A 65,758-nucleotide genomic window follows, 5' to 3' on the forward strand; every position below is an offset into this window, starting at 1 on the left:
TCATGAGAGTCATTTGTTTCATGAGTTGTGTGTACGATTGAGGAAATCCTTCTGGTGCAAGCAGTTCATTCATCATTTCACAACTTTGACTTCCAATCTGAACTTCATTTAATTCCTGCAGTTTCATAATTTTATCATCAGATCCTGTTTCCAAAAGTGTGTTTAATTTTCATTTTGATGTTCTTGAGGTCTATGCATTAACAGTTACTATTTATCATTCACCTGCTTTTTAAGTTCTTTTTTTTCTGCAGCATACAGTTGGTCTTGAGGTCTATGCATTACTCCATAGTTGTGCAGAACTACTGGGTTCTGCACAAGGAAGCAGAAACAGGTAAGTTCATCTTATCGCTTCTTTTAACTTGGTCAAATAAAAGTAAAAAAACACAGTTACATCAGTTGATTTTCTGTCTGATTGTAGTTGTTCACAACGTTGCTTTGAATTTTTGAACACCTAAAAAAATTCATACCAGTAATTTTTTGTATTAAAAATCTCTAACAAAGTGAGAGCATGCAAACAGACATTTTTAGGAGAGAAAATAGTCACTAACCGTGTTGTCTTTTTGTCTTTCTGCACTGTAAAAACATTCTTGGTGGTAAACATCTTCTCTGAGTACATTCACCTGCAAATGGAAACTCGGTTTTTGCACTTTCTGCACAATGAAACTCAATTGTGGTAGTTGCACCTCAAAATCAACAAGAAGATGTGTATTGTTCTGAGAATCTTTTTTTTCAGTCAATATGAAACTCTTTCATGCTTTTAATTCAGGTTTGAATTTTCATATGTTCAGATGCATGTAGATGCTTTTAACACACATTAATAAGCACATGGATATACTTGATCATTTTACGTGGGGATGTTCTGGATAAACTTAACAAAATAAAACTTGCTGGAGAATTTTGTGTAGCATGATTTTTTGACACAATTGAAATTGCATATCTAGATGAAGCTTTTTGGCTGCAAGAAGTTGATACATACTGACTGATGAGCACACAAACAGTTATATTATTCACAACAAGCAACTTCGGTTGTCTGAATTTGCAAGTTCTGATCATTTTTTTACCTTTTTTAATCATGAAGGTGATATGATGCCAGTACAAAGAAATGGTTAAGGGATTATTAATACTACCTTAGAAATTCGAGATTCAAGACCAGGTTTGCCTCTGTTGTGCTTTGCTTTGTTGCTTGACAGATCTGAGATGTCAGAATGATATGAGAGCTGATCCATTTTCTTTTTCTGGTTCTTCAACTTGGGATCTCTGAGCCTCCTGGCATGAAGAAATGGAGGCACTACATCTACAAAATTCAGAGCAATGAGTTAGCAGATCTGGAGGTATCAGCAGTTCAGATCACGATGGTCTTGACAGGATGAAATGGAAGGAGGGGATCTAGAAATAACTCAGAAGAAATCAGATCATCTGTTTGGGATCTCTGGACGTCTGGAGGAGAAGGGTTTTGGCAAGAAGAAATGCTATCACAAAAATAAAATAGCAAACAGAAGAGATCAGATCAGATCAGGTATATTTCGCCTTCCATGTCGGCGGCTCAGCCGTCTGGAAAGACCTACATGAAGAAAGGGGGAGGAAGAAGACCTAGCAGAGTTGTGTGCGTTAGGTGGATGTTGTTTAGTGGGTTAGCTTCTTAGCGGGTCCAGGCCCATTTTAGACATGGGCTGTAAACAGAAGCAAGAAACTCTGGCCACAAGTCAACAGAAACAGAGGCTCAACGTTTTCTGGGCTTTTCGACTGGCCCCAATTTTGGTTCAGTCGAATCTTATTCCTGAATTAGTTGATGCATGGTTTTGCCATTCGACTGACCCAATTCTGGGGTCAGTCGATTGACAGGTAGCCGCTCCCATATATCATCATCACCATTGCCCTTCTATATATGTGTTGAAAATCATATGAGATTTGAGAGATTTGAGCTAGGGATTTGAGGGAGCATGAAGAAGAGGATTTGGGGAAACTCTGGATCGTTCCACACACCGATCCCTTCTCTCTGTACTCATTTATATTTGTTTGTACAATTTACATTTTAGTCCCTAAGAAGTCACCTAATTACAGTATTCATACACCAACACTCCCCCTCAAGATGGGGCAAATATATCATACAGACCCATCTTGCTACAAAACATGGAAAATATTTTTTCTGGGAGTCCTTTAGTAAGAACATCTGCTACTTGACTTGCTGAAGTTACATATGGAAGGCAAATGACTCCCCTATCAAGCTTCTCCTTGATGAAGTGACGATCAATCTCTATGTGCTTGGTCCGATCATGCTGAACAGGGTTATTAGCAATGTCAATAGCAGCTTTGTTGTCACGGTATAGCATCAGAGGCTTGTACCTATACAACCTCAACTCTGCTAAGAGAATCTGCAACCATAATAACTCACATATGCCATGAGCCATGGATCTAAACTCAGCCTCCACCGTAGATCGAGCCACTACACTTTGTTTTTTGCTTCGCCATGAAACTAGGTTCCCTCCAACAAATGTGCAGTAACCTGACGTTGAGCGTCGATCATCAAGAGAACCTGCCCAATCGGCATCAGTATAGCATTCAACTTGCAGGTCCCCTTGTCTCCTATATAAGAGGCCTCTTCCTGGGCACCCCTTAAGATATCGTAGTATCCTAATCACAGCTTCCATATGAGCTGACTTTGGGTCATGCATATATTGGCTAACTACACTAACATCAAAGGCAATATCTGGACGGGTATGAGACATATATATCAACCTTCCAACAAGTCTCTGGTAGCGTTCCCGATCAACCGGTGTCCCTGCATCACTACTTAACCTATGATTTTGTTTAATAGGTGTAGCTACAGGTCGACAACCAAGCATACCTGTTTCCTTGAGTAGATCCAAGATATACTTCCGTTGTGAGAGGAAGATACCCTTTGATCCTCGTGAGACCTCTATACCAAGAAAGTATCTTAGTTGTCCCAAGTCTTTCACTTCAAACTCCTGTGCAAGGTGATGTTTCAGACCTGCAACTTCTTTGGAATCATCTCCAGTAACCACAATATTGTCATCTACATACACTATAAGGATTGCCACTCTGCCATCAGTGTGCTTATAAAATAGTGTATGATCGGCATTGCTTTGAAGATAACCCCTTTTAGCATGGCTTGTCTAAACCGATCAAACCAAGCTCGTGGTGACTGCTTTAAGCCATACAAAGAGGGATGCAAGCGCATCACCTTTCCAATGGTTTGACTCGACTCAAACTCAGGTGTAATATGCATATATACCTCCTCTTGAAGATCACCATGAAGGAAAGCATTCTTCACATCCATCTGATAAATATCCCAACCTAGGTTTACAGCACACGATATTAGCGTCCTTATTGAATTCATCTTTGCCACTGGTGCGAAGGTCTCTTCATAATCGATTCCATATGTTTGTGTGTAGACCTTTGCAACAAGGCGTGCTTTATATCTCTCCACCTTACCCTCAGGAGCGTGCTTAATAGTGAAGACCCACTTACATCCTACATGTTGCTTGCCTGGTGGTAGATCCACGAGCTCCCAAGTATCATTCTTCTCCAAGGCTTTCATCTCATCAAGCATTGCTTCCTTCCATTTTGGGTCCTCTATAGCAGTTTTCCAATTAGATGGTGTGGACACAGAGTCTAAAGAGGAAATAAAGGTTTTGAATGGTAGACTACAGTAATCATAGGAAATGAAATTGGCTATGTCATGTTTAGGTCCAACAAAATCTTTGAGGTGTCCTGGGATGTTTCGATTTCTAACTGGTTTCCTCAAAGCAATAGGTTGGTCATCTTGAGGAGTATGAGTAGATAATTGGTTATCACTTTGCCCTGCGGTGCTAATAGGAGCAATGGAACTAGAAGAGTTAGTGTTAGTACCTGGGTCCTCATGCATGGTAAGCTCACCCTCTTGAGAAGGAAGTGAAGTATTTTCCATTGTATCTTGTATGTCTCCATGACCAGAACCATTAATACACCCATCATTATTTGTCTCCTCCCCCTGATTTTGAGCATTATCAAGAATGGGTAAACCACCTGAAGTGGAAACAAGAATAGGGCTTAATGGAGGGCCTCCATCATCACTCTCCCCCTCTTGTTGCACTTTAGGTGGGGATAAGGTAATGCCAGTGTCATTTTTTGGTCCATAATATGATTCATGTTCACGGAACGTCACATCCATGCTCACAAAAAAACGACGCTCTGAAGGACACCAACATCTATAACCCTTTTGGGAGGCAGAATAACCCATGAATACACATTTGAGAGCACGGGGGTCTAATTTTCCAACAGAGTTCCTATAGTCGTGCACAAAGCAAACACACCCAAAGACCTTCGGAGGAACTACAAAATCATTAGATTTCAAGAGACACTCAACAGGAGTCTTATGACCAAGAACCCAAAGAGGCATACGGTTTATCAAATATGTTGTAGTTTTTATTGCTTCCCCCTAAAGAAATTTAGGCACATTCATTGTCAACATAAGTGAGCATGCAACCTCAAGCAGATGTCTGTTTTTACGCTCTGCAGCACCATTTTGCTCTGGAGTGTTAACACAGGTCGTTTGATGTTCAATGCCATTTGAGGCAAGGAACTGCCCAAATTCTTGGTTGACATATTCAATTCCATTATCTGAACACAAAGTTTTAATAGTTGCCCCATGTTGATTTTTAATAAGAGCACATAGATCTTTAAAAATCGAGAACACGTCACTCTTACGCTTCAAAAGATAAAGCCAAGTGTAACGACTACAGCAATCTATAAAAGTTACAAACCATCGATGTCCAGAAATGGAGTGAACCTCACAGGGTCCCCAAACATCAGAGTCAATCATTTCAAATGGTTTGTCACTTCTTAAAGCTATACTAGGATAGGAACCCCTTGTATGTTTAGCCAATTCACAAGCATCACATACCAGGAGCTCCCTGGGAGACAACTTAAAAAGAGAAGGGTAAATACGAGATAATGCCACAAAAGAAAGATGTCCGAGCCTGCGATGGTGCAGTAGTAGTTCTTGACCAGGAGACAGACATGATGCAAAAGCAACTTCATCACTTCCTTCATCAAGATAGTAGAGTCCATCATGCACGGTCCCAGTCGCCAACAATCTCCCTGTGTCTATCTCCTGAAAAGCACAACGGGTAGGATCAAACCAACATCTACAATTAAGGGATTGAGTAATAGAGCTAACGGACAAGAGATTGACTGAAAATTTTGGAACATGTAGGATAGGGGATAAGGACAATGTCTTAGTGCACCTGACAGATCCACATCATGTAATAGGTGCCATGGATCCATCAGCTACACGTACCTTGTCCTTACCAGAACAAGGTGTATAGGAAGTGAATAAATTCGAGACTCCTGTCATGTGGTTAGTAGCTCCTGTATCAATAATCCAAGATTTTGGTTGTGCTCGAGAAGTGTGGACCTGATGATTTGGCACACCTTGGTCAGAAGTGACATGAAGGCTAGACTCAACTTTAGATGAACCTTGAGAGGAAGAGGAGCCTTCTGAGAGTCTAAGCTTGGAAGTGAAATCCTCAAGAGCTCGCACATCTACCACTGGGAGCTCCCTTGTGGATGTAGTGAGATTAGCATGTCTTTTACTTGCTCCCTGAACTCCCCCTGGTCGAGACTTCCCTTTTTCCCACCAAGATGGATAGCCATGCAGCTTAAAACACATATCCTTTGCGTGTCTGGTCCTTTTGCAATGGTTGCAAAATAGTTTGCTTTTATCTATTTTACCAAACGGCCTTGGAGCATGACGAGCTTGTATGGATAGGGCTGCACGTGCATCTGAATTTTCCTGACCATGCTCCTTGGGTTGAGTAAGACGAGTCTCCTCCTCAATCACACTAGAGATGATATCGTCAAGGCTTAGCCATTCAGTTTTGAAGAATATTAGCTGACGACGGAGGTCAAATTCCTAATTCAGGCCATCAAGGAAGAGCTTGCCCACAAGTTCAAACCAGGTATGGTGAATAGCCATGTCATTCTTGTCAATTGGTTGAAATGGATGGTAATAATGCTACTCCCTGTACAATCTCTTTATCTCACCAGCATACTCAGTCACTGATTTTGAGCCTTGCTTTAAGTGAGTCAACTCCTGCATGATGCGAGTAGCCTGCATCTTATTTGACTTTCCTGAGAATTGGTTCTCCAAAGCTCTCCACACTTTAGATACAGTGGTCATAGTCTCAACTTGCTCTCGAATTGATGGTTCCATGCTTCCTAATAACCAGACCAACACTCTGTCATTGATTTGTTTTGTGCTAGTGCCACTTTCATCAGCACTAAGCAATTCTTCGTAACCATGAGAACTCAGGATTAACTGGGCATGTCGTGCCCAACTGATGTAATTGCTTGGTCCAACCAACTTTACTGGTTTTGGCTCAAGCGCATACTTGACTGCTTCAGGAACCAATTTGAGTTGTTGTTGCTGCTCAAATACTTTGCTAAAAAATTCATATAACTTATCCACACTACTATCCCCTGACTTCTCCTTGGTTGGATCTGCCATGATTTACCACCACCAAAAGAGCCAGTCACACATGACTTCTTTTGCAGCACTCCACTAGCAACAACACACAGGCAGCACAAAGCAGAGTACTAGCAGAGTCGATGGCGACTAAATGTACTAGTACTCTCGAATGCACACAAGCAACAGAAGTATTTAAATCCGGCCACCAAGCAGAGATGAGATATACGGCAACACTAATCACAGTTGACCAAAAGCAACCACAATCAGCAACAGCAAGCCAGCTTACTCCTTCGGCAGGAACAGCCGCACCAAGCAGTTTCCTAGCGTCAGAGTACGGCAAATACCAGGAGTACGCTCAGCCACACCGGACGGCGGTCGGCACGCAACAGGCAGCAGTGGACGGTCGCGGCGCTCCTTGCCGCAGCTTTGAGATAACCTCGCAGGTCCCGGCAGCAGCTCGAGTGCGCAACAATCACCACCGATAGCCGCAAATCACGGCGACACAGCACCGCAATAGGTCGAAATCACAACAAAAAATAGAGAAGATTAGCCTGCTCCGATGCCATGTTGAAAATCATATGAGATTTGAGAGATTTGAGCTAGGATTTTGAGGGAGCATAAAGAAGAGGATTTGGGGAAACTCTGGATCGTTTCACACGGACAGGGATCAGGTGACATGCACCTTTGCATGTCACTGTGTGACTTGCGGCCCAAATTTATATTTAAACATTGTAAAAAAATCTGGAAAAAATCATGCATGTTCATAGCACATATTAAGATAATCCCTAAAAAATTTAGATCAAAATTCGAAACATACACCAAGAAGCAAAAAAGAGAAACTCATATATGAATAGTATACAGAGAACCATTCGCAACTATTCATAAAAGATTTCTCTTTTTTGCTTCTTGATGTATGTTTCGAATTTTGATCTGAATTTTTTAGGGATTATCTTAATATGTGCTATGAACATGCATGATTCTTTTCAGATTTTTTTTACAATGTTTAAATATGAATTTGGGCCGCAAGTCACACGGTGACATGCAAAGGTGCATGTCACCTGATCCCTGTCCGTTCCACACACCGATCCCTTCTCTCTGTACTCATTTATATTTGTTTGTACAATTTACGTTTTAGTCCCTAAGAAGTCACCTAATTACAGTATTCATACACCAACAATATGTTCTTTTGTTTATCTAGCAGAGAGTTGCGAGGGCATCATCCTGAGTGCATCAAATGTGCTAAGTACTTACGTACTTTTTTACCATGTAGATATTTTTAATCCCATTTACCGTCTTCCTAGCATAATACATGACATTTTGGATATTGATACATTTCTATAGGTATATCTCTGACCTTTATTTTCCATATAAAATGTATCACTATATCGTTAATATTACCAAAATAAATTGTGAAATATTTTTCTGAAAATTCAAATCACGTTGATCCATATTTTCTTCTTCTTAATAGGCTATTATCCGGTCAGGCATTGGACTGCAGGACTAACAAAAACTTCAATAGAGATAAAGTGTCCAACCGCATGTTCACTCACAATGGAAAATTAAATCTGGAAACAGATTTAAATTTTCAAAAATTAAAAACATTTTAAAAATAATCTTTGAGATGCTCTTGGATATTCATGAACAAAAAAGATTGTTATTTCTATAGAAAAAGGGTAAGTGCTCTATTTAGGCAAATGGGTAAGGCCATGTAGTGTAGCTAGATGGTTGCTAGTAGCTTATATGCTTCACCCTTCACGCACGGTGCATGAAGAACTCCTGGTGGTTTTGTCTTTCTGCTGACCTTTTGAAACCTTGCACTCCTGTTATTTTGGAAAGGGCTTGTCGTCACCCTTCTCCATCTAGCAATGTAATTTCTTGGAGTTGATGTACCTCGAACTGATCATGATGTAAATCGGTCATGTTTAATAGTATATATCATCATCACAATTGCCCTTCTATATATGTTCTTTTGTTTATCTAGCAGAGAGTTGCGAGGGCATCATACTGAGTGCATCAAATGTGCTAAGTACTTACGTACTTTTTTACCATGTAGATATTTTTAATCCTATTTACTGTCTTCCTTGCATAATACATGACATTTTGGATATTGATACATTTCTATAGGTATATCTCTGACCTTTATTTTCCATATAAAATGTATCACTATATCATTGATATTACCAAAATAAATTGTGGGAGATTCATATTACCAAAATGTATTACCAAAATGTATCACTATAAAATGTATCACTATATCGTTAATATTACCAAAATGTATCACTATCCGAGATTTATATATTCAATGTCGAGGGAGGCTCTCGTCCTTCACATCCATGGCCACCAAAAACCAGAGAAGAAACCTTTCCCCCACCCAGGGGGGTGGGGGCTCTCTTCCCCTATCTTTTTTTTACCATGTAGATATTTTTAATCCTATCTACCGTCTTCCTTGCATAATACATGACATTTTGGATATTGATACATTTCTATAGGTGTATCTCTGACCTTTATTTTCCATATAAAATATATCAATTTGCCTAATTCACATCTAGATGTTTTTTAAGAATGTCACATTAAGCTTCCATAAATATATAATGCAACAACAAGAAACAAAAAAAACTAGAACAAAAAAATAGACCACAAACAGAGTGGACATTATCTTAGATGTGACATAGACATAACTATGTCATATCTAGATGTGTCCTAGACAGACCCAAAATATATCACTATATCGTTAATATTACCAAAATGAATTGTGAAATATTTTTCTGAAAATTCATATCACGTTCATCCATATTTTTTTCTTAATAGGCTATTATTTGGTGCTAATTTCTTTAAATAATACATTTTTCATTAATTCGAGAAATAATACGCGGTTTTGAAAATTTTCAAAAATAATACACTGTCGGCTTAGGTGAAGCCGATTGGATCCAGTCGGACATGGCGAAGCCGATTGGGGTCTAGTCGGCATTGCCAAAGCCGACAGCTGCATGCAACCATATTTTGCACTATAATTTTATCCCACGTCCCTCCACGCACAAGCAAGAACCCACACAGCACCGACATCAACCGCATCCGGACATAGACGCCTTATATCCGTAAGCTCCTGCGGGGGGGGGGGGGGGGGACATAAGTACTGAAGAAATACGTAGTCCCAATTGATGTTGACAAGAATAAATATGAAGAGACATACTCGGCAGCTGTGGCTGCAACACGAAGCCTGACGTGGGACCCTGCTGCCGTGGGTGTGCTTGGTCGTCAGCTGCTCTGCTAGACGTGGACGCGGCTGACGTCGGTGTTGTGTGGGTGCTTGCTGGTGCATGGAGGGACGCGGCTGGTACTGGTGCATGGAGGGACGCGGGACACTAGTGCAGAACCGGGCAATAGCACCGGTTCGTAAGGGCCTTTAGTGTCGGTTTGGTAACCGGTGCTAAAGTGTAGGCACTAAAGCCCCCCCCTTTAGTACCGGTTCAGCACAAATCGGTGCTAATGGGCAACCACGTGGCACGAGCCAGCTTCGGGGGCAGGGAGCCCTTTAGTACCGGTTGGTGTCACCAACCGGTATTAAAAGGTTGGGGGGGTTTGGGTTTATGATTTCTTTTTCATTTAATTTTGTGTTTTCCATTTAATTATTTTTTGTTTGCTGGTATTTTACGATACTACATATTTTATACGTTATGCATATATATAAATAGAATTTCTAGTAGAACCGATCATAGTACATATATATATATATCATCGAATGTCTCACAACCACCATTAATTAATTCACACATATATACACACATGTATATATATACAATTTCTCCTAATTGGTGCCTTCGGAGCCAGTGGCATTAGCCTAGCTAATTGGTGCCTTCGGAGCACGATAACAATTGGAAGTGGTTCATGGGGGTGGTAGCGGGTAATAGTATTCTCCTTTGGGATCTATGACCTGGTCGAGCAAAAATCCCGCTATTTCCTCTTGAATTGCTTCTATGCGGTCCTGTGCTAGGAGCTTGTCCCGCAGCTCTTTGAACTGTTAAGAAGGAGATCAATATGCATGTGTATTAGTTGTGTGACTAGATATCGATAATGGTGTAAAAATTGTGAATAGTGTTCTGACAATCGATATCGTACCCACTCCTGTCTTTGAGATTTGCTCCTTTCGGACGCCATCATGCGAATGTTCTCGCAAACGTAGTATGCACATAGATCATTCCCCGGCGCCTGCTTCAGGGCCTTTACGAGAATGGAATTTGATCAGATAATAATTAATCAAGCATGATAATTAAAGAGATGGCAGCTAGCTAGTACTACTTAATTACTTACCTTGGGTCGATACCATTTCAGATTTTGTTTCCATGGGCCTGGAGTGGCCCTGATGAACTTTGTCCAAGCCCTGCCCGCCGACAAAGAAAATGAATAAATGGGTTATTAAATAGTTGTTATCAGGAAATGACGAACTAATTAAATAGGCCGAGATATAGTTAATAATGATTGAAATTACCTGTTGACTATCCCCTTCACGATGGTGTAGTCACTTACTTTCTTAAGTAGTGAGTCTAGTACTTCAACTGTTCCTTCATCAACTTTAATGATAAACAAGATCCGGTGAAATCTGCATGCACACACGTTTGCATTTCTTAATTAAGCGGGCATATGTAAGCAAAAACATGTAGCTAGCTAGTAGGGAAAAACAGAATTTGTAGTACAAGACAGTGTGACTCACTGGAAGTTATAAGGAAGTAGTATATCTTCATTGTGTTGGAAATATGCCCTAGAGGCAATAATAAATTAGTTATTATTATATTTCCTTGTTCATGATAATCGTTTATTATCCATGCTAGAATTGTATTGATAGGAAACTCAGATACATGTGTGGATACATAGACAACACCATGTCCCTAGTAAACCTCTAGTTGACTAGCTCGTTGATCAATAGATGGTTACGGTTTCCTGACCATGGACATTGGATGTCATTGATAACGGGATCACATCATTAGGAGAATGATGTGATGGACAAGACCCAATCCTAAGCCTAGCACAAGATCATGTAGTTCGTATGCTAAAGCTTTTCTAATGTCAAGTATCATTTCCTTAGACCATGAGATTGTGCAACTCCCGGATACCGTAGGAATACTTTGGGTGTGCCAAACGTCACAACGTAACTGGGTGGCTATAAAGGTACACTACAGGTATCTCCGAAAGTGTCTGTTGGGTTGGCACGAATCGAGACTGGGATTTGTCACTCCGTGTAAACGGAGAGGTATCTCTGGGCCCACTCGGTAGGACATCATCATAATGTGCACAATGTGATCAAGGAGTTGATCACGGGATGATGTGTTATGGAATGAGTAAAGAGACTTGCCGGTTACAAGATTGAACAAGGTATCGGGATACCGACGATCGAATCTCGGGCAAGTATCGTACCGATAGAGTAAGGGAATTGTATACGGGATTGATTAAGTCCTTGACATCGTGGTTCATCCGATGAGATCATCGTGGAACATGTGGGAACCAACATGGGTATGCAGATCCCGATGTTGGTTATTGGTCGGAGAGTCGTCTCGGTCATGTCTACGTGTCTCCCGAACCCGTAGGGTCTACACACTTAAGGTTAGGTGACGCTAGGGTTATAGAGATATTGGTATGCGGTAACCCGAAAGTTGTTCGGAGTCCCGGATGAGATCCCAGACGTCACGAGGAGTTCCGGAATGGTCCGGAGGTAAAGATTTATATATGGGAAGTCTTGTTTTGGTCGCCGGAAAAGTTCCGCACATTATCGGTATTGTACCGGGAGTGCCGAAAGGGGTCCGGGGGTCCACCAAGGGGGTCCACCTGCCCCGGGGGGCACATGGGCTGTAGGGGTGTGCGCCTTGGCCTATATGGGCCAAGGGCACCAGCCCCAAGAGGCCCATGCGCCAAGAGATAAGGGAAAGGAAGAGTCCTAAAGGGGGAAGGCACCTCCTAGGTGCCTTGGGGAGGATGGACTCCTCCCTGGCCGCACCCTTCCTTGGAGGAAGGGCCAAGGCTGCGCCCCCCCTCTCCCTTGGCCCTATATATAGTGGGGGGAAGGGAGGGCAGCCTAACCTAAGCCCTGGAGCCTCCCTCTCCCTCTCATGACACATCTCCCTCCTCCCGCAGCGCTTGGCGAAGCCCTGTTGGAATCCCGCTACTTCCACCACCACGCCGTCGTGCTGCTGGATCTCCATCAACCTCTCCTCCCCCCTTGCTGGATCAAGAAGGAGGAGACGTCGCTGCTCCGTACGTGTGTTGAACGCGGAGGTGCCGTCCGTTCGGCGCTAGGATCATCGGTGATTTGGATCACGACGAGTACGACTCCATCAACCCCGTTCTCTTGAACGCTTCCGCGCGCGATCTACAAGGGTATGTAGATCCACTCCTCCCTCATTGCTAGATGACTCCATAGATTGATCTTGGTGATACGTAGAAAATTTTGAATTATTGCTACGTTACCCAACAGTGGCATCATGAGCTAGGTCTATGCGTAGTTACTATGCACGAGTAGAACACAAAGTAGTTGTGGGCGTTGATTTTGTTCAATATGCTTACCGTTACTAGTCCAATCTTGATTCGGCGGCATCGTGGGATGAAGCGGCCCGGACCGACCTTACACGTACTCTTACGTGAGACTGGTTCCACCGACTGACATGCACTAGTTGTTGGAAATATGCCCTAGAGGCAATAATAAATTGGTTATTATTATATTTCCTTGTTCATGATAATCGTTTATTATCCATGCTATAATTGTATTGATAGGAAACTCAGATACATGTGTGGATACATAGACAACACCATGTCCCTAGTAAGCCTCTAGTTGACTAGTTCGTTGATCAATAGATGGTTACGGTTTCCTGACCATGGACATTGGATGTCGTTGATAACGGGATCACATCATTAGGAGAATGATGTGATGGACAAGACCCAATCCTAAGCCTAGCACAAGATCATGTAGTTCGTATGCTAAAGCTTTTCTAATGTCAAGTATCATTTCCTTAGACCATGAGATTGTGCAACTCCCGGATACGGTAGGAGTGCTTTGGGTGTGCCAAACGTCACAACGTAACTGGGTGGCTATAAAGGTACACTACAGGTATCTCCGAAAGTGTCTGTTGGGTTGGCACGAATCGAGACTGGGATTTGTCACTCCGTGTGACGGAGAGGTATCTCTGGGCCCACTCGGTAGGACATCATCATAATGTGCACAATGTGATCAAGGAGTTGATCACGGGATGATGTGTTACGGAACGAGTAAAGAGACTTGCCGGTAACGAGATTGAACAAGGTATCGGGATACCGACGATCGAATCTCGGGCAAGTATCGTACCGCTAGACAAAGGGAATTGTATACGGGATTGATTAAGTCCTTGACATCGTGGTTCATCCGATGAGATCATCGTGGAACATGTGGGAGCCAACATGGGTATCTAGATCCTGCTGTTGGTTATTGACCGGAGAGTCATCTCGGTCATGTCTGCATGTCCCCCGAACCCGTAGGGTCTACACACTTAAGGTTCGATGACGCTAGGGTTATAGAGATATTAGTATGCGGTAACCCGAAAGTTGTTCGGAGTCCCGGATGAGATCCCGGACGTCATGAGGAGTTCCGGAATGGTCCGGAGGTAAAGAATTATATATAGGAAGTGCTATTTCGGCCATCGGGACAAGTTTTGGGGTCACCGGTATTGTACCGGGACCACCGGAAGGGTCCTGGGGGTCCACCGGGTGGGGCCACCTGCCCCGGGGGGGCACATGGGCTGTAGGGGGTGCGTAGGCCAAGGGCACCAGCCCCAAGAGGCCCATGCGCCAAGAGAAGGGGAAAAGGAAGAGTCCTAAAGGGGGAAGGCACCTCCGAGGTGCCTTGGGGAGGAGGGACTCCTCCCTGGCCGCACCCTTCCTTGGAGGAAGGGCCAAGGCTGTGCCTCCCCCCTCTCCCTTGGCCCTATATATAGTGGGGGGAAGGGAGGGCAATGACATCTAAGCCCTGGCGCCTCCCTCTCCCTCCCGTGACACATCTCCCTCTTCCCGCAGCGCTTGGCGAAGCCCTGTTGGAATCCCGCTACTTCCACCACCACGCCGTCGTGCTGCTGGATCTCCATCAACCTCTCCTCCCCCCTTGCTAGATCAAGAAGGAGGAGACGTCGCTGCTCCGTACGTGTGTTGAACGCGGAGGTGCCGTCCGTTCGGCGCTAGGATCATCGGTGATTTGGATCACGACGAGTACGACTCCATCAACCCCGTTCTCTTGAACGCTTCCGCGCGTGATCTACAAGGGTATGTAGATCCACTCCTCCCTCGTTGCTAGATGACTCCATAGATAGATCTTGGTGATATGTAGGAAAATTTTGAATTTATGCTACGTTCCCCAACACTAGTTGCATAAGGTGGCTAGCGGGTGTCTGTCTCTCCCACTTTAGTCGGATCGAATTCGATGAAAAGGGTCCTTATGAAGGGTAAATAGCAATTGGCATATCACGTTGTGGTTTTTGCGTAGGTAAGAAATGTTCTTGCTAGAAACCCATAGCAGCCACGTAAAACATGCAAACAACAATTAGAGAACGTCTAACTTGTTTTTGCAGGGTATGCTATGTGATGTGATATGGCCAAGAAGAATGTGATGAATGATATGTGATGTATGAGATTGATCATGTTCTTGTAATAGGAATCACAACTTGCATGTCGATGAGTATGCCAACCGGCAGGAGCCATAGGAGTTGTCTTAATTTATTTATGACCTGCGTGTCAACATAAACGTCATGTAATTACTTTACTTTATTGCTAACCGTTAGCTGTAGTAGTAGAAGTAATAGTTGGCGAGGCAACTTCATGGAGACACGATGATGGAGATCATGATGATGGAGATCATGGTGTCATGCCGGTAACGATGATGATCATGGATCCCCGAAGATGAAGATCAAAAGGAGCAATATGATATTGGCCATATCATGTCACTATTTGATTGCATGTGATGTTTATCATGTTTATACATCTTATTTGCTTAGAACGATGGTAGTAAATAAGATGATCCCTCACTAAAATTTCAAGAAGGTGTTCCCCCTAACTGTGCACCGTTGCGAAAGTTCGTCGTTTCGAAGCACCACGTGATGATCGGGTGTGATAGATTCTTACGTTCGAATACAACGGGTGTTGACGAGCCTAGCATGTACAGACATGGCCTCGGAACACATGCGAAACACTTAGGTTAACTTGACGAGCCTAGCATGTACAGACATGGCCTCGGAACACAAGAGACCGAAAGGTCGAGCATGAGTCGTATAAAAGATACGATCAACATGAAGATGTTCACCGATGTTGACTAGTCCGTCTCACGTGATGATCGGACACGGCCTAGTTGACTCGGATCATGTAATCACTTAGATGACTAGAGGGATGTCTATCTGAGTGGGAGTTCATAAGATGAACTTAATTATCCTGAACATAGTCAAAAGGTCTTCGCAAATTATGTCGTGGCTCACGTTTCTGTTCTACTGTTTAGATATGTTCCTAGAGAAAATTTAGTTGAAAGTTGATAGTAGAAATTATGCGGACTAGGTCCGTAAACTGAGGATCGTCCTCATTGCTTCATAGAAGGCTTATGTCCTTAATGCACCGCTCAGTGTGCTGAACCTCGAACGTCGTCTGTGGATGTTGCGAACATCTGACATACACGTTTTGATGACTACATGATAGTTCAGTGCGTAATGCTAAATGGTTTAGAATTGAGGCACCAAAGACGTTTTTGAAACATCGCAGAACATATGAGATGTTCCAAAGACTGAAATTGGGATTTCAGACTAATGCCCACGTCAAGAGGTATGAGACCTCTGACAAGTTTTTTTAAGCCTGCAAACTAAGGGAGAAAAGCTCAATTGTTGAGCTTGTGCTCAGATTGTCTGAGTACAACAATCGCTTGAATCAAGTGGGAGTTGATCTTCCAGATGAAATAGTGATGGTTCTCCAAAGTCACTGCCACCAAGCTGCTAGAGCTTCGTGATGAACTATAATATATCAGGGACATATATGATGATCCTTGAGATATTCGCGATGTTTGACGCCACAAAAGTAGAAATCAAGAAGGAGCATCAATTGTTGATGGTTGGTGAAACCACTAGTTTCAAGAAGGGCAAGGGCAAGAAGGGAAACTTCATGAAACGGCAAATCAGCTGCTGCTCTAGTGAAGAAACCCAAGGTTGAACCCAAACCCGAGACTAAGTGCTTCTGTAATAAAGGGAACAGCCACTGGAGCAGAATTACCCTAGATACTTGGTAGATGAGAAGGCTGGCAGAGTCGATAGAAGTATATTGGATATACATTGTGTTAATGTGTACTTTACTAGTACTCCTAGTAGCACCAGGGTATTAGATACCGGTTCGGTTGCTAAGTGTTAGTAACTCGAAACAAAAGGCTACGGAATAAACGGAGACTAGCTAAAAGGTGAGATGACGATATGTGTTGGAAGTATTTCCAAGGTTGATCAAATATCGTACGCTCCCTCTACCATCGAGATTGGTATTAAAAGCTAAATAATTGTTATTTGGTGTTTGCGTTGAGCATAGACATGATTGGATTACGTCTATCGCAATACGGATATTCATTTAAGGAGAATAATGGTTACTCTGTTTATTTGAATAATACCTTCAATGGTCTTACACCTAAAATGAATGGTTTATTGAATCTCGATTGTAGTGATACACATGTTCATGCCAAAAGATATAAGATAGTAATGATAGTACCACCTACTTGTGGCACTGCCACTTAAGTCATATCGGTATAAAACGCATGAAGAAGCTCCATGTTGATGGATCTTTGGACTCACTCGTTTTTGAAAAGTTTGAGACATGCGAACCATGTCTATTGGTGTATATGCATGAAGAAACTCCATGCAAAGGACCGTTTGGACTCACTTGATTTTGAATCACTTGAGACATGCAAATCATACCACATGGGCAAGATGACTGAAAGCCTCGTTTTCAGTAAAATGGAACTAGAAAGCAACTTGTTGGAAGTAATACATTTTGATGTGTGCAGTCCAATGAGTGTTGAGGCGTGTAGTGGATATCGTTATGTTCTTACTTCACAGATGATTTGAGTAGATGTTGAGTATATTTACTTGATGAATCACGAGTCTGAATTATTGAAAGGTTCAAGTAATTTCAGGGTGAAGTTGAAAGATCATCGTGACAAGAGGATAAAATATCTATGATATGATCATAGAGATGAATATCTGAATTACGAGTTTGGCACAGAATTAAGACATTGTGGAAATTGTTTCACAACTGATACAGCCTGGAACACCACAGTGTGATGGTATGTCCGAACATCATAACTGCACCCTATTGGATATGATGCATACCATGATGTCTCTTATCGAATTACCACAATAGTTTATGGGTTAGGCATTAGAGACAACCACATTCACTTTAATAGGGCACCACGTAATTCCGATGAGATGACATCGTATGAACTATGATTTAAGGAAACCTAAGCTGTCATTTCTTAAAAGTTTGGGGCTGCGACGCTTATGTGAAAAGGTTTCAGGCTGATAAGCTCGAACCCAAAGCGGATAAATGCATCTTCATAGGACACCCAAAACAGTTGGGTATACCTCTTGTCTCAGATCCGAAAGCAATAAGGGATTGTTTCTAGAATTGGGTCCTTTCTCGAGGAAAAGTTTCTCTCGAAAGAATTGAGTGGGAGGATGGTGGAGACTTGATGAGGTTATTGAACCGTCTCTTCAACTAGTGTGTGGCAGGGCACAGGGAGTTGTTCCTGTGGCACCTACACCAATTGAAGTGGAAGCTTATGATAGTGATCATGAAACTTCAGATCAAGTCACTACCAAACCTCGTGGGATGACAAGGGTGCATACTACTTCAGAGTGGTACGTAATCCTGTCTTGGAAGTCATGTTGCTAGACAACAATGAACCTACGAGCTATGGAGAAGCGATGGTGGGCCCGGATTCCGATAAATGGCTCGAGGCCATAAAATCCGAGAGAGGATCCATGTATGAAAACAAAGTGTAGACTTTGGCAGAACAGCTCGATGGTCGTAAGGCTATAGAGTACAGATGGATTTTAAAAGGAAGACGGACAATGATGGTAAATGTCACCATTAAGAAAGCTCGACTTGTTGTTAAGAAGTTTCCCGACAAAGTTCAAGGAGTTGACTACGGTGAGACTTTCTCACTCGTAGCGATGCTAAGAGTCTGTTGGAATTATATTAGCGATTACTACATTATGAAATCTTGCAGATAGGATGTCAAAACATTGTTTCCTCGACGATTTTCTTGAGGAAAGGTTGTATGTGATACAACCGGAAGGTTTTGTCAATCCTGAAAGATGCTAATAAGTATGCAAAGCTCCAGCAATCCTTCTGAGGACTGGAGTGGGCATCTCGGAGTTGGAATGTATGCTTTGATGAGATGATCAAAGTTTTGGGTTTATACAAAGTTTATGAGAAACTTGTATTTCCAAAGAAGTGAGTGGGAGCACTATAGAATTTCTGATGAATATATGTTGTTGACATATTGTTGATCAGAAATGACGTAGAATTTCTGGAAAGCATATAGGGTTATTTGGAAAGTGTTTTTCAATGGAAAACCTGGATTAAGCTACTTGAACATTGAGCATCAAGATCTATAAGGATAGATCAAAACGCTTAATGGTACTTTCAAATGAATACATACCGTGACAAGATTTTGAAGGAGTTCAAAATGGATCAGCAAAGAAGGAGTTCTTGGCTGTGTTATGAGGTGTGAACATTGAGTAAGACTCGAAACCTGACCGCGGCAGAAGAGAGAGAAAGGATGAAGGTCGTCCCCTATGCTTTAGACATAGGCTCTACAGTATGCTATGCTGTGTACCGCACCTGGAGTGTGCCTTGCCATGAGTTAGTCAAGGGGTACAATAGTGATCCGGGAATGGATCACATGACAGCGGTCGAACTTATCCTTAGTAACTAGTGGACTAAGGAATTTTCTCGATTATGGAGGTGGTAAAAGAGTTCGTCGTAAAGGGTTACGTCGATACAAACTTTGACACTAATCCGGTTGACTCTAAGTAGTAAACCGGATTCGTATAGTAGAACAGTTATTTGGAATAGCTCCAAATAGAACGTGGTAGCTGCATCTGGGAGATGACATAGAGATTTGTAAAGCACACACGGATCTGAAAGATTCAGACCCGTTGACTATAACATCTCTCACAAGCATAACATGATCAAACCCAGAACTCATCGAGTGTTAATCACATGGTAATGTGAACTAGATTATTGACTCTAGTAAACTCTTTGGGTGTTAGTCACATGGGGATGTGACCTTGAGTGTTAATCACATAGCGATGTGAACTGGATTATTGACTCTAGTGCAAGTGGGAGACTGTTGGAAATATGCCCTAGAGGCAATAAAAAATTAGTTATTATTATATTTCCTTGTTCATGATAATCGTTTATTATCCATGCTAGAATTGTATTGATAGGAAACTCAGATACATGTGTGGATACATAGACAACACCATGTCCCTAGTAAACCTCTAGTTGACTAGCTCGTTGATCAATAGATGGTTACGGTTTCCTGACCATGGACATTGGATGTCGTTGATAACGGGATCACATCATTAGGAGAATGATGTGATGGACAAGACCCAATCCTAAGCCTAGCACAAGATCATGTAGTTCGTATGCTAAAGCTTTTCTAATGTCAAGTATCATTTCCTTAGACCATGAGATTGTGCAACTCCCGGATACCGTAGGAATACTTTGGGTGTGCCAAACGTCACAACGTAACTGGGTGGCCATAAAGGTACACTACAGGTATCTCCGAAAGTGTCTGTTGGGTTGGCACGAATCGAGACTGGGATTTGTCACTTCGTGTAAACGGAGAGGTATCTCTGGGCCCACTCGGTAGGACATCATCATAATGTGCACAATGTGATCAAGGAGTTGATCACGGGATGATGTGTTACGGAACAAGTAAAGATACTTGCTGGTTACGAGATTGAACAAGGTATCGGGATACCGACGATCGAATCTCGGGCAAGTATCGTACCGATAGACAAAGGGAATTGTATACGGGATTGATTAAGTCCTTGACATCGTGGTTCATCCGATGAGATCATCGTGGAACATGTGGGAACCAACATGGGTATCTTGATCCCGCTGTTGGTTATTGGCTGGAGAGTCGTCTCGGTCATGTCTACGTGTCTCCCGAACCCATAGGGTCTACACACTTAAGGTTAGGTGACGCTAGGGTTATAGAGATATTGGTATGCGGTAACCCGAAAGTTGTTCGGAGTCCCGGATGAGATCCCGGACGTCGCGAGGAGTTCCGGAATGGTCCGGAGGTAAAGATTTATATATGGGAAGTCTTGTTTTGGTCGCCGGAAAAGTTTGGCGCATTATCGGTATTGTACCGGGAGTGCCGAAAGGGGTCCGGGGGTCCACCAAGGGGGTCCACCTGCCCCGGGGGGGCACATGGGCTGTAGGGGTGTGCGCCTTGGCCTATATGGGCCAAGGGCACCAGCCCCAAGAGGCCCATGCGCCAAGAGATAAGGGAAAGGAAGAGTCCTAAAGGGGGAAGGCACCTCCTAGGTGCCTTGGGGAGGATGGACTCCTCCCTGGCCGCACCCTTCCTTGGAGGAAGGGCCAAGGCTGCGCCCCCCCTCTCCCTTGGCCCTATATATAGTGGGGGGAAGGGAGGGCAGACTAACCTAAGCCCTGGCGCCTCCCTCTCCCTCTCATGACACATCTCCCTCCTCCCGCAGCGCTTGGCGAAGCCCTGTTGGAATCCTGCTACTTCCACCACCACGCCATCGTGCTGCTGGATCTCCATCAACCTCTCCTCCCCCCTTGCTGGATCAAGAAGGAGGAGACGTCTCTGCTCCGTACGTGTGTTGAACGCGGAGGTGCCGTCCATTCGGCGCTAGGATCATCGGTGATTTGGATCACGACGAGTACGACTCCATCAACCCCGTTCTCTTGAACGCTTTCGCGCGCGATCTACAAGGGTATGTAGATCCACTCCTCCCTCATTGCTAGATGACTCCATAGGTTGATCTTGGTGATAGGTAGAAAATTTTGAATTATTGCTACGTTACCCAACAGTGGCATCATGAGCCAGGTCTATGCATAGTTACTATGCACGAGTAGAACACAAAGTAGTTGTGGGCATTGATTTTGTTCAATATGCTTACCGTTACTAGTCCAATCTTGATTCGGTGGCATCGTGGGATGAAGCGGCCCGGACCGACCTTACACGTACTCTTACGTGAGACTGGTTCCACCGACTGACATGCACTAGTTGCATAAGGTGGCTAGCGGGTGTCTGTCTCTCCCACTTTAGTCGGATCGAATTCGATGAAAACGGTCCTTATGAAGGGTAAATAGAAATTGGCATATCACGTTGTGGTTTTTGCGTAGGTAAGAAATGTTCTTGCTAGAAACCCATAGCAGCCACGTAAAACATGCAAACAACAATTAGAGAACGTCTAACTTGCTTTTGCAGGGTATGCTATGTGATGTGATATGGCCAAGAAGAATGTGATGAATGATATGTGATGTATGAGATTGATCATGTTCTTGTAATAGGAATCACGACTTGCATGTCGATGAGTATGCCAACCGGCAGGAGCCATAGGAGTTGTCTTAATTTATTTATGACCTGCATGTCAACATAAACGTCATGTAATTACTTTACTTTATTGCTAACTGTTAGCTGTAATAGTAGAAGTAATAGTTGGCGAGGCAACTTCATGGAGACACGATGATGGAGATCATGATGATGGAGATCATGGTGTCATGCCGGTGACGATGATGATCATGGAGCCCCGAAGATGAAGATCAAAAGGAGCAATATGATATTGGCCATATCATGTCACTATTTGATTGCATGTGATGTTTATCATGTTTATACATCTTATTTGCTTAGAACGACGGTAGTAAATAAGATGATCCCTCACTAAAATTTCAAGAAGGTGTTCCCCCTAACTGTGCACCGTTGCAAAAGTTCGTCGTTTTGAAGCACCACGTGATGATCGGGTGTGATAGATTCTTACGTTCGAACACAACGGGTGTTGACGAGCCTAGCATGTACAAACATGGCCTCAGAACACATGCGAAACACTTAGGTTAACTTGACGAGCCTAGCATGTACAGACATGGCCTCGGAACACAAGAGACCGAAAGGTCGAGCATGAGTCGTATAAAAGATACGATCAACATGAAGATGTTCACCGATGTTGACTAGTCCGTCTCACGTGATGATCGGACATGGCCTAGTTGACTCGGATCATGTAATCACTTAGATGACTAGAGGGATGTCTATCTGAGTGGGAGTTCATAAGATGAACTTAATTATCCTGAACATAGTCAAAAGGTCTTCGCAAATTATGTCGTGGCTCACGTTTCTGTTCTACTGTTTAGATATGTTCCTAGAGAAAATTTAGTTGAAAGTTGATAGTAGCAATTATGCGGACTAGGTCCGTAAACTGAGGATTGTCCTCATTGCTTCATAGAAGGCTTATGTCCTTAATGCACCGCTCAGTGTGCTGAACCTCGAACGTCGTCTGTGGATGTTGCGAACATCTGACATACACGTTTTGATGACTACATGATAGTTCAGTGCGTAATGCTAAATGGTTTAGAATTGAGGCACCAAAGACATTTTTGAAACATAGCAGAACATATGAGATGTTCCAAAGACTGAAATTGGGATTTCAGACTAATGCCCACGTCAAGAGGTATGAGACCTCTGACAAGTTTTTTTAAGCCTGCAAACTAAGGGAGAAAAGCTCAATTGTTGAGCTTGTGCTCAGATTGTCTGAGTACAACAATCGCTTATTGACCTCCTCTGGCTCGACCAAAGGTTGGCCCCGGGCATATTTCCGTTTTATTTCCTCCTCTCTAGTCGAAGACATGGGCTCGATATCGAGGAGTTGTCCTACAGTGATCCCGATCGATTAAGCCTGCGCAATATGCTCCTTGGTTATTACCACATCGCCCACCTTGGGAACGTTAACGGTTTGCCCACAATAATATTGGACGCGCCTACTCTCATGTGTTGTTGGCACAACAAGCGGGGGGATTGACTGCGCCGCCTGTTCTCCCAGCTGGGGAACGGTTTTACCGCTCCTTTTGCCAACTGATTTGCTCGAGCTCGAGCTCGCCTCTTTCTGTAGACATGCTCGATTTAACTTCTTGATGTGGCGCTCATAGTCTGTGTCAACAGGCTTGGGAGCTGGTGCTCTAGCCATACGAATGAAGTGGTCAATCTTTTCCACAGGCACTTTCTCCCTTGGTGGCGGTGGCGGTTTCGGTGCAAAATGGGCTTCCACCTCGGCCTTTGATATGGCTACGTTTTCCTCCTCGGACTTGTCGTAAGGCCTCTGCGGAAGAGGCACGAGGCTTGGACCATATTGAAATCGCTTGCCTCCGCCTATACCTCCAGTACTACCTCGACTTGTACCGCTACGCACCATAGCTGAGGCGGCTCTCTTCCGTGATTGCTGAGGCGGCAAAGACGGCTGACGTGGCTGAGTTGGAGGAGGAGGAGTGGCCTGAAGCTGTGCCGGACTTGGAGGAGGAGTGGCCTGAAGCTGTGCCGGACTTGGAGGAGGAGTGGCCTGACGCTTTGCCGGACTTGGAGGAGGAGGAGTGGCCTGAAGCTGTGCCGGACTTGGAGGAGGAGTGGCCTGACGCGTTGGTGGACTTGGAGGAGCGGGAGTCTGCTGACTCGGTGGCAGACTGCGACGAGGAGTCGGATGACGCGGTGTCGGTGGCCTTCGAAAGATGATGCAATCCTTTCTCCATAGGATGATACGATGGTTGGCCTCTCCTAGTGTGTGCTCATCGTCACCTCCAGGAATGTCAAGCTCTAGCCCTGAATATTGGTCCACCACCTCATCAACCAAGACACGAGCATAGCCCGTTGGAATCGGGTTGCAATGGAAGGTTGCCTCGGGGGGATTTGTAAAAGCAAGGGCATCCGCCACCTTCATGGATATGTTCTTCATTTTGAAGCGTAGCTCGCAGTTAGTGTTCTCCATAATGTCATCCACTGGGTAGCTATCCAGCAATGCGTCGCCCGGGGCGGAACCCACGCTGCTTCTCGGCATGGATGGGACGGTGCTATCCAATGGTGGATCATCCGCTAGCTGCTGAGACCCCCTTTGCTGCCTAAGTGAGTCGATCTGCTCCTGCTGCTGCTGGAATTTGACTGCCAAGTCCGCGTGCGCTGATTCTAGGCCTTGAAGGCGTTCATAGTCTAGCTTCCTCTGCTCCTCCTCCATCTTCCTCTTCTTCTCCTCCGCAATATTCTTTCTTGCACGGGTTCTGTAGTCGGCGTTCCAGTCCGAAAACCCCTCATACCACGGAATAGCGCCCATGCCTCGTGTTCTTCCCGGGTGTTCAGGATTTCCCAGGGCACGTGTAAGCTTGTCGTTCTCTCTGTTGGGCTCGAACAACCCCGATCGAGCCTCTTCTATTGCAACAAGTAGCTTATCTTCGGCTCCGTCTAGACATGCCTTCTTCGAAACTTTGCCTGTCTTCGGGTCTAACTCCCCCCCATGCGCATAGAACCAAGTCCTGCACCTGGGGGGCCAGCTCAATGTTTCTGGAGTGACACCTGCATCCCGCATCTGTTTCTCAGACTTATCCCACTTAGGCATTCCCACCGCATAGCCACCTGGCCCAAGCTTATGGAACTTATCCTTTTTTGCGGCATTGGCCTTGTTTATTCTCGACCGTTCCTTAGATAATTCCGAATCCTTGAATTTCACGAAATCGTCCCAATGAGCACTTTGGTTCTCTAGTGTTCCCTCGAATACTGGAGTCTTCCTTCCTCTGTTGACGTACTTGGCCCATTCACGAATCTTGTGGTTCTTGAATGTAACCGCCATCTTCCTAAGAGCAGCGTCCTTGACTTTCTCCACATATGCATCTATGAAATGACCTGGTAGGGTGAAATGTTCCATGAGCGTTTCCCAAAGCAGAAGTTTTTGTCTGTCGTCGACAAAAGTAACTCCTGGACGTGGCTTTGCTGGCTCTCTCCATTCTTGAAGGGAGATTGGGAGTTGGTCCTTCACAAGAACTCCGCACTGACAAATGAACTTGTCCGCAATCTTCTTAGGCGCTAATGGTTCGCCATTAGGTCTGATTGCCTCGATATTGTACTTTACGCCCTCCTTCAACTTTTGTTCGGGCCTCGTTTCGTCCTGTTGCCTGAAGATTTGCTCGATCCGGATGGCTGAAAGAAGAAAGATCAATTCGTTAATATATCTTCAAGTCATTTAAAACATGTGATGATCACCAGATGCCTGCTTATATAAATATATATACCTCGCCGGTCTTTGTTGTTTCAATATCAACATTTTCTTCGTCATGTTTATAGTTCATGACTTCATCAATTCGGTCGTCGCGATCGAATATCATATCACCCTCCCCGGTGTTGTTTAGATATTCGGAGCCGTCATAATCTTCTTCATTCTGATATCATCTGGCCCGCGAGGATTACGTATGATATTGAACAGGGCCTCTTCTCCCTCTCTGCCGGTATTGTCCGCCATAGGTTTTGTTTAACTAATCCAAAAGAAATATATTCAAATTACAATGCATGGATGCAATCAATTAATAAGGAAAAACTGAATCAATCATAGTACATAATAAGCATCATCGAATATAATCTCGAATACGTCGTCTCGAATAATAGATATAATCTCGAATACATCGTCTCGAATAATAGATATAATCTCGAATACATCGTCTCGAATAATAGATATAATCTCGAATACATCATCTCGAATAATATATATAATCTCGAATACATCGTCTCGAATAATATATAATCTCGAATACATCATCTCGAATATTATATATCGAATACATCACTGGCTAGGTAGCTAATAAAGATCAAATACTACAGAAGAATCTAGGACACTCGCGGTTCCTGCGGCGCGGGCGGTGGACACCCAAAGAGAAGGAACCCTCACAGGATCATAGCTGAAGTGAGATCCCTGAAGAAACTGCCAGGTATTGGAGAACCTGCCACCCTCTAACGCAACCATGTAGCGATGGACGTGCTCGTCCTCCTCCCTGACACGGCGACGTACCACCTCCGGCAGGGTCGGCTCCCTCCACACCGAAACTGGCCCACGCGAACGCCACCAAACGAGATCAGGGTCGACGACGGGACCCGGGGCCGGGTTCCTCATCAAGCGGCGCGCCCCTCCAGGCAGCACCTCCCAGTGCCAGCCCGGCGGAGCCCAGTCCTGGACATGGGTCAGCCGGACGTCGTCGCGGACAGGTCGACGGCGAGGATGCAGGCCGGGCATCGTCGAGAACATACTAGCTATATGCCCGCAAAAAGTAACATTTTTTAATGATTGGATTTTGATAACTAAAATTTCTAACATTTCTATATAACTAACATTCCTATAACATTTCTAACAATGCTATATAACTAACATTTCTATAACATTTCTAATATTTCTATAACTATAAAACAGAAAAAAAATTATAACATTTCTATATATATAACTATCATTTGTATAACATTTCTAATATTTCTATAACTAAAAAAAAGAAAAATTTCTAACTTTTTTATAACTATTTCTATAACTAAAAAACAGAAAAATTTCTAACAATTCTAACTTTTCTATAACTATTTCTATAACTAAAAAACAGAAAAATTTCTAACAATTCTAACATTTCTATAACATTTCTAACAATGCTATATAACTAACTATTCCTATAACTAAAAAAGAAAAAATTCTAACATTTTTATAACTATTTCTATAACTAAAAAACTAAAAAAATGTATGTGTGTGTGCTCACCGGTGAGGCGAGAGGCGACGGGGGGCGGCGACGGGGACGGCGACGGGCGCGACGACGACGGGGACAGAGACGGGGCGGCGACGATGGGGACGGGGACGTACGGGCCGGGGCGACGACGACGGGGATGGGGCGGCGATGACGGGGACGGGGACGATGTGGGACAGGCCGGGACGGGGCGGCGGTGACGATGGGGACGACGGGGCGGCGACGAGGGATATGGAGACGGGGGCGGCGGGCGACGGGGCAGAGGAGAAGAAGCAGATGAGAAACTGAAATTTTTGAAGTGTTTAGTTATATAGGATGGACCTTTAGTACCGGTTGGAGCCACCAACCGGTACTAAAGGCCTGTTTTGGCCAGCCCAAGCGGCGGGAAGCGCACCCCCTTTAGTACCGGGTGGTGGCTCCAACCGGTACTAAAGGCCCCCCCTTTAGTACCGGTTGGTGCCACCACCCGGTACTAAAGGGGGTGCGCTGGTGCAGGTGCGGTACGGGAAGTTTAGTCCCACCTCGCTAGCCGAGGGGCGTCCGCACTGGTTTATAACCCCCCATGCGGTAGCTCTCTCGAGCTCCTCTCCAAAGCAGGCCTACTGGGCTTACATGTTCTGTGCTGCCCTATGGGCCTACTGGGCCTTTGCGGGTCTGGATCCTGGCCCAACAACAGGTTGGATTTCTAGTCGTATGCAGGCCGCTCTGGCCCAGTAGGCGGGCTTTTTTTATTTTTTTTTTGCTTTATTTATTTTTGAGTTGTTTTTTTGTGTATTTAGAGTTTCTTTATGAATATTTTTGCTTTAGGTACAAAAAAATTACAAACTTTCTGTTAGTGCCCGTAGTTTTCAAATTTGAATAGTTTAAATTTTGAATTATTTGAAATTAGTGCGAATCCTTAGTTTGTGAATAACTTAACTTTAAAAATCAGTAAAGGCATGAAAGAATTTGTTTGCACATAAAATTTCTTCGCGTTTCAAATGCCAAAACACATAACTACCCTAACTATTACAGAGATTCCCTCCTGGGTGTGAAACACAGAAGAAAGTGATGATAGTGAAGCCGATCACATCCCATATCTTTGGGTGTGAAACTTTTTCTTCGCGTGTATCCCTTTGCGCCGTAACCATGGAAAATCTTCATCATTTAACGGGATGCTCGGGTCAATATTCACTGTGAATGGAGCAATTTCATCAAACTTTTCATAATTTTCTGACATGTCTGTCTTGTCATCCACTCCCACGATGTTTCTCTTCCCAGAAAGAACTATGTGCCGCTTTGGCTCATCGTACGATGCATTCGCTTCCTTATCTTTTCTTTTTCTCGACTTGGTAGACATGTCCTTCACATAGAAAACCTGTGCCACATCATTGGCTAGGACGAATGGTTCGTCTGCATACGCAAGATTGTTGAGATCCACTGTTGTCATTCCGTACTGCGGGTCTTCCATTACCCCGCCTCGTGTCATATTGACCCATTTGCACCGAAACAAAGGGACCTTCAAACCACGTCGATAGTCAAGTTCCCATATGTCCTGTATATAACCATAATATGTTTCCTTTCCCGTCTTGGTTTCTGCATCAAAGCGGACACCACTGTTTTGGTTGGTGCTCTTCTTATCTTGGGCGATCGTGTAAAATGTATTACCATTTATCTCGTACCCTTTGAAACTCATTATATTCGAAGATGGTAATTGGGATAGCAAGTACATGTCATCTTGAATAGAGGCGTCATGCATGGTACGTGTCTGCAACCAGCTGGCGAAACTCCTGGTTTGTTCACGTGTAATCCAGTCATCAGACTGCTCCGGGTGTTTGGAGCGTAGCAAATTCTTGTGTTCATCCATATACAGAGCCACGAAGGCGGAATTCTGTAGAACTGTGTAGTGTGCTTCAGTGAGAGAATGTCCGTCCATACATATTATTTGTTCCCCTCCTAGCGTGCCTTTTCCATCCAGTCTGCCTTATGCCACGATTCAGGAACACCAATCGGCTTAAGGTCAGGAATAAAGTCAATACAAAACTCAATGACCTCCTCATTTTCATGGCCCTTGGAGATGCTTCCTTCTGGCCTAGCACGGTTATGAACATATTTCTTTAAGACTCCCATGAACCTCTCAAAGGGGAACATATTGTGTAGAAATACAGGACCCAAAATGTTAATCTCTTTGCATAGGTGAACTAGGACGGTGGGAACACCAACTCGAAACTGACAAGACATTGCACCAAATCATTCTCTAACCTTGGTATGATTTCTGGATTGATTACCTTCTGAGAGATTGCATTGAGAAATGCACATAGCTTCACAATGGCTAATCGAACGTTTTCTGGTAGAAGCCCCCTCGATGCAACCGGAAGCAGTTGCGTCATAATCACGTGGCAGTCATGAGACTTTAGGTTCCGGAACTTTTTCTCTGCCATGTTTATTATTCCCTTTATATTCGACGAGAAGCCAGACAGTGCCTTAATACTGAGCAGGCATTCAAAGAAGATTTCCTTCTCTTCTTTGGTAAGAGCGTAGCTTGCATGACCTTGATGTATGCCGTCTTTTCCGTGCATACGTTGCTGGTCCTCCCGTGCCTCAGGTGTATATTTTGTCTTCCCATACACGCCCAAGAAGCCAAGCAGGTCACACAAAGATTCTTCGTCACGTGCATCACGTCGATTGCGGAGCGGACCTCTAGGTCTTTCCAATAGGGCAGGTTCCAAAATATAGATTTCTTCTTCCACATGGGTGCGCGTCCGTCAGCGTCATTCGGAACAGGTTGTCCACCAGGACCCTTTCCAAAGACCACCTTCAAATCCTTGACCATATCATGTACATCAGCACCAGTACAGTGGCGAGGCTTCGTCCGGTGATCCGCCTCACCTTTGAAATGCTTGCCTTTCTTTCTTACGGGATGCCTGCTCGGAAGAAATCGACGATGTCCCAGGTACACATTCTTCTTACAATTAGCCAAATATATACTGTCGGTATCGTCCAAACAGTGCGTGCATGCGCGGTATCCCTTGTTTGTCTGTCCTGAAAGGTTACTGAGAGCAGGCCAATCATTGATGGTCACGAACAGCAACACCTTTAGGTCAAATTCTTCCCCCATGTGCTCATCCCACACACGTACACCTGTTCCATTCCACAGTTGTAAGAGTTCTTCAACTAATGGCCTTAGGTACACATCAATGTCGTTGCCGGGTTGCTTAGGGCCTTGGATGAGCATTGGCATCATAATGAACTTCCGCTTCATGCACAACCAAGGAGGAAGGTTATACAAACATAGAGTCACAGGCCAGGTGCTATGGTTGCTGCTCTGCTCCCCAAAAGAATTAATGCCATCTGCGCTTAGACCAAACCATACGTTCCTTGCGTCATCTGCAAACTCCTTCCCATACTTTCTTTCGATTTTTCTCCACTGCGACCCGTCAGCGGGTACTCTCAACTTTCCGTCTTTCTTACGGTCTTCTCTGTGCCATCGCATCGCCTTGGCATGCTCTTTGTTTTGGAACAAACATTTCAACCGTGGTATTATAGGAGCATACCACATCACCTTGGCAGGAATCTTCTTCCTGGGGCGCTCGCCCTCGACATCACCAGGGTCATCGCGGCTGATCTTATAGCGCAATGCACCGCATACCGGGCAAGCGTTCAAATCCTCGTACTCACCGCGGTAGAGGATGCAATCATTAGGGCATGCATGTATCTTCTGCACCTCTAACCCTAGAGGGCAGACAGCCTTCTTTGCTTCGTACATACTCTCGAGCAATTCGTTGTCCTTTGGAATCATATCCTTTATCATTACCAGCAACTTTCCAAATCCCTTGTCAGATACACCATTCTCTGCCTTCCATTGCAGCAATTCCAGTGTGGTGCCCAGCTTTTTCTTGTCACCTACGCAATTCGGGTACAACAATTTTTTGTGATCCTCTAATATGCGCTGTAACTTCTTCTTCTCCAAATCACTTACGCAGTTTCTCTTTGCATCTGCAATGGCCCGACCTAGATCATCAACGGGCTCATCCGATGCCTCTTCTTCAGCTTCTTCCCGCATTGCCGGCTCAGCTTCTTCCCGCATTACCGGCTCAGCTTCTTCCCTCATTGTTGTATCATCGTATTCAGGGAACCCATGGCCAGGATAGCTGTCGTCGTCCTCTTCTTCTTCATTGTCTTCCATCATAACCCCTCTTTCTCCATGCTTGGTCCAAACATTATAGTGGGGCATGAAACCGGACTCAAACAGGTGGACGTGAATGGTTTTTGACGTAGAGTAATTGTGACCATTCTTACAGCCAGCACATGGACAAGGCATAAAACCATCTGCTCGCTTGTTTGCCTCAGCCGCAAGCAGAAAAGTACGCACGCCATTAATGAACTCGGGAGAGCATCGGTCATCGTACATCCATTGCCGGCTCATCTTCAATACACAGCACCGAAAACATCAAATTAATACAATACATAAAGATCATACAAAACTTAAATGCAACAAACAAATAACTCTCTAGCTAAAGAATTTAAATGCAACAACAAATGCGATCAAGATCGCAACTAAGGTAACAATTGATCCAACAGCATAATGATACCAAGCCTCACTATGAATGGCATATTTTCTAATCTTTCTAATCTTCAAGCGCATTTTCTCCATCTTAATCTTGTGATCATCGACGACATCGGCAACATGCAACTCCAATTCCATCTTCTCCCCCTCAATTCTTTTCAATTTTTCCTTCAAATCATCGTTTTCTCTTTCAACTAAATTTAACCTCTCGACAATAGGGTCGGTTGGAATTTCCGGTTCAACTACCTCCTACATACAAATATCTATGTCAACTTAATGGGCATAATTTGTCATAAACACGAAATGCAATGAATAGTTTAAAAAAAGAATATACCACATCCAAATCATAACCCGGACGAGGGTCGACGGGGACAGATATCAAAACCATGCATGGCACTATGTATAACAAACAACGTATGGGTAAGATAATTATACGAGTAACTATATATCCAAATCACATAAACATCAATTTTTTATATAAAACTTCATGAACAAGAGGCTCACCACAAGGTGGTGCCGGCGACGGGACGTTGCGAGCGATCGACGGTGGTTACGACGGAGATTTAGAAGGTACTAAGTAAACCACACCTACATATGCAAACTAAGTGTTATTTTTGACCTCAAATTGCATATAAATCAAATAGTAGCACACATATATAATTCCTCCCAAATTACTAAACTCAAAAATCAATCACTATATAAAGCATTGCACGAGCTAATCTAGCAATGAGAGATGAAAGCAAAAAGTTGCTAACCTTTGTGATCATTTGAATGGATGGGGGCCTTCAAATCTTGACAAATTTTGGGCAAAATGTGTGATGAGCTTGAGAGGAAGAGGGAAAAGAACAGAGAGGAGAGGGGAAAGGGGAAGAACAGAGCGAGCTCGGGTGGACGAAGTTTTATTAATATTGGTATAGCGTAAAACAATATAGCTACAGTGCCTCCCAGTTTAAAAAAACATGTTGACAAAAATGTTTGCCTTTTCAAATTTAAAGTTCAAAAAATATTTGTGTTTTTAAAATGTTTGCAAATTCAAGAAATAATCACAACAATACCTCCTAGTTTTAAAAATTGTTTGTGTTTAAAAAATACTCAGGTTTAAAAAAAGGCAAATATTGTTCTTTAAAACAACATTCGGCTTTGAACTTTTTATTAACAACTTTGCAAAATTTTCATGTTCTAAGATATATTCACATTAAAATAAATTCCTCTCAGTATCTTCCGTGGCTGTGTATTTAATTTAAAATTTCGTGGTGCTAATAAACACCTAGTCCTGTTTAGTCTAGTGGTTACCATTTGAGTGGTCTAGCGTGAGCGGCTGGGTCCATCATGTGGGCATATTTCAAAATTTTGCCAAGTTTAATTAATATAGGTATAGATTAAAACAATATAACTACAATGCCTCCCAAGTAAAAAAACATGTTGACAAAAATGTTTGCCTTTTCAAATTTAAAGTTCAAAAAATATTTGTGTTTTTAAAATGTTTGCAATTTCGAGAAATAATCACAACAATACCTCCTAGTTTTAAAAATTGTTTGTGTTTTAAAAAAATACTCAGGTTTCAGAAAAAAGACAAATATTGTTCTTTAAAAAAAATATTCAGCTTTAAACTTTTTATTAACGAATTTGCAAAATTTTCGCGTTCTAAAATATATTAACTTTAAAATAAATTCCTCTCAGTATCTAGCGTGGCTATGTACTTAATTTAAAATTTTGTGGTGCTAATTAAACACCTAGTATTGTTTAGTCTAGTGATTATCATTTGAGTGGTCAAGTGTGAGCGGCTAGGTTCGATTCCTCGCGTTGCAGTATTTTTTATGAAAATTCTTTTACTGACGCGAGTTGTTTGTACGCTAATGGGCCGACCCAATGCGGCTCTGTGCGCCCTGTGATTTTTTTGGATAGAAATGAAACGCCTGCGACATACGAAGCCTGGGACGTACGAAAATTATGTGGGTCCTATCGTGAACGAAAAAATCTGGAGAAACAATCATTCCTTTAATATTAGGTAGAGATATACTCCCTCCGTCTCAAAATAAGTATCTTAAGCTTAGTATAAATTTGTACTAGAGTTAGTATAAAGTTGAGACACTTATTTTGGGACGGAGGGAGTAGTTTTGAGGTACATATCTTTAGCCATGTTCAATTTGTTTTGCATACAATACTTCATAATAACATATGGGAGTGAAAAAAAATTAGGGGAAAATGAGGACTCATTAAAGAGAAAAGTATACTTTCCGCCCCTCATTTCTTGGTGGAGTCCAGATTTGATCCCTCAACTCTGAAACCGAACAATTTGCACACATCAACAAACTGGACAGGGTTCGTCCCTGGTCTCGGTTTTGACCCGTTTTGATGCTAACCCACCCTGGTTTTGATTGATGCTCACTCAAATTAGCGTGCCTTTTTCAAATCTGTAAGCTTCCTTTTGAAATTCATGTACTTTCTTCAAGTTCGCACACTTTATTCAAGTTTGCGTAATTTTCTCAAATTCATGTAATTTTTTAAATCCGCACACTTTTTAAAAATATGTGAACTTTTTTTAAATCCGTGTACTTTTTTCAAATTAGCGCAATTTTTTCAAATTGGTGCACTTTTCTCAAGTTTATGGTATTTTTTCAAACCCACATACTTTCTTCATATTCGCGTAATTTTTTCCATATCAATGTACTTATTTCAAGTTCGCAAACGTTTTAAAATCTGTGTGATTTTCTTAAGTTTGCGATTTTGTTTAAAATTCCTGAACTTTTCCAAATAAAGGACACGCTTATTATATAAAAAAATATTTGATGGGTTAACCACAAAAAAGAGAATTATGCTAAAAATTATGACAAAAATCAGAAACATCTGACCCTTTATTTAATAAGCTAAACTTTCATAACCATCGATATGGTTTAAGTGAAAAAAAATTACCCACATTTGCCATTATGTAATGTAACTACAATGAAATATGTCTCCACGTTCAATAAGGAAATAACGCTGAAGCAAGCCAATATGCCTTTTCCCCATATTGGAATCTCTAAAAAAACTTATATTTAGGAACGGAGGGAGTACTTACTAGCAGACAAGCTGCTCATCACTAGTAACGCAATAGCTATGACGCGCGGACTAAAGGCACCCGTCGTTGGTTCTCCTGCCATGCTAAGCCTATTAGCCTTACCTCTGATGTGTGCCTACATTCACACTTGTCACTCTGTTTTTGTTTGGAACAATGTATAGGTAAACTTAAGAGCACAAAACATCATAAATGCAAATTTCACTCCATTTTTGATAGAAACTTCATTCCATTTCATCAACAACTACAACAAAGCCTTTAGTCCCAAACAAGTTAGGGTAGGCTAGAGGTGAAACCCATAAGATCTTGCAACCAACTCATGGTTCTGACACATGGATAGCGAGCTTCCATGCACCCCTGTCTATTGCTAGTTCTTTGGTGATACTCTAGTCCTTCAGATCTCTCTTTAGGGACTCCTCCCATATCAAGTTCGGTCTACCCCGACCTCTTCACATTATCAGCACGCTTTAGGTGCCCACTATGACTAGACCGACGTTGCTAGTTGAAGGAAACGGGATCGACCGAAACCTTAACTCTACCCTCCCCCCCCCACCACCACCACCACGGAAGGCAAAGTAAGCTAGGTGCAACACACTACTAAAGGTTCTCATTTGAATGGTAGCTCAGGAAATGACACCTCCCAAATCGGAAGCGATCAACCGAACTAAGATTATTATTTTCGCCAAAAACTATAGCACTTATGAAGTATCTTTAATATCAAGTATCTTTACTAAAATAGTAGCTTGTAGCTTTAGTATTAACTATCATTACTGAAATAGTAGCTAATAACTATAGTATTAAGTATCATTACTAAATAGTACTGTATCTTATAACAATTTTTTTACAATAGCAATTATTATCTCTTGAACTGTGGCTTATAGCAAACTATAGGCATATTTATTCTATAGCAACTAAAACACACCTATATCAAATATTAGCAACTTTAATTAAGTTCATATTACTATAGCAAATAAGTATCGTTACCTGTAAAAACTTACTCAAACATAAAGTATAGCAAACTATGGCAACTAAGACACAAGATATAACAACTAAAAAAAGTTGAACATGCTAACTTTCTCGTCCTCGGAGAGGGTGTCATTGCCGGTCCTAGGAGAGCGCATCACCCTTCTACCCCGATAGGTAACACACACGCTGACATTGTCACCTGCCCTCACATTGTCTCCTGAAAGCACACATGTGTTGAGGCCGCCTGTGCGCTGCCCTACACGACGGTGTCGAATCAACCCGTGGGGACGCACATACCACATTAACACCCCATAATACATCAATGATTTATCTATAATTTTGGTTATGTTCATGCTAATTCATATTATTTATACATAATTTTGGCATAATTTCTTTTTAGGCTACATACTAATCCAATGGTAAGCGTCAGCTGTTGTTTTAATGTTTTTGGTGCAGCAGAAACATCCATTTGGGGGGGGGGGGGTGTAATTTTTTAAAAAGAAATACAATGTTGATACATGTACCATAGGAGACTCTGCACTGTAAGGGCACCTAGAGGGGGCCACTAGGGCTCCATGCAATGGAACCATGCATCCTTGGCCTTGGTTAAATTGGCACCTAGAGCAGCCTATGTACCTCTTCTTTTAATGCAAACTTTTATCAAAGTTTTCTCCACCGCCTTAAATTTTATTTTATTTTGGAGTTATGGGTCTCCGGGAATAAATAAATTGTCCGAGACTCAGAAAACAACACCTAGAAATTGCTTCGTGTGTGTTTTATCTGATGAATTGACTGAACCATCATCTTCTGCAAAATCCCTCATCTACAAAGTGGTCCACTCACCCAAAAAAATCTCTGTAGCCCCCTACTTGAAGATGGTGTTTTATCTGATGAATTTTTATCCAAAGATTTGTTGTCGCTATGTGTGTGTTTTGTCTTTTGTCCTATGGCATTGGTGATCTAGTATGATTGATATGAATTGCATGTAAGTGTTATGCTTTGTGCTAATGTATAAGCATGCATGTATGTTGGATCACACTTGAGGGTTAGTAATGTGTTGCGATGAATATATACATAGGATGGCTGGAGTGATAGATATTATCGCATCTAAGTATATGAGTCAAGCATATAGGATAAAAAAGACTCATCGAACTTAATGCTATGGTTAGGTTTACCTTAACAAATTCTTAGTGCTTGGGGATGCTTACAATGGTTTCAATCATAAGTACATGTTATTCAATGAATTTTTAAGCATCTTAGCATATAAAACCGCATGTGTGTCTATCTATTATTTTATCATAGCCAATGGACTAGGATCAATTCCACACCACCTATCACCACTACTTCCACACTTGCTCTCTTTTATTTTGTTCGCAACTTTAAATTTTAGTACCTGAAGCTTATTTACCTGCACTTCATAATCTTGCACACTGCCTATTTTGCATTGCAAATTATCTTTTTTCCTGCAAATTATCTTTTTTAGAGTCTAGGTAAAGCAAACGCTTGGTGTACGAAAGGTTATATCAGGGCAGATCGAGGCTAAGAGAATAAGGTTCTTACCTTTAGCTCCCTCGGGATATCGATGCTCGATACTTCCACCTCCACATTGGAAAGTGCTACATAGTTCCCTACACTTGGGGATGATCAAGATCTTTTCTAGTGTTGTTTCCAGGAAGCATAGCGCTAGGTTGAATATTCTCTGTGTGTTTTTGAGCATTTGACTGGACTTAAAATCAACTTCCTGAAAAATGAAGTTCTCTATTTTGGGAGGCACTGGTTAAGAAAGACATTGATGCTCAGATTTTTATACCTCATACCTGGGCATCCCTCTGCATTATAGGAAACTTAATAATAGTGATTGGAACCTGTCAAAGAGAAAGTGGGAAAGAAAGCAGCTTCTTGGCAAGGGACTATGCTTTCTATGAGTGGTAAACTAATCTTGACTGAAACTTACTTAGGTAATGTACCTAGATTTATGATAGATGAAAGAATGCTAATTACTACTCCCAAACAAGAATAAGTCATGGCAAACAAATCAATGGTTTGCTCTTATATGATATCACAACGGCAATGGTCCCAGTGATCACAGACAAGAGGCCATTCAGTCCTGACCCATACAACAACGTTGGGTAAGGAATCTGAAAACACAACCACATAGCTGAGAAAAAGTACAAGCACCTAGCAGCAATCAAATCACACCAATACCAAGTAAAATAGAAAAAGAAACGCATCCTGAGTTTCTAGAATAATTTGAAGATCTAACCCGAAGGTTGGGAAGTGACTAGGTTGAGAGATGGAAGCCCTTTTGAGGACGAAAATCTATATACAAAAGAGAGTGATTTTAGGAGGTAGAGGCACGAGTGAATTGGATTGCATGGGGTGTGCATTGTACATGGGCTTAATGCCATGTCTAGACGTGCCATCAAAGTAGGGAAATTAGAAGAAGAAAAAGATAGGCCGATTTTAGTGGATATGGGCTAATGGTCAATTTAGTTCATGCATGATGAAAACAGGCGATACACGTGAACACAAACAACTAGGGATGAAAACACGATTCGAACACCATAAATCAAATAAACCAGAAATATCAGCCAACTAATTCAATTTAGTTCTTTGTTTTCCGGTATAAAAGTATGACCCTGATCAAGTGACACACGTATGGCATGAAGCAATTCTGTCCTGACTTCTTTTATGGCAAGTTTAGTTACCCGTGGCAACTTTCTGTTTGGATTGCAAGTTTCAGTTTTTTTTTGTTTTTTTTCGGATGATAATTTTAGTGTAAAAAATGTCAGGACAGTGTTACTTCGTGTCACACATGTGACACTTAATCATCTGGATAAAAGAATTCACCTCGAACCATAATAGCCCGCAAATAAAAAGTTAACTCATGTCCGAGAAATGGCATGGCAAAGCCTACCTCGCCCTCTAGTTGGACTGAAAGCAGACGAAAATCATCAGCCGCATGCTTGATATAGTATAGTCGGGTCAGCCGCATGCTTGATATAGTATAGCCGGGCCCACACATATGTACATGCACACACAGACCTACTCGGATATGCACACGACAGCCAACTCCAACTTTGGCCAAGCTCATATGTTCTATATCAAACATGGTCCATCCATTTTAATACTCCGTGCTAACCAGACACGCCAAACATGGGAAGTTATCTGAATATAGTGTGTAGTAATCAGAATACCAATGTTTTGAAGAAAAATGCTTCTACAGAATTTGGTAGATCTTGATGATCTTTTGCAGGTAGTGCAGCACATTCTTTGTGCAATGGAAATCTGCTATGTCTAAATAGCTAGCCCCTGTATAAGGAATTATGTATCTTCTTCTTGAGCCACATCATCAAAATTATTTAGCCGTTGGATATACTAAATCAGTCTACAATAGTCATCGGATCTAGTACATGTTAAGGGCAGGCACATGGAGTAACTCACGCCTAGAGATGTGTGTAGTCTAGAGAGAAAACGGCCGCATGCATGCAGCTTACACTTCCGTGCTCCATGGAAAAAAAACGGACGTACGTGCAGGTTTTGCTTAGAGTGGAAATCAAATTATCTTGCTACAAGATGAATCAGAAAGACACTAACTAGGTTGTTTTATACACATTAAGCAGCATTGTCGACTTCTTTTTAACCTTTATAAATCACTATTTTTCTTCTTCCTCATTGATGGCCTCCACCACTCACAGCTGGCGGGCGCTACCACGCACCACCTTGCCGCACCGCTCTCCCCTCAACCTCCTCCCACCGCCGGCAATCCCTTGCATCACCGCCCCTCATAAGATAGATAATGGGGTTGTGTGGCTTCTCCGTAAGATAGATAATGAGGCTATGACTTCCCCATAAGATAGATAGCGGGGCTGCTTCTTCGGTGAGGTGCGGCCTCCCCATCTCGTGCACTCGGGAAGAAGGAAGGAAGAAGGAAAAAGTGTCTGGTGAAAAAGAAATTCAGGTACCTGAGAAATAGTAAAACCGAAGAAAATCAGGTGCATGCTTACACGGACATGCATGCACACATGTAGACCTACTCGGACATGCACACCGCAGCAAACTAGGGGCAACATCCTTTGAATGGAAAGACCAGACGCTAGAGATCTTCAAGTCATTATGAACACCTATTGAAGAGCTTGTTGTAGCTAGGCTATGTGGTAGTAGATCTAACCTAAAGGTTGGGAAGTGACTAGGTTGAGAGATGGAAGCCCTTTTGAGGACGAAAATCTATATACAAAGAGAGTGATTTTAGGAGGCAGAGGCACGAGTGAATTGGATTGCATGGGGTGAGCATTGTACATGGGCTTAATGCCATGTCTAGACGTGCCATCAAAGTAGGGAAATTAGAAGAAAAAGAAGATAGGCCGATTTTAATGGATATGGGCTAATGGTCAATTTAGTTCATGCATGATGAAAACAGGCGATACACGTGAACACAAACAACTAGGGATGAAAACACGATTCAAACACCATAAATCAAATAAACCAGAAATATCAGCCAACTAATACAATCTAGTTCTTTGTTTTTCGGTAGAAAAGTATGATCCTGATAAGTGACACACGTATGGCATGAAGCAATTCTGTCCTGACTTCTTTTATGGCAAGTTTAGTTATCCGTGGCAACTTTCTGTTTGGATTGCAAGTTTCAGTTTTTTTTGATTTTTTTTCGGATGACAACTTTATAGTGTAAAAAAGTCAGGACAGTGTTATTTCATGTCACACATATGACACTTAATCATCTGGATAAAAGAATTCACCTCTAACCATAATAGCCCGCAAATAAAAAGTTAACTCATGTCCGAGAAATGGCACGGCAAAGCCTACCTCGCCCTCTAGTTGGACTGAAAGCAGACAAAAATCATCAGCCGCATGCTTGATATAGTATAGTCGGGTCAGCCGCATGCTTGATATAGTATAGTCAGGCCCACATATATGTACATGCACACACAGACCTACTCGGATATGCACACGACAGCCAATCCAACTTTGGCCAAACCTGTACCTGCAAAAAAAAAACTTTGACTAAACCTGTAGGTAGGGCAACAACATCCTTTGACTCGTAGTGCAAGCTAGCACAACATGCAAGCCATGCAATTGACTCGATTTACTCCGAGTAGAATCAAAATCGGGATAGCATAGCTAACTCCATCGGTTGTGCATGGCTGGTCGATGTAATCCGGGTGGGTTCGTATACACGTACGCAAGCGACAAGGAAACAGGTTATGCATGGTGCCGGTCAATACCCAATACGCGGCCTAGTCGAAAACGAGCTCTCTTATCTCAATATATACATATGCACGAGGGCGCTGGCGGAGGGCTCCGGTGGGCAGGGTATGGCTCCCGCCATACCTTGATTTTTGGCCAAAAAATATTTATGTCTACGTATCTATCATTTTTGTAGTGCCTAGACATCGGTTGAAGCATCGATCGTGGCCAGATGGGGCTCTGCATCGAGCGCCCACTAGTGTATACCTAGAAAAACAGAAAGAAATGAACGGCCGCACACACCGACGCCGCGACGCGAACGCGACCAACTCCCCCCACCCAGACGCGACCAAACCTAGCGCGGCGGCGGCGGCTGGCCAGGTCGCGAGGTCCAGGCGGGCGCGACGACGGGGCAGTCGACGACGTCAGCGGGCTGGGGGCTTGGAGGGCTGCTGCACAGCGGCGCTTGCAGCGGCGGCTCCGGCGGCGCAGCAAGCGGCGGCTCCGGCGACGGCTTCAGCGGCGCGGGGGCTTCACCGGCGGCTTCAGCAGGCGACGGCCACAGTCGGGGTCGGGGATTTTTCTGGTAATCCCTAGGGGCTAGGTCTGAACTCTGAACTTTGTTGGGGCATTGGCGTTTTTTCTTCTGTCAGTTCTTCATGATCTAAAGTTTCTGAATCAGAACTCCAGAACTTCAGATTTGTTTATATTCATTCATGCTAGTATATTGTTATTGCCTGGGTCTTCTAGACGCCATTGAAAGCATCATTATCGGTATGTTTTAGGTTGTTTTCCTATTGAAATATGCCTACATTTTCAGTGTATTTCATTTTGAGTTGTAATGTGTATTGACTCTTTCGATTTGCATCAAAAGAATTATTTCCTTAAGACTTTGCCACACCTTAATTTTTTTCCGTCCTCCGCCTCTGCACGAGGGTGTGTCTAGATCTCAGTCGACTTAAGACTTCGCGAAGTCTAAGTCGATGACATCATCCATCTTTTTTTTTTCATAGCAGCGCCCTCCACCTTTGTAAGCAGCGTATTATTCATGCACGTGTACTGGCCTGTTGCTTTCAATTCTTGTCTTGAGCTGGTCCCGTCTCTCTTTCTCTCTATCTTTTTCTTCTTTTATTTTTTCAATGAACTTGTCTCGCTGCATAGTTTCTTTAGGCTGTTTTTTCTATTTGTTGGGTTTTCTTGTATTTTTATTTGTGATTTTTCTTATTTTGTTGACAAGCCATCGGAGGACCACAAAATATTCGCTCACTTGTACATAGAAGCTGAAGAAAAAGGTAAACAATGGAGAAAAAGCTAGAGGAAAGGATGTACGAGTTGAATCATTCTGTATCATTAAAAAATCATTTATCTAACAAACGAATAAAAAAACAATAGATAGTAAAAAAGAAAACCATGTACACTGTTTTTCTAAATTAAGTTGCGCCCTAACAATGGAAATGCAACAACGTGGGTTAGTCTATGTGTATGTGTGTGTGCGCGCACGCGTAACCGGGTGGTGATACTTTAAAAAATAAGATGTATAAAAAAACTAGAAGACATATTGCACGCATGGTGTATGTGGTGTTTGTATGTACTGATTGCACACAAAAGTTAAGGAATATTTATGAATTTGAAAAATTGCTCATGAATTCAAAAGTTGGTCGCAAATTTGAAGAGAGTTCACAATTTTTAAATTTTGACAAATATTACATGTTTTTTAAAAGATCATAATTTAAATAAAATTCATGTTTTTGTCTTAAAAAATTAAGAACAAAAAATGAAAATAAAAAAAGAAAGAAAACACATGAATATTTATAAATGTTGTGAAAAGGTAACTGAAGACAATCCCCTCTCACCATGAGTTGCAGTTGCGTTGGGAGTCATACAATTGTTGTCGGGTTACAACACTTTTAGTTGCATGTCTAGGGATGGACATGCAATTGGCTGATAAACCACATATCGACCTAGTTGTTGTCACATTATGGGACACGCAGTTGCTGTCGCACTAGGGTCATGCAGTTGCATGTCTCATGTTGGACATGCAACTGGCCGACAACCCCCTACTAGCTCAGTTAGAGTCACATTGAGGGCCATGCAGTTGTAGCCGGGTTTCAACACTTGAATTTGCATCGCCTAGTGATGGACATCAACTGGTCAACAACCCCCCTACTAGCCCATTTGCAGTCACGTTGGGGGCATGCGGTTGCAATTGGGTTCCAACACTTGCAGTTGCATGTCTAGTGATGGACATGCAACTAGTCGAGAACTCCCCTACTAGCCTAGTTGCAACCGCATTGGGGTCCATGCAGTTGCATGTCCAGTGATTGGCATGCAACTGGCCGATAACCCCCTACTAGCTCAGTTGCAGTCGCCTTGGGGGCCATGTAGTTGAGTCCGGTCCCAACACTTGTAGTTCCATGACTAGTGATGGACATGCAACTGGACGATAACCCCCTACTAGCCGAGTTGCAGATGCCTTGAGGGGCATGCGGTCACTGTCATGTTTCAATGCTTGTAATTGTGTGTCTTGTGATGGACATGCAACTGGCCGACAACCCCCCTCCCTACTAGCCTGGATGCAGTCAGATTGGGGCCATGCAGTTGCAATCTGGTTCACACTTGCAGTTGCATGTGTAGTGATGGACATGCAATTGGTCAACAACCCCTACTAGTCTAGTTGAAGTCGGGTTGGAGGCATGCAGTTGTGATCCGGTTCTAATACTTGTAGTTATATGTCTAGTGATGGGCATGCAACTAGCCGACAACCCCCTAACTAGCCTAGTTGCAGTCGCGTTGGGGCCACGCACATGCAGTTTGGTTCCAATACTTGCAGTTGCATGTCTGGTGATGGACATGCAATTGGCCGACATCCCCTACTAGTCTAGTTACAGTCGCCTTGGGGGGCATGCAGTTGCAGTCCAATTCCAACACTTGCAGTTGCGTGTATAGTGATGAACATGCAACTAGCCGACACCCCCCTACTAGTCCAAATATCTTTTTCTTTCTTTCCAAATTTGCGTGTGTCATCCTTACACAGGGGCCATATTAAACTTCTCTATATTGTTTCAATTTTATCACATGTCCCCGAGGAGACAACAATATCCTTTTCAGTTTGACTAAAAGATAATAAAAGAAAGAGGTAATAGTGTATACAAAGACAAACATGAACATAAAAACAAATACACACGACGACACGTGAACTTAGTGTCTAGAATGCATGGCTACCGAATCAACCGAGATATCACTAATTCTCCATCTACGAGAAGATGACAAAATAAAAAATGGTTTTACATAAAATGGAGAAAACTATCACAAAAAAGAAAAAAATGCGAAGAAAATAAAAGGAACATATAAATGGAATAAAAATAAGAATAAGCGAAAACGGAATATAAAAGGGAACAAAATAAATGAATATGAAAAATAGGGAAGATGAATTGACAACAGTAACGAACAAAAACGAATATTTTAAAAAATATCATGTCAAACGATATGAACAAAACAAATTAAAAAAAGTGTATGGAGGAAGGATATACCCCCAGCCCCCTAACTCCTTGCAGTCAAACAACCCCGGTTTACTACAAAAGGAAGTCAACAACAAATAAAGGGAAAAATGCAAAAATGGAAGGAACACAAGGCAAAAAAAAACTTTGGACCCGTCCAGCACGCCCCAACCAACAACAGGCCCGACAGAAAAAAAAAAGAATCTAAAAGAACAAAAAAGAAAGAGCCCAAGCCGAAAAGAAACAGAAAAAAAGTGAGCTGGTCACACGCCTTAGCATGTCGAAATGAGAAAACTCACAATCCAATGTGATTCTTAAAGCAAGTAACACAGACGGTTGATGACTTTGTGAAGTCTAAGTCGTTTGAGATTTAACAGTACTGAAACTTAAAAAATGCAAAATGCGTGTCAAAATGTCCATTCTAAAAGAAATGAGATCTTCCATTTTTTATAAAATAAGAAATTAAAAAATAAAAATAGAAATACAAGTGAAAACATTTTTATACAAATAAAATGATAAATAAAACACTAAAATACAAAAGGAAAAAGGAAATATAAAAAAGAAAAAGGTACGTGTATACACACAGTGAGCTGCACTAATGTGATTCGTACTATACACTCAAGCCCAACATCAAAAAAGAAAAATACAAAATGTTCGCATGGGTGACCTATGAGTGAGAAAATAAAAAAATAAAAAAGAGAATTTGGAAAGGACCTCAAGCCGCAGCCCACGGCTAGATACAGAAGCAAAGCCCCTGAAGGTACACTCTGCCCAGTGGACAAAGCCCAGTATGTTTTTGGACGAGAGGAATACCTACCTCAGCCACAAATCACAGATCAATCAAATTGTATAAAAAAACTCGTCGACTGAGACATACCGGTTGCAAACCTCATCCTTTGCAACCCGGACGTCATCTGCTGCCACGTGTATAGCTGGACAATTGCACGGCGTCCTCAATTTTGTCCAAGCGATACGCAGCTCGGCTCCAATCGCCGCATGCATGCGTATGGCTCGGCTCCAAAACTGAACCTGTACGTGCGATATTGGCTCCCATAGTTACGTGATTGCTTCCGATCAGATCATAACCCCGATCAGATGCGTAGCTGCAGCCTTGTCCGCCTCCAATCCTCCATCAATCCAATCGAGAATTTCTGATGGCTGAGCGACCGGAACGGTGTCCTCCAGGCGATGCGACTAGCCGCCAGTTCCCTGGCCCGACGCTCACTGCAGCAGGAGGAACGATAGCCATGTCCGTCGGCCGTCGAAACACGCCCTCTCCCTTGCATGACGGGATCGGGCTGGAAGGACAGCCACGGCCGCCACTGGCCGTGCTGCCGCAATCTGAAGCAGAGCTGTCGTCGAGAAGGTCGGGAGTGGCCATGCCGGAATCTCACACCGTCGCCTGGAACGACGACCATGGTGGTTCTACCTCTGGCTTGCACCATGTAAACCTTGTTGATGACAACAGTCGCTGCTCCAAATTGTACCGTCCGTCATATACGATGTCAGAAGCCACGACATGCACCATGGACTTGCCGCCGCCACAAGTCATGTAAGGAGGAGGCCAGCAAGATGACGCAGTTACGGATGGTCGTGGAGAAAATGGAGAGCAAACAATTCAGGTACGGCGATCTCTCGGCTCAAATTCAAGCGAAATTTATCTTTTCACATCGCATTGTGGTAATAGAAAATTTAACTTTGAACTATGTGTACTGCAGGTTTCTGAAGTTGGAAAAATGTTTGAGTCAGAGAAAGACGCCTATGACATGTATAACACATATGCTGGCAAAGTTGGATTTATTATTAGAAAGAACCAGACAAAGCGTCGACATGATGGTACTATATATCAAAAAAGAATTGTTTGCAGTAACCAAGGCCATCGAGAAACCGAGTCGTCGAAGGACACTACAAGGACGGATTGCAATGCTCGTATTCAGTTCAGTGTTAGCAGAGAGGGGATTTGGACGGTGCAAAAGGTTGTAACCGATCATAATCATTATCTTGCTAGTCCCAATAAGGTGCACAAACTGAGGTCCCAACGACGTGTTATAGAAGCAGACAGACATCTAATTGGCCAGATACGGGAAGCCGGAATGAAGCCATCCCAGGTGTATGACTTCATGGTAGCGTTTTACGGAGGACCAGACAAAGTGCCATTCGCAAAGATGGACTGCAATAACGAGATTGGTCGTGAGCGCAAAAAGTACTTAGAATCAAATGATTCACAAACACTTCTAGAATACTTGAAAAATAAGCAGAGAGAGGATCCAACATTTTTTTATGCCATTCAAGTAGATGAGAAAGATGGTCGGATTGCTAATTTCTTTTGGGAAAACGGACAGTCTATCATGGATTACGCATGTTTGGGAGATGCTATATCATTTGACACTACGTTTCAAACTAATAAGTTTGAAATGCCTTTTGCTCCAATCCTAGGAACCAACCATCACAAGCAGACTATAATTTTTGGGGCAGCGTTGTTATATAATGAGACCATTGAGTCATTTGTTTGGTTGTTTGAAACCTTTCTAACAGCAATGTCAGGTAAGCATCCAAGCACAATTTTCACTGATCAGGATGCGGCCATGGCAGGAGCAGTTGCATATGTGTTTCGAAATACAAGTCATCAACTTTGTCTATGGCACATTTATCTTAATGCTGCTAAACATCTTGGACATGTAATTCATGAGCATCCTGAGAAGTTTCTACCTGATTTTAAGAGATGTGTCTATGAAGATAGATCAGAGTATAAGTTCAACAAGAAGTGGCATGAATTGTTGGATCGGTACAACCTCCAGGACAACGAATGGATGGCAAAGTTATATGAGTTGAGGGAAAAGTGGGCTGCTGTCTATCGTGACTCGTTTACAGCTGATATGAACTCGACTCAAAGGAGTGAAGGTATGAATAATGTCTTCAAGCAAAGATTTCGTAGGAGACTTGGTCTCTCCGAACTCCTTGTAGAATGTGAGAAGGTTTCTCATAGTCTTCGGGAAAATGAGTTGGATGCAGATTTTAGTTCGCGTCGAAAGAACCCGATTACTTACTCATCTAAGTTACCTTTGCTGAAGACCGCATCCGAATCATATACAAGGAGGATGTATTCAGAGTTCGAGGAAGAATTTACAGGACAATTTTCGATGTCTTGTAAATTGTTACAAACTGAGGGGTCAGTGTTAAGATACATGGTTACACATATGAATAGTGAGTATGGAACAAAAGTTATATTCAATACTGCGGATACTACCATTACATGTTGTTGCAGAAAGTATGAATCCATAGGTATGTATGCTTTATTTAATTTCCAATATACTAGTTTCTAATACAAATTGATGAAATATAGTATCCGTATTTTACAAGTATATTGTGCAAGCATGCTTTTAAAGTTTTTAGTGTGAATGATGTTTTCATTTTGCCATCACAATATATACTAAAAAGATGGACAAAATATGCAAAGAGAGGATATTATGTTGAAAAACTAGGAACTGAGGAGGAAAGTTTGAAAACGCATGATGCACGTGTCTCACGGAAGGCCACGTCCGTTGCATTGAAGTGTACCCGATTAAAGGAACTTCTTATTGATTTCGAGAAAGTTATAGATAAGTTTGACGTACAAGCAGATAACTCTCTCAGCAAGATGGAGGAAAAATCAAATGAGGTTCCGCTAGTTTCGACTGACCTTTCTACCGACACACTAAAAGGTACAATATCAATTAGAGTTCCTCCGGTGGTAAAAGGTGCAAAGACTAAACGGTCAAAACTCTCCTTTGAGAAGAAGAAAGGGAAGAAAAAGAATAGTACTAAAAAGAAAGATACTGATCCTACACATTCTAGCAAGCCTTTTCTATTATATACTTTTATAGTTAGTGTTTAATTTATCTTTCAACTCTTGTCTGAAAATAGGAGAAGATCCAAAAAATGCAGTACGAAATAGGGATGAAGGCATTCATCCACATGAATTGATGGTAAAACATATGACTTGGACTCAGTATTCACTTTTCATATTTTCCTTACATATTTATATGAACAATTTTAAATTATATGACACAGGATGTTGGGACTGGTAGCATTGACGTTTCTAGTACAGTGCCAAACTTTCGAAATGATGTGTATGGGCAGTCTTCGTCCATGGCTGCTCCGTTGATCCAAGGTGGATTTACTAATGCCGCAATTCCAACCTTTGCAAATGATGCGTACGGGCAACCTTCAGCTATGTACGCTCGTTTCATCCAAGGCGAATTCATAAGTCTTTTGCTTGGAGTTCATCAGGATGCCACAATGTCCTCGTCTGCTAAAAAGTTACATTTTGATGAATAGTATTTGGCGCAACATATAAGGAGTATGATCTTTTTTATGTAATCTGGTGCACCATGAATTTTAATTGATGTACTGCAGCACACTGGATTTTGTCTTCATTTACAATGTTTGAGTATTGTGCCAGTTGCAAGGTTTGATGAGTTTGTACGCCTATTTTCTAAAGAAGTTATAGAATTTATGAACTGATGTATTAGAATACAAGTACTTTCCAATTGCCTGTCTAAATGGTTGTCAGATTTCATACTAAAAAATGAGTCTCACACTGAAGTTTAGGCCTACTCAAGGACAGTAGAAAAAAATAGCACCTTCGCTACAGTATATAGCAAATCAAAGAAACATGGAGAAATATTCAGATTTTTTTAAACACATCCAGCAAAATGAAGATTTTATATTATCCATATGAATTTGATAGCAAAAGATACATTGTATACTAATTAGTACATTGTCAGGGAGAGCAATCAGCTATAGGTTGGTACAATAGTTGTCATGAATTCAACATCAAATTTGCAAGATTTGACATTCCTAGTCTAAGTATACTCCATCAGCAACCATTGCGTCTTCTTCAACAGTTTTCTCAGCAGCTGTGTTGTTCCAGCAGTATACTTGAGGGTCTTCGGATAGAAGAACGACGGTGGAGTGTGGCTGTTGCGTGAGTAGGTGGCCTCCTGTTTGCTCTTCATTCCCTCATGTTGATGCCTAACACAACTTTGCATTTCGGTTAAGATTCTGGGCATCTTGCACCTGTACAAGGCATCATCCTTGTTCGAAGCACCAATGTTGTGCAACGCCATCTTGACTGGAGCTCTCTCAGCAGCAATCCAATTGACTCTAGTCTTGTACAGACAGTAAATAAGATTCAATTTCCTTGCCCTCCACTTCTTCGGATTGTAGCAAAGAGATACAACTACCTGGATTAATCACAAGTCCAAGACCCTGCATTAGCAATTATCCATACAAGGCTGACAAAACAATTCAGTACATGTAAATCATCATGTCAAAAAGGAGGCACATGATTACACTATCAATTGATATGGCATCAGCCGGTAAATCAACAATCCATACGACACATGTGTAGGATGACGGACAAAATCATGCCTACAAATTATGAATGGTTCACAATTCTAAATTGATTGGCTAATTAGGTACTCCATCTCTTTTCTTTTCAGACTTGAAGAGATTTATTGATCATTAATCGGGATTAGAATCAAACTACAAAGCATCAGCTACAATTTTTGGAACAAAGTTTATCTAAGGGAATCTACGTCTACTACTACTAGGTTGCTTGGCATAAAGATGTACCAAAGCACTGCACGGAAGGAGGAGAGCTGGCCGGGAAAATTACATCTTGCGTACGCGAGTTTGGGCCACGGGCGGCCTTGGCGGATGCGACTCCAGGGACCGGCGGGGGCAACTCCCAGCGGTGGCCCGGAGTCAAGGCAACTCCCGGCGGCGGCGATGCGATTCCCAATGGCGGGCGCGGAAGCGAATCCCGGCGGCGGCGGCGGCGATGCGATTCCCAGTGGCGGGCGCGGAAGCGAATCCCGGCGGCGGCGGCGGCGGCGGATCGGCTATGTGCGCAGAGTCTAGGAGTCGGGATCGAATGCTCTGTTCTGTGCGAATCGAGCCGCTGTAGAGGGAAGGAGCCGAGCCGCGCGAGTCGAGGGCGGCGCTGGTGTGCCGATTGGAGCCGAGCTGCGTATCACTTGGACAAAATTGAGGACGCCGTGCGATTGTCCAGCTGTACACGTGGCAGCAGATGACGTCCGGATTGCAAAGGATGAGGTTTGCAACCGGTATGCATGGATTCTTTTTCCCTAATTCTCAGTCGACTGAGAATTAGCACAACCGTACGCACGATCCATACAGAGAAATGTTTATCTAGCTAGATCTCAACCCTAGCTTCCTTCCCCCTTTCCTCGATCGTCTGCTTCCACCTCCGATCCATTGCGCAGCGCACCCCGGCAACCAGTCGACGAGAAGCGAGAAGCAGTCCAGCTCGAGCGCCATGGCTGTCGGCAAGCGACCAGCTGCCGGCCACGGGACGGATCAAGAACCAGAAATCTCCTGCTGCAAGAGGAGGCGCGTCCGCATCGGCACCACCGCGGCCTTCGAGTTCGATGACATGCCCTGCCTCGGCGAGGGCAGCTTCGGCGCCGTCCTCAAGGCGCGCCACCGCGTCACGGGCAAGACCGTCGCCATCAAGGTCCTCCGCTTCAACGGCGATCTTGCCGCCGCCAACAAAGAGATCCAGGACGAGGCCGGCTTCCTCGAGGCCTGCAGCCCGAACCCTTACGTCGTCGGCTCCCATGGCCTCTTCCGCGACCCTGAGACCTACAACCTCTGCCTCGCCATGGACTACGTCGGCCCCAACCTCCACGCTTTCCTGTCGAGAGGCCGCCGCTGCCAGAGGCCATAGTGAAAGCCTACATGTGGCAGCTCCTCACCGGCGCCAACAAGATGCACGGCAAGGACCGCATCGTCCACCGAGATATCAAGCCGCAAAACATCCTGGTCGGGGAAGGAGGGAAGATCCTCAAGTTGTGCGACCTCGGGCTGGCCATGTCCTTGAAGACCGCGAGGAAGCCTTACGACTATGCCGGCACCATGCCCTACATGGCGCCGGAGATGCTCCTGGGGAAGCCGGACTACGACGCGGGCGTCGACGTGTGGTCGCTGGGATGCGTCATGGCCGAGCTGCTCACCGGCGAGACGCTGTTCAAGGCCGACAAAAAGGACGACAGGACCTCCCAGCTCTCGGCCATCTTCCGCGTCCTCGGCTTCCCGGACGAGACGACGTGGCCCGAGTTCGCCGCGGCCGAGGTGCCGCGAGTGTTCTACAACGCACAGCAGCACAACACGCTGGGAAACCTCTTCCCCCGGGAGACCTTGTCCCACGACGGGTTCCAAGTCTTGAAAGGGCTTCTCGAGTGCAACCCAGCTAGGCGGCTGACGACGGCCGCCGCGCTCCAGCTCCCGTGGTTCGCGCCCAAGCTCCCCACCCCCACCGACGACGTGTCAAAGTCGTTGCCGCCAGTAAGGAACGTTCTGCGGATCAAGATCGTCCCGGCGGGGACACTCAAGAAGAAGAACGTGCTGCGGATCAAGTTCACTGCGGCGGCGGCACCCAAAAAGAAGAACCTGCGGCGGATCAAGGTCATCCCACCGGCGACGCCAGGAACGAAGGAGAGCCTGCTGCAGCGGATCAAGGTCATCCCACCGGCGACACCACAGATGAAGAACGTGCTCAGAATACCACTTGCGATGTGGAACAAGGCCATGTAGTGTAGCTAGCTAGATGCTTGCTAGCATATGTGCTTCACGGTGCAAATCGAAGCATGAAGAACTCCACGTACGGTTGTCTTTCCGCTGACCTTTTGTAACCTTGCACTCCTTGTTATTTTGGAAAGGGCTTGTCGTCACCCTTCTCCATCTAGCAATGTAATTTCTTGGAGATAATGTACCTCGAACTGATCATGTTGTAAATCGGTCATGTTTAATATATATCATCATCACCATTGCCCTTGTATATATGTTCTTTTGTTTATCTAGCAGAGAGTTGCGAGGGCATCATCCTGAGTGCATAGATTGTTCTAAGTACTTACGTACTTTTTTTACCATGTAGATTTTTTTTAGGACACCATGTAGATATTTTTAATCCTATTTACTGTCTTCCTTGCATAATACATGACATTTTGGATATTGATACATTTCTATATAAGATATATCAATTTTCCTAATTCACATCTAGATGTTTTTTAAGGATGTCACATTAAGCTTCCACAAATATATAATGCAGCAACAAGAAACAAAAAAAAAACTAAAACAAAAAATAGACTACAAACAGAGTGGACATCAGCTTAGATGTGACATAGACATAACTATGTCATATCTATATGTCTCCTAGACAGACCCAAAATATATCACTATGTCGTTAATATTACCAAAATGAATTGTGAATTTTTTTCTGAAAATTCAAATCACGTTGATTCATATTATTTTTCTTAATAGGCTATTATTTGGTGCTGATTTTTTTAATAATACATTTTTTCATTAATTCGAGAAATAATATGCGGTTTTGAAAATTTTCAAAAAATAATACACTGCCGGCTTAGGTGAAGCCGATTGGATCCAGTCGGACATGGCGAAGCCGATTGGGGTCCAGTCGGCATTGCCAAAGCCGACAGCTGCATGCAACCATATTTTGCTCTATAATTTTATCCCACGTCCCTCCACGCACAAGCAAGAACCCACACAGCACCGACATCAACCGCGTCCGGACATAGACGCCTGATATCCGTAAGCTCCTGGGGGGGGGGGGGGGGCATAAGTACTGAAGAAATACGTAGTCCCAATTGATATTGACAAGAATAAATATGAAGAGACATACCCGGAAGCTATGGCTGCAACACGAAGCCTGATGTGGGACCCTGTTGTTGTGGGTGTGCTTGGTCGTCAGCTGCTCTGCTAGACATGGACGTGGCTGATGTCGGTGTTGTGTGGGTGCTTGCTGGTGCATGGAGGGACGCGGCTGGTACTTTACTTGTGCATGGAGGGACGCGGGAGAGGGTGGGAGGATAAAATTACAGTGCAAAATATGGTCGCATGCAGCCGTCGGCACTAATTGGTTTCAGCGAAACCGATTAGTAGTTGTCGGCTTTGGCAATGCCCACTGGATCCTAATCGGCTTACCCAAAGCCGACTAGATCCTATTCGGTTTCGCCGTGTCCGACTGGATCCAATCGGCTTCACCTAAGTCGAGGGTGTATTATTTTTGAAATTTTTCAAAACCACATATTATTTCTCAAATTAATGAAAAAATGTAATATTTTAAAAAATAGCATATTCGGTCAGGCATTGAACTACGAGGACTAACAAAAACTTCAATAGAGAGGGGTACATGCGTACTACATGCAATTAGCATTTCGCAAAAAAAGGATAAAACGTGCAATAATGAACAACACCGCTAGAAGTGTAGTCTACCAAGGTCAAGGGCAAGTATAAAGTGTCCAACCACATGTTCACACACAATGGAAAATTAAATCTGAAAAATAAAAATATTTAAATTTTAAAAAATAAAAATATTTTAAAAATAATCTTTGAGGTGCTTCTGTATATTCATGAACAAAAAGGATTGTTATTTCTATAGAGAAAAGTGTTAGTGCTCTATTTAGGCAAATGGTTACGTGTTACAATTATTATCTTTCCATTGGGCGAAAATTGACCGGTTTTACATGAATAGTATGAAGAAGAAAGAGGACTTGGCTATTTGGCCAGTTTTAGTTTGACCCAAGATGTTATTCATAGCTATGATAAGTGCATGCAAAACATGTTTTATTGTACGAAGTAAATGAATGGGCAATGGTTACTATTTCATCTTCATTGAAAGAAACAAATATTTCAGTAAGGTGTAATGAGACAAGTATGTGAATTCCTACAAAGAATTATCGTAGAAACTTTTTTTCCGAATGATGGTAACAGATCAGCAGTCGATAGTTTTGAAGTGACTAGGAAACATGCCCGTGCGTTGCAACGGGAGAAAACAGCCCTCACACGCCCTTACCCACTGATCATGGCTAAAGACCTCACCCACATGCCCATAACATAATAAACATGACTAATACCTCATCCTCAGGTCCACATCCTCCATTTCAATATAACACCAAACACATGTTTCCGCTTGTCGTCTTTGCCGCCCTCGTTGCCGGTTAACAAAATGAAGTAAAATAAAGCATCATGTGGGCATATTTCAAGAATTCACCCAAGTTTTATTAATATTGGTATAGATTAAAACAATATAGCTACAGTGCCTCCCAGTTTAAAAAACATGTTGACAAAAATGTTTGCCTTTTCAAATTTAAAGTTCAAAAAATATTTGTGTTTTTAAAATGTTTGCAAATTCAAGAAATAATCACAACAATATCTCCTAGTTTTAAAAATTGTTTGTGTTTTAAAAAATACTCAGGTTTAAAAAAAGACAAATATTGTTCTTTAAAACAATATTCGGCTTTGAACTTTTTCTTAACAACTTTGCAAAAATTTCACGTTCTAAAATATATTCACATTAAAATAAATTCCTCTCAGTATCTGCCGTGGCTGTGTACTTAATTTAAAATTTCATGGTGCTAATTAAACACCTAGTCCTGTTTAGTCTAGTGGTTATCATTTGAGTGGTCTAGCGTGAGCGGCTGGGTTCATCATGTGGGCATATTTCAAAATTTTGCCAAGTTTTATTAATATTGGTACAGATTAAAACAATATAGCTACAATGTCTTCCAGTTAAAAAAACATGTTGACAAAAATGTTTGCCTTTTCAAATTTGAAGTTCAAAAAATAATTATGTTTTTAAAATGTTTGCAATTTTGAGAAATAATCACAACAATACCTCCTAGTTTTAAAAATTGTTTATGTTTTAAAAAAATACTCAGGTTTCAGAAAAAAGACAAATATTGTTCTTTAAAAAAATATTCAGCTTTAAACTTTTTATTAACAACTTTGCAAAATTTTCGCGTTCTAAAATATATTAACTTTAAAACTAAATTCCTCTCAGTATCTAGCGTGGCTATGTACTTAATTTAAAATTTCATGGTGCAAATTAAACACCTAGTCTTGTTTAATCTAGTGATTAGAGCATCTCTACTAGGGCCCCCAAGAAGCCTCCCGAAGCCACTTTTTAGGTGCCGGCGGGCAAAAAACGCCCCACTCATGCCCCCAAGTGCTCGTTTTTCGCCGGCAAAAATAAAAAATAGCGTCGGCTGCCCCATGCAACACCCAGCGCGCCGGAGGGCTCCTGGGGGGCCTAATTTCGCCGTTTTAGGCGCTGGCCCACCTGCCAGCGTCTCCCTCCTGTCCCCTCACTTTCCTCACTGGCCCACCCACCCACGTGCTTCCTCCTCTCTTTCTCCCTCCACGCACACACACAGACACGGCATGGAAGCCCTTCGCTCCCGTCCCCACTGCCTGGCACGTCGCTCTGCTCTCGTGTCCGTCGCCGGAGGGCCGCCCATGCCCAGCCGCCCGGCCGCCTCAGCCTCGCCGCCCTGCGGCCCGCTCCTCCTCCGCCTCTACTTCCTGCGCGGCGGCTCCCGCAAGTGGCTCTCCGGCCTGCTCCAGAACGCCGGCTGCCTGCTCCTCCTCGTGCCGCTCGGCTTCTCCTACTCCTTCCGCCGCCGGCGCGGCCCCCGCCAAGGCGACGACGCCACGGCCAGCAGCGGCGCCTTCCTCATGATGCCCCGCCTCCTGGCCGCGTCCGCCGTCGTCGACCTCATGACCGGCGCCGACAACTTCCTCTACGCATACAGCCAGGCCTACCTCCCGGTGTCCACCTCCTCCATCCTCATCTCCATGCAACTGGCCTTCACGGCCGCCTTCGCGTTGTTGCTCGTGCGCCAGCGCTTCACGGGCTCCACGGTCAACGCGATCTCCGTCGAGACCTGCATGAGCTCGCGCCGGAGGGCCGCGCCGCTCGTCGTAGCCGAGACCTTGCGGGACACCGGGGTGCAGGGGCGACGGACACGGAGGACACGTAGAGGGGCCACGGCGGCGGCCCGGCTCGCGTCCGTCACGACGCTCTGCAGCTCGAGCTGCTTGCCGGCAACGGTGCGTACTGCGTCGCCAAGTATGGCCAGAAGTGGGTGCGCCCGCGTGCCGGCTCTGCCCGCTCGCCGCCTCACCCGGCCGGCCTCGCTGCGCTGCCTGCTCCTCTCGCCGCGCTGCCTACTTGCCGCCGGGCTACCTTGCTCCTCTCGCTCACCTGGGTACGTGCGCTGGGGGGGGGGGGCAACGACTGGATATTCTTTCACCCCCGGGCTAAAGTTCTCGCCGGCAGCCCCCCCAGGAGGCAAAAAAAATGCCTCCTAGGAGGCTCAACGGCTGGAGATGCTCTTATCATTTGAGTGGTCTAGCATGAGCGGCTAGGTTCGATTCCTCGCGTTGCGGTATTTTTTTATGAAAATTCTTTTACTGACGCGAGTTGTTTGTACGCTAATGGGCCGATCCAATGCGGCTATGTGCGCCCTGTGATTTTTTTGGACAGAAAAGAAACGCCTGCGACGTATGAAGCCTGGGACGTACGAAAATTATGTGGGTCCCACCATGAACGAAAAAAAATTGGAGAAATAATCATTCCTTTAATATTAGGTAGAGATATACTCCCTCCGTCTCAAAATGAGTGTCTTGAGCTTAGTATAAATTTATACTAGAGCTAGTATAGAGTTGAGACACTTATTTTAGAACGGAGGGAGTAGTTTTGAGGTACACATCTTTAGCCATGTTCAATTTGTTTTGCATACAATACTTCATAATAACATATGGGAGTGAAAAAAATTAGGGGAAAATGAGGACTCATTAAAGAGAAAAGTATACTTTCCGTACCTCATTTTTTGGGGGAGTCTAGATTTGATCCCCCAACTCTGAAACCGAACAATTAGAACCCATCAACGAATTGGACAGGGTTCGTCCTTGGTCTCGGTTTTGACCCATTTTGGTGCTAACTCACCCTGGTTTTGACTGATGCTCACTCAAATTAGCGTGCCTTTTTCAAATCTGTAAGCTTCCTTTTGAAATTCATGTACTTTCTTCAAGTTCACACACTTTATTCAAGTTTGCGTAATTTTCTCAAATTCATGTAATTTTTTAAATCCGCACACTTTTTAAAAATATGTGAACTTTTTTTAAATCTGTTTACAGTGCGATTTTTTCAAATTGGTGCACTTTTCTCAAGTTTATGGAATTTTTTCAAACCCACATACTTTCTTCATATTCGCGTAATTTTTTCCATATCAATGTACTTATTTCAAGTTCGCAGACATTTTGAAATCTGCGTGATTTTCTTAAGTTTGCGATTTTTTTTAAAATTCCTGAACTTTTCCAAATAAAGGACGCGCTTATTATATATAAAAAAAATATTTGAGGGGTTAACCAGAAAAAAGAGAATTATGCTAAAAATTACGACAAAAATCAGAAACATCCAACCCTTTATTTAATGAGCTAAACTTTCATAACCATCGATATGGTTTAAGTGAGAAAAAAATTACCCACCTTTGCCATTATGTAATGTAACTACAATGAAATATGTCTCCACGTTCAATAAGGAAATAACGCTGAAGCAAGCCAATATGCCTTTTCCCCCATATTGAAATCTCTAAAAAAATCTTATATTTAGGAACGGAGGGAGTATTTACTAGCAGACAAGCTGCTCATCACTAATAACGCAATAGCTATGACGCGTGGACTAAAGGCACCCGTCGTTGGTTCTCGTGCCATGCTAAGCCTACTGGCCTTACCTCTGATGTGCGCCTACATTCACACTTGTCACTCTGTTTTTGTTTGGAACAATGTGTAGGTAAACTTAAGAGCACAAAACAACATAAATGCAAATTTCACTCTATTTTATCAAAACTACACAGATAAAAACTTCATTCCATTTCATCAACAACTACAACAAAGCCTTTAGTCCCAAACAAGTTGGGGTAGGCTAGAGGTGAAACCCATAAGATCTCGTAACCAACTCATGATTCTGACACATGGATAGCGAGCTTCCATGCACCCCTCTCTATTGCTAGTTCTTTGGTGATATTCTAGTCCTTCAGATGTCTCTTTAGGGACTTCTTCCATATCAAGTTCAGTCTACCCTGACCTCTCTTCACATTATCAGCACGCTTTAGGCACCCACTATGACTAGACCGATGTTGCTAGTTGAAGGAAAAGGGATCGACCGAAACCTTAACTCTACCCTCCCCCCACCACCACTGAAGGCAAAGAGATAAGCTAGGTGCAACACGCAACTAAAGGTTCTCATTTGAATGGTAGCTCAGGAAATGACACCTCCCAAATCGGAAGCGATCAACCGAACAAAGATTATTATTTTCGCCAAAAACTGTAGCACTTATGAATATCTTTAATATCAAGTATCTTTACTAAAATAGTAGCTTATAGCTTTAGTGTTAACTATCATTACTGAAATAGTAGGTAATAACTATAGTATTAAGTATCATTACTAAATAGTAGTGTATCTTATAACAATTTTTTTACAATAGCAATTATTATCTCTTGAACTATGGCTTATAGCAAACTATAGGCATATTTATTCTATAGCAACTAAAACACACCTGTATCAAATATTAGCAACTTTAATTAAGTTCATATTACTATAGCAAATAAGTATCATTACCTGTAAAAACTTACTCAAACATAAAGTATAGCAAACTATGGCAACTAAGACACAACCTATAACAACTAAAAAAAGTTGAACATGCTAACGTTCTCGTCCTCGGAGAGGGTGTCATTGCCGGTCCTAGGAGAGCGAATCACCCTTCTACCCCGATAGGTAACACACACGCTGACATTGTCACCTGCCCTCACATTGTCTCCTGAAAGCACACATGTGTTGAGGCCGCCTGTGCGCTGCCCTACACGACGGTGTCGAATCAACCCGTGGGGACGCACATACCACATTAATGCCACATAATACATCAATGATTTATCTATAATTTTGGTTATGTTCATGCTAATTCATATTATTTATACATAATTTTGGCATAATTTCTTGTTAGGCTACATATTAATCCAATGGTAAGCGTCAGCTATTGTTTTAATGTTTTTGGTGCAGCAGAAACATCCATTTTGGGGGGGGCAATTTTTTTAAAAGAAATACAATGTTGATACATGTACCATAGGAGACTCTGCACTATAAGGGCACCTAGAGGGGGCCACTAGGGCTCCATGCAATGGAAACATGCATCCTTGGCCTTGGTTAGATTGGCACCTAGAGCAGCCTCTGTACCTCTCCTTTTAATGCAAACGTTTATCAAAGTTTTCTCCACCGCCTTAAATTTTATTTTATTTTGGAGTTATGGGTCTCCGGGAATAAATAAATTGTCCGAGACTCAGAAAACAACACCTAGAAATTGCTCCACCGAGATTTATATATCCAATGTGAGGGAGACTCTCGTCCTTCATATCCATGGCCACCAAAAACCATAGAAGAAACCATTCCCCCACCTAGGGGGAGGAAGAATAAGAAGGAGGACGGTTGTCTTCCCCTCTCTTTCGGTGGCGCGAGAGCACTGCTGGGGGAACCATCACCGTCATCGTCTTCATTGACTGAACCATCATCTTCCGCAATATCCCTCATCTACAAAGTGGTCCACTCACCCAAAAATCACTGTAGCCCCCTACTTGAAGATGGTGTTTTATCTGATGAATTTTTATCCAAAGATTTGTTGTCGCTATGTCTGTGTTTTGTCTTTTGTCCTATGGCACTGGTGATCTATTATGATTGATATGAATTGCATGTGAGTGTTATGCTATTGTGCTAATGTATAAGCATGCATGTATGTTGGATCACACTTGAGGGTTAGTAATGTGTTGCGATGAATATATACATAGGGTGGCTGGAGTGATAGATATTATCGCATCTAAGGCCCTGTTTGGTTCAGCTTTTATCGACGGATTCCGCTGCCGTGCAGCAGAATCTGAACCAAAGGGCAAACCCAACAGAATCCGATTTCAGAAATCCGCTGCCAAAATCTGAACCAAAAGCGGAAGCAACCCAGGACGTGCTTTCTAAAATCTGATTCCGCTGCGGGCCAAAATTTGAAAAGGCTGTATCAGCTGGTTTGCCAAATGACCTACATCTTTTTCACATCAGATTTTCCACAGCAGCTTTTTCACAGCTGCTTTTAGAAATCCACAATCGAACCAAACGGGGCCTAAGTATATGAGTCAAGCATACGGGATAAAAAAGGACTCATCGAACTTAATGCTATGGTTAGGTTTACCTTAATAAATTCTTAGTACTTGGGGATGCTTACAATGGTTTCAATCATAAGTACATGTTAGTCAATGAATTTTTAAGCATCTTAGCATATAAAACCGCATGTGTGGCTATCTATTATTTTATCATAGCCAATGGCCTAGGATCAATTCCACACCACCTATCACCACTACTTCCACACTTGCTCTCTTTTATTTTGTTCGCAACTTTAAATTTTAGTACCTAAAGCTTATTTACCTGCACTTCATAATCTTGCACACTGCCTATTTTGCATTGCAAATTATCTTTTTTCTTGCAAATTATCTTTTTTTAGAGTCTAGGTAAAGCAAACGCTTGGTGTACGAAAGGTTATATCAGGGCAGATCGAGGCTAAGAGAATAAGGTTCTTACCTTTAGCTCCCTTGGGATATCGATGCTCGATACTTCCACCTCCACATTGGAAAGTGCTACATAGTTCCCTACACTTGGGGATGATCAAGCTCTTTTCTGGTGTTGTTCCCAGGAAGCATAGCGCTAGGTTGAATATTCTCTTGTGCATTTGTTTGCTTTATCACTAAGTAGTTTTTAGTATTCTTTATTTCTTGCTTTGCTTTCTATCTTCCAATATGGGTAGAAGCACACAAAAAAGTTGTACTTACCAATAAAAGAGTTGAGGAACCTCCTAAATCCTCACTGTTGAAGAAAGTTACTACTTGCATTATCTTGAGTCAATTTGTGCTTGTGCTAAAACTCCAACTAGCTTAGTACGATAAAATAAATGGGAGAGCATGATTTTTTTTGTAAAACACCGCTTGTCTCGAAAATAAAACACTTACAGGATTTGCTAAGAGAATTGGATGACCATCCTAGTGTTTCGTTTGAAAGTATGATATAACTTGTTGCTCTTGAAAACGTGTTGAGCACTTTGCATTCCAATGTTCGCACGAATGTACTGACACACTAGCATCACATGTTAGGGATATTATGATACTATGGTATGGTATAGAATGAATTGAAGAATTTGTTCTCCTTATGACTGCTTATCAGATTCTGAAATTCGAGGAACTTCTTTCGAGATTCGAAGACATTTTATAAATCATGAAGATTACTTAAATTACCAAACATATTTTGAAATTCACATTTTTTTGAATTTTGCAAATATTTTCTAAATTCATGATGATTTTTAAATTTTGCTGACATTTTCGAATTTCATGAACATTTTTTGTTCAAATATGTAAACAATTTTATTATTTAAAATGTCTTTAAAATTTGTGAAGATTTTTTATTTTTTCTACACGTTCAAATATTCCCTCCGCTTTTTAAAATCCCTTTCCTTTATGTTTTTTTTTCATCACTTCCCCGGATGGCTAAGGACCAATAGGGTGGCTGGCCAGCCAACTGAAGTGAGCGTCCTGGGCGTGCGAGTTTGGTCGTCTTTCGATGCATTGCGCGCTCAATAGAACATCCCCCGCATGTGGGTTATTTCACAGTCGGGGAAGGGTAAACTGGTTTTCTACTTCATGCGTTCGTGACGGGGTGTCAGCCAACTTGTTGGTTCTATGCCGAGCTACCGGGTCGCCGCTATGTTCGTTTTCCTATTTTGCTCCTCGGATGGTCGATTCACTGTGGAAGACCAACGCCGTGCTAGCGTTGGGGGAGAGATAATAACAGAAATACCACATGTTGGAGATCCAAACCAACATGAGCACACATTGAAGAGTTATTGTAGCTAAGCTCCGTGACAGTAGACCTAACCTCAAGGTTGGGAGGTCAATAGGTTGAGAGATTGGAGTTCTTTTGGAGATAAAAACCAGTGCAAGGAGAGTGATTCTGAGAGGCGGCAGCATGAATGAATGGGGTTGTGTGTTTGTGTGCATCGAACATGCGCCTGGTGCCATGCCTACACATGCCAACAAAGTAGGGAAGTTGGAGAAAAAGGGTCTATTTCAATGTATATAGTCTGATGGCTAAGTCGGTTTATGCAGGATGAAAATTGACGATAGACCCTAACACAATCAATTAGTCTTGGAAAAATAACACTGAACTCCATAAATAATGAACCAAGAATATCAGTCAACTCAATTCAGTTTGGTTCTTTGATTTTCAATGTAAAAATTCTCACCTCTAACTGAAATAGCTTGAAAAAGAAGACGTAACTCACTACAAAGGACCGGGGCGGCAAAGCACGCATCACCCTCTAATTGCTTTTATGGTTGATAAAGTTGAAATTGATGATGTTTCTAGTGTTATTAACTCTTCTAATTATGAGAGTCTTGAACATTTAAAAAAGTAAGTGGCAATGCTTACATTGTTGATCAAAGAGAGAGTCGCTGCCTCCCATGAAGAGATTAATGTTTTTTAGAAACCAAGAAGTGAGATCAAGGAAGAAAATTTTGAAAAGATGTGCTCATTAGATGAAAAAGATGAGGAGGAGAGTGAAGAACAAAATGAGTAAGACCGTATTAGTTACCCATGACCACCTCATAATGATAGTAACTCTCTAACTTAAGCTATGCTTTATCACCCTCCATGCTTATTAGAGGATGACTATGTTACTAAAATACAAGATCCTTTGAAGTCATTTGATGAAAAATCCCTTTTTGATGACTTTGTTGCTTGAGGTGATGAATATTATGATGCACCTATAGAAGAAACTTATGGAGATGAATATGATATTATGGTTTATGGTAAGAATACAATTGATAAAGTTGCTCACACATTTGATAGTCCTATCTTGTTCTCGAGCTCTCTCAACTACGCTTTTAGAGGTGAAATTTGTTTATATTAAGGAGTATGTTTGTGGTTTGAAATTTACTTGTGCTCATGGTGATTCTAATGAAAATTACATTGTTGACCTTGTTGCTACTACTTGCCATTATTATGAGAGAGGAAGGAATAAGGACCCACTTTATGTCTCTAATACACTAAAATTGCAAGCAATTGCTTCTACCATGCATTGAACTTCACTCTATGTTAATGTTTGTTACTGTATGCCATGCGAATGCATAGGGTGAGGGTTAGAATTCAATATTACATGCTCTATGTTACTTTGTGTTCTCTACTTAGATCCGAATCTTTATTAATTATAATTGGATTTGATATATCTTGAGATCCAGGTGGAATGGCTAAATGAGCACTTTATGCCTAGCTATATGACTTTGAAGAAAGAGCTGCCAGATAGGCAACTCGGAAGCTTTAGAGAGTCATTTTCACTCTATAAAGTTTCCAAAAATTTAAAATAAAGAGGAAAACTAAAAACTCTTTCAAAATAGAAGTTATTGGAAAGATGGGCATCATAGAAATGGGGGTTGACCTTGAACATTTTGCCCATGGAAACAATGTAAATATTTTATCATGGAAGCTTCTCATAAAAATAATTTTCCCCCTTATAAATCAATATATTATAAAAATAATATGTCAAGATTTACCTTTAGCATGTTCAATTTGCAAGTATTTGTGGTGTTGTGCTGAAATAATAGTTTTGCATGTTGCTAATGTTTTGTTTATCAAAAATCAACCGAACATGATAGAATCATAAAAAATCGTACAATCTAACATTATAGGTTCTCTAATATGTACAAAAAATTTAGAATTGTCTTGTTCTATAAGTCCTCTTTTCATATTTTATGGACTGGCCTACTCACAATTTTTTTGAAGTTTGTGTGAATGAAGAGATCTCACCACCTCATTAGCCACCACCGAAGTCAAAGCTAATGCCTCATGAGTGTTGGAAATATGCCCTAGAGGCAATAATAAAATGGTTATTATTATATTTCCTTGTTCATGATAATTGTCTATTGTTCATCCTATAATTGTATTAACCGGAAACCATAATACATGTGTGAATACATAGACCACAACATGTCCCTAGTAAGCCTCTAGTTGACTAGCTCGTTGATCAATAGATGGTTATGGTTTCCTAACCATGGACATTGGATGTCATTGATAACGGGATCACATCATTAGGAGAATGATGTGATAGACAAGACCCAATCTTAAGCGTAGCACAAGATCGTGAAGTTCGTTTGCTAAAGCTTTTCTAATGTCAAGTATCATTTCCTTAGACCATGAGATTGTGCAACTCCCGGATACCGTAGGAATGCTTTGGGTGTACCAAACGTCACAACGTAACTAGGTGGCTATAAAGGTGCATTACAGGTATCTCCGAAAGTGTCTGTCGGGTTGGCACGAATCGAGACTGAGATTTGTCGCTCCGTATGACGGAGAGGTATCTCTGGGCCCACTCGTTAATGCATCATCATAATGAGCTCAATGTGACTAAGGAGTTGGTCACGGGATCATGCGTTACGGAACGAGTAAAGAGACTTGCCGGTAACGAGATTGAACGAGGTATGGGGATACCGACGGTCGAATCTCGGGCAAGTAACATACCGATGGACAAAGGGAATTGTATACGGGATTGATTGAATCCCCGACATCGTGGTTCATCCGATGAGATCATCGTGGAACATGTGGGAGCCAATATGGGTATCCAGATCCCGCTACTGGTTATTGGTCAGAGAGATGTCTCGGTCATGTCTACATGGTTCCCGAACCCGTAGGGTCTACACACTTAAGGTTCGGTGACGCTAGAGTTGTTATGAGAAATAGTATGTGGTTACCGAAGGTTGTTCGGAGTCCCGGATGAGATCCCGGACGTGACGAGGAGTTCCGGAATGGTCCGCAGGTGAAGATCGATATATTGGACAAAGAGTATTGGAGTCCGGAATTGTCCCGAGCGTACCGGGTGACGACCAGCGTGTCCGAAAGGGGTTTCGGAGGCCCCGACAAGCGTTGGGGGGGCTTATGGGCCAAGGGGAGGGGCACATCAGCCCACTAAGGGGCCGAGCGCCCCTCCCACCCCATCTCACGTAACCTGGAGAGGTGGGGGCACCTCCCCTAGGGCAGCCACCCCTCCCGGCTTGGGGGGCAAGTTTCCAAGGGGTGGGGGCGCCCAAACCCATCTAGGGTTTCCCCTGTGGCCGCCGCCCCTCCCCTAGGGAACCCTAGGGCACCTCCTCCACCCCCTTCCCCTATATATAGTGAGGGAGAGAGAGGGCAGCCGCACCCTTCCCCTGGCACAGCCCCTCCCCCTCTCCTACACCTCCTCCTCCTCTGTAGCGCTTGGCGAAGCCCTGCC

At 42.9% G+C, this 65,758-nt stretch overlaps 2 protein-coding genes, 1 non-coding gene and 2 pseudogenes across 3 annotated transcripts in view; 2 read left to right on the forward strand and 3 right to left on the reverse strand.

Moving 5' to 3' along the window:
* Positions 1 to 1,226, reverse strand: part of LOC147976429 (uncharacterized) — a 9,013-nt gene extending 7,787 nt beyond the window's left edge. The window contains exons 1-4 of the mRNA XM_087520855.1: positions 1,128 to 1,226; positions 549 to 620; positions 223 to 309; positions 1 to 115 (exon numbers count right to left, since the gene is read on the reverse strand). The exon at positions 1 to 115 is cut by the window's left edge and continues 77 nt beyond it. Of these exons, the coding sequence (XP_087376981.1) occupies positions 1 to 115; positions 223 to 309; positions 549 to 620; positions 1,128 to 1,226 (373 nt within the window). The remainder of the gene's footprint in view (positions 116 to 222; positions 310 to 548; positions 621 to 1,127) is intronic.
* A 3,843-nt stretch (positions 1,227 to 5,069) lies between these two features.
* Positions 5,070 to 6,508, reverse strand: LOC147976430 (uncharacterized; annotated as a pseudogene).
* A 176-nt stretch (positions 6,509 to 6,684) lies between these two features.
* On the forward strand, positions 6,685 to 48,866 carry LOC147976431 (protein FAR1-RELATED SEQUENCE 5-like). The gene is made up of 6 exons (XM_087520856.1): positions 6,685 to 6,871; positions 45,735 to 45,994; positions 46,268 to 47,835; positions 47,910 to 48,346; positions 48,453 to 48,514; positions 48,600 to 48,866. The coding sequence occupies exons 1-6, from the start codon at positions 6,685 to 6,687 to the stop codon at positions 48,864 to 48,866; spliced, it is 2,781 nt and encodes a 926-aa protein (XP_087376982.1).
* LOC125555054 (U6 spliceosomal RNA) lies at positions 44,038 to 44,143 on the reverse strand. The gene has a single exon (XR_007304511.1). It is a non-coding gene; the product is annotated as a U6 spliceosomal RNA (small nuclear RNA).
* Positions 48,867 to 50,871: 2,005 nt separating the features above from the next.
* Positions 50,872 to 52,148, forward strand: LOC125554074 (putative cyclin-dependent kinase F-2; annotated as a pseudogene).
* Positions 52,149 to 65,758: the final 13,610 nt, after the last annotated feature.

The sequence above is a fragment of the Triticum urartu genome, chromosome 4A (assembly GCF_056163025.1).
Source record: "Triticum urartu cultivar PI428250 chromosome 4A, HENAU_Tu73, whole genome shotgun sequence".
Taxonomy (NCBI): Eukaryota; Viridiplantae; Streptophyta; class Magnoliopsida; order Poales; family Poaceae; genus Triticum; species Triticum urartu.

Excerpts from the sequence above, each read along its gene's own strand:
- LOC147976431 (XM_087520856.1), top strand. The coding sequence starts at position 6,685 with ATGAGATATACGGCAACACTAATCACAGTTGACCAAAAGCAACCACAA. Across the intron at positions 45,995-46,267 it reads CTACCTCTGGCTTGCACCAT|GTTTCTGAAGTTGGAAAAAT; the intron begins GTAAACCTTGTT and ends TGTGTACTGCAG. Across the intron at positions 47,836-47,909 it reads AAGTATGAATCCATAGGTAT|TATATTGTGCAAGCATGCTT; the intron begins GTATGCTTTATT and ends GTATTTTACAAG.